Source organism: Myzus persicae, unplaced genomic scaffold, assembly GCF_001856785.1.
Source record: "Myzus persicae strain clone G006 unplaced genomic scaffold, MPER_G0061.0, whole genome shotgun sequence".
NCBI lineage: Eukaryota > Metazoa > Arthropoda > Insecta > Hemiptera > Aphididae > Myzus > Myzus persicae.
The window spans coordinates 1,002,788-1,074,876 of NW_019100802.1; the positions used below are offsets into that span (position 1 = coordinate 1,002,788).

The window sequence follows — 72,089 nt, forward strand, 5'->3', positions numbered from 1 at the left end:
TATTTTGTCTATACTATTTATTTTGCGGCCTTAAATTGTATTAAACTAACATAGATTCCAGCTTGCCCTGAATACGGCCCTAATACTATTCAAAAATTAGGTTACAATGAAAACTGCGATGGGTCAGTGTCTTGATATGTTAACCGCCAATAGCTTCAAGTCAAAAAAACTTGAAAAATATACCATGGAAAATTATACAGCTATTGTGAAATATAAGACTGCTTATTATTCTTTTTTTCTTCCAGTATGTCTTGCAATGCGCATGGTAAGCACAACGTATTTATGATTACATCCATTGGATTTAACTTAATAAAATAATATTGCAGACAAACATCAATGACCCAGAAATCTTTCGACAAGCAAAGACTATACTGCTTGAAATGGGACACTTCTTTCAAGTTCAAGTATAAATAGTTTATTTAAATCAGTTAAAATTATTTAAGTTAATAATATTTTTTTTAGGATGACTTTTTAGACTGTTATGGAGATCCAGACGTCATGGGAAAAATTGGCACAGACATAGAAGATGGTAAATGTTCATGGTTAGCTGTAGTGGCTTTGCAAAAAGTCAATTCTGAACAAAAGAAAATTATGGAGGTAACATAATATAATATTACTAAGTTATTGTATGCTTTGAATCAATATGCTGACTTATTGAGTTTTGTATTAGGACAACTATGGTATTGATGATCCAGCCAATGTTGCAATCATCAAAGATTTGTATGCACAGTTGAAATTAGCAGACACATTTCATCTCTACGAAGAAGAAAGTTATAAATTAATATGCACTCATATTCAACAGTTGTCACGAGGTTTGTCACAAGACATGTTTTTCAAATTTTTGGAAAAGATTTACAAGAGAACACTCTAATTTATAATTTTAAATCTTTACCAAAATGCATTAATGGGCATTTAGGTACATAAAATAATATAATTATTATTTTTTAGTTTTAACTAATTAGTAAACAAATTGTTATTAATATATTTTCATGTTAAACTTAAGGGTAATTTTGTAAAACTTATTATTTTTTTAAATTGATAATTTATTGTCCCAAAGATATTTTTATCATAATTATTTTAACTTTAAAAAATTTAAATAATATATTTTTGAAAAACCAATAATATACTGTTCAAGTCATAGTTATAAAAACATTGTTGTTATAAAAATGTATTCTCATATTTTAAAATATTATATGATGTTAAAGTTATTTTATACTTGAATGATCTATTATTGTACAGCTATTAAATATATTTTTTTTTATGCTAAGATAAATTTGTTCATAGTTTTAATACCATTTTTGGAACTAATAAATAAGAATAAATGTTGAACATATCAAACGTAGAATTTCATAAAATACCTTAAATATATCCCAAATATTATTTACAAGTTTATACAAAATTGTGATTGTAGCACTTACACTACACAATATATTTTTTTTGTATTATAATTGAAAATACAAATTTAAAAAACTTATCATGCAATGTTCTTTACATGTGTTGCTTCTCTTACACATTAGGAACATAACAATTCTAAATAAGTTTAGTTGATGAGCTGTCGAATAACCATATAGATAGAATATTAATAGGTTAAAGTAATTTTCACCCAGCTATTGCAAACTTGAATAAAATAATTTGAAACACTCATAAAATGAAATTTGTATGCTTTACAAATGTACTAGCACAATAATACTTAAATCACTATTGCTCATATATTATTCACTTATAATTAAACCACAGATTTAAGTGCAATTTAATTCATTTTAACTATTTGTTCAATAGAAAAAAATATAGCGATGAGTGTATCATTTTAATGTCTAGTCATATTTTATTATTACATTATTAACACACAATTGTAAACTACCTTCTATTTATAAATATTGTTAAAAGTTAAATCTACAGATAATAAATAATTTACAATATTTGACGTAACAGTATAAAATACCAAATGTATATTTAATTATTTTATATATATTTCATATTTACTTATAACCTATGACATTTTTTGACAATATGACGATGCGAAAACCCAATAATCTTACAATCTGTTAACAATGTGTAATAACTCAAATGTGATCGTGGAGGCAATAGAAAAAAAATGAAGAAAAAAAAATTAAAACCTCTTAAAAATAATAAAAATTGTAACATAAATAAATAACATTTTACAAACTCATTGTGTTGCGGTTGTTCATATAGAATTGATGTCCTGATACAACAAGTGTAAATATGTAGAGACATGCAGCAATCCAACAGTTATATGCGTTCTGGAAAAAAATTTAAAAGGTTATCAACTGCTTACATTGTAGTTGATCACAAAACAATTATAAAAACTTAGACAATTCAATGGTTTGTTAAAGTATGGTAACTAAGGTCATTATAAATTTAAATATATTATAACAATAATGTTATACTCTATTCAAGTTAAGTTTACCTACTCTCATGCATTGTAACTGAAGAATCCCAGAAAAAAAATATATTTAAATATTTAAATCTTTCTTTTAGATTAGATTTAGTATAGATAAGTATTTCATTATAATCAATAGAAATTTGCTACACGTGTAAGTTGTTACCGTCTTACATACGTACGATAGCAAATATTTGTTCACTGGTTTCAATAATGTGCAGTAAGTTTTGAAGATTTTTTTAATAATTCAATTTTTAAGCAATAAATAAATGGGGATGTGAAATATCACAAATTAAAAATGTTTATATGTAGCTTGAAAATTAAAATATCAAATAAAAATCAACGCACAGGTTATGTTCTCACCTAAAAGTTTGATAATAGTTCAATTCAATCTAATATCAAAACTAACAAAACACTATCGAAACTAGGGAACAAAAATTGGCTATGTCATACATGTCTAAGACAGAGACAGCAAATATATGGATAGAGTCTTCTTGAGAGTATATTCACATTCATTTTTTAAGACTATAAGGTCATAAACATCCTATCCCCGATGATATGACCAAACAATGATTAAATACCCTTGCAGAATCTAGGGGAAGGCAGGGGGAAATCGTCCTAGAAAAAATATTGAGAGGGCAAACTTATCATTGCCCCCCCCCCTTATATAAATATTATTTTTAATCAATTTTAAATTTTATAAGAAGTGTTTTTGGGATTTTATCAAATCGAGATGGAGGAAGATCACTAGTTTAATTAATTAGAGAAGTTTTTAAATTAAAAGGACTTAAAATCCAAGACATTAGAACATTAGGCAATGCTTCAACAGAGCTGTGTCTATGCGAGGTACTTATAAAGGTGTATAAGATAGGATAAGGTCAGAAAATAATTTAGCTATTTAATATCACATTTTAAATTTGTGTTTGATAGACTTAGCTAAACAGGTACCATGTGTTAAAAATAATTTTGGTACACTATACAATTTTATATAGAGACATGCAAGCAGGGTTTTTGATATACTCAAATATTCTGAACATTTTTTTAACTATATCAACCAAAACTGCATCCTGTGAATGCAGTTTCTCAGATTCATATTCATGTCCTTTGAAAACTTATTTAAGAGTAATGACGATCAAGAATGCTTAAGCAATTTAGCAATGCTGAACATATATAAGGAACATCCAATTGATTTTCAAAACATAATTGATAGATTTGATTCAGAAACAACAGTAAGGGGTCGAAGTTTATTAATTAAATAATTAACTGTTTTAAAAAATTGTATTATAAAAGATTATATACTTTTTATATACTTTTAGATTTAAATATAGGTGTCTATTTTTATAAATATTATATATTATATATTATTATAAAAGTATAGGATTATGAAATATTATATGTTCTTATTTAGAAGGCGAGTATAAGTAAAAAATTAAGTGGCATGTATTAGATAAGTTTGATGTGAGAAAATGTGTCAGTAAATTGTGATTAATTTTTGCCTCCCCCCTCCCCAACAACAATTAGAGCCAAGTGCTGCCTATAATTAAACAATGGTTTTTAACATACACATCTACCCTATAAATGATATTATTTTGTAAGAATCATTTCTGTACAAATATTCCAAAGTTCAATGTGTTTATTACTTTTTTTTCTAATTCAGAGTTAAAATGTATGAAAATGTATTATAATATATTTTAAAGAGGGTACCAAAAAACATAATAATGATTTAATAAAATACTTCAAATTAAAATTGTATAAATTTATTTTACCTGAGTAGTTTTATCAAAAAAAATATATTACTTTTAACTGGAGGTAGTTTGAGATTCTTATAACCTACATGAGGATGAGGAGCAATCCAAAACCCAACACCAAAAACTCTTCTTAAAGCATTTAAAAAATGTGCCTAAGACTTTTTAGGTAATTATATAACCATTATAATGTATGCCAATCAAAATATTTTTTTTAAATTTATGGTCGATAGTACAACTTATTGTAGGCATCACCAACTTTTAAGATCAGGTGTGGTCAGGCGTAGGAAATTATAAGAGTGACTGCCCTGGTAGTTCACAACGTGCAACATGCAAACTATAGAAATAATTTTAGCATAGTATCAAATCTTTTGGTGGCGGAGTTATTATATAAGTGACATTGTTACTCCTCACCAGAGAATACATTTTGTCAGCGGTGCTGTAGAAATCTTGTGAATCAGTGAACTTGTGTTCCTCAGAGATGTTCAAGTCTTCAATGAGCGCTACACTCCGGATGTAATAGAAGAATCCCATCAATACCTGGACAAAGACAATTGTTATAGAAAATCGTTATAGGAGTAACATAATGTAAATATCGGTTATAGCCGACCAACAAAAAACTATTTACTCACCAATTGGATTATCCCCCAAATGCTGATAATGATCCCGCACAAGGACAGTTTAGGTCCGCAGAATTTCATGATGTTTGATGTAGGATCGAGATTTTGTAGTTTTTAATTAAGTTAAAATCTGATGGTAGAAAATAAAATAATATCGAGAATTCGGGTGTCGGGCCTACCTTGAAACTGTTGAAAGTGGATAATTGTAATCTTGATTCTTGAGTCTATCCGCCCAATTTTTTCTAGCAAAATGTGTTAACTTTATGATAAGTACAGACGCAGTGCCACCAGCAATGGTACGCGTAAATACCATGTGTTTCGATATCGCATTATCGGGCGAATCATTTCCAAAGGTCGTTCTTCCCGAGTCCCGACTGATTATCTAAATAAGAATCCGCTGATAGCACAATGAAGTTCATATAATTTTCACTCTTTACACGATTTTCTCGTTTTCTTTCGGTTACCAAAATAATATTTGAACGACGACAACGACAATGTCTTCGGATTCAGACACAATGCCGGGGAAGATTTTTGGTTACGAAAAACAAGTACATACCGGTCGGAACTCGATCGAAGACTTTTTAGAGAACCTAAAAGGCGTATTCCTTGGACCCGCAATATGGGTTAGAGGTAACACAGTTATTGTTTACTTATTAGTTAACAGTTGTTGAGTATTGTTTTCGTTTATAGAAACCATTGTAAAGCCCAACCAGAAAGACTACAACTACTATCATGAACAGTTGCGAAGAGTGCCCACTGTTGATCAATGTTATGACGATGATAGGCTGTGCAAATGGGAGGCAAATCAACAGTTAATTCGGGATAAGTATGTGTAGCAAATCAAAAAATACCTAATCTACAACTCATAGATTATAACTATTAATTTATACTTATGGTTATTTATACACGGTTCAATTCATTGCTATAATAGACTTAACCACCCTATGCAATTTTTTCAATTTTTTTCCCAGGTTAAACTTATATTGACTTTTTAAGAACGATGGTGCAATCAGAATTTGTCGGTCGGACTTAGTTCCTAAGTTATGGCCTTAGAAATTTAGCAAATTTGCGTTTTTTACGTGTGAGCGCAATGCTACGTTTATCACTTCTTTCACAATTTTTTATTCTTTTCTTGAAACTTTGGTTACTGGAACTGGCAGGGGGAGGGAGTCACCATAGTAAATACTTATATTATTCATATTTAATAGTGAAATTTAAACGTATAACTTGGATAAGTAAAGTTTATTCTCCTGTATGCTGCAATATTTTTGGATATAAAATATTTGTCATTTGGATCATTTACAACTATAAGTTTAATTTAACTGCAACATTGATCAATATTCAAAAAATAATCATATTACCGGGAATTTGCACATCATTCGACTGTCTGGCTAACAAATTCTAATTTCACAACCGTTCTTTACTCATTGAAGTACATATGTATCCAACATGAATTTATTGTGATAAAAGTGTCATCCCTATATAAAAATCTTTACCCCCCTCCCCCCAAATTTCAAACACTAGCGACTATAGGTGTTGTGTATATTTCATCATTGTTATGAATATGTTAAATTTGATTTCAATGATAAATCATTGCATATGATAAAACAATTATTCTGATTGGGGACAGTTTATTAGCCTATATTTCTTAGAATATATTATTGTATATTTATTTAGGTACCTATTAATAATATGGTGGGTTGAACTAATTTTTGCCATAAACATTGCATATATTATTATCTGTTATCAACTTAAAGTTAATCAAAATATTTTTGTAATTTTAAAATAAAATTGTGTGTAGTAAAAAACCTCAAAGTATCAAATAAATACCATTTTCCTACCAGAAATCTTGCAAAGTTGAAAATCAAAACATTTTTACTACTTCCAAAGGTGATGTAAAAACAAACATACATCACAATACCAATACACTCATCTCTCTGTTTTGAATCAAATATAGGAACATATTAATAAGATACCGGGTTTCTGGTACAAAGATTATGATTGGAATTTGTCTTGCTTACTAAAAAAAAATATTACATTTCTTTATAGTATTAAAAAAAAATAAATTAAAATTTTTCAGGCTGGTAGATAGCAATATTCTATCTATTTTAAGACAGAGGTATGAAGATTGTCGGATTTATGAAGCACCAGATGGCATGAGGAAATGCAAACCATTGTCTGATATTTACCAGGAAGCTGAAGAAAATTACTCAATCAAATGTTAGTGTTAAACATAATTTTTAATACTCTAAAATAGGAGTTTTGAACTTGAAATTAATTGGTTTTGTAGATGGCGATTTGGGAGTTGCTGTCACTGCTGAAAGATGCTATGCAAAACAACTGAATCGCATGTTATGGGAGAGACGCCATGGACCCGTTGGAACCGGAATGAAGAAAGATAGCTTGTAATCAATGATTTTTAACACACAGTATATAATTATACAGAAGTGTATAAAATTAGAAAACAAACTCAGTCAGGAATTTAGAGAAGAAAATTATATTCTGAAATGTTCAATATGAAAATGTATGTTTTTTTTTTTAATACAGGTACTTTGTACAAATTGTTACAGTTAATTATTAAGCATGTGCAAATACAAATATTGAGCCTTAGTTTCTAATTGTGTGAGTTCATTGATGGTAGACAATAGTTGGTCGTAATGATTTTTATATGTGGGTCCTTTATTTATTTTTTTTTGGCCGTATGTAACTTTTCCATCAAATTCATTCATAGGAATATCCATTTTCGAATCAACCTGTGGTATAGTAATGTTCAAATGATCTTCAATTTCAGCTAAATATTGGGGTTCATTGTACCATATGCAACAGCCTTTGCTGGTAGTTAAATTAGTATTCGAACACCTCTGACCTCTGGATGGACACCATTCACCGTGATACCACACTTTTTCTGGGATAGTTGCCACAAATGAAACAGCCAGTCCCATACGTTCTGCTCTGCCCACACGACCAATTCTGTGTACATAATTAGTCTTATCATCAGGTAAAGTCATATTAATCATGAAAGGTAACCCATTAACATCAATTCCACGAGCAGCTACATCAGTACAAATTAAGAACTTGATTTCGCCATTTTTAAACTTTTCTAAATTCATTCTACGATCATTCACGTTACGCGACCCATGAAGAGTACAACAAGTATAAAAAGAACCAAGTTGTTTAAAGTATTTTTCTAAATTATCACAGTCAAGTTTAGTGCGGCAAAATATGAGAGCTTTGTCCATTTTGTGTTGGTTTATAGCTTTGATGCAGTATTCACCCTTTAAAAGCTTCACTCCGTGAGATAATGCTTCAGATGTATTTAGTGCTCTTACATTATCTCTATCATGTACACCATCAGTCGGTATATGATTTTTCAATGAAGTCCATGATGAATCCTTTTGAGAATCAACATTAACCACAACATGGTGTACAGTCTCAGGAACAGCGTCTTCACCTTTAAGATCTACCCAAGTTGGAAAGTGCATAAGACGTGATGCCAATTTTTTTACTTCAAAATCATGAAGTGTAGCTGAGCAAACAATCATTTGAAGTCTCTTGCCGTCATTTGAAACTTTAGGCATCTTCTCGTGAAGATTGTCTATGAGCTTTGTATAACGTTGTTTTAATAATCCATCGGCTTCGTCTAGTATATAAAATCTACACTGAGATAAAGACAAATGGCCACCAGATATAAGATCCTCCAGACGGCCAGGTGTAGCAACAATAATATCAACACCTGCCGATAAGGCAGCAATTTGATCTTTAATACTAAAACCACCAACTACTAGAAGATCTTTGACTTGTGGTTCTGCAAGGTATTTTTTAAACTTTTTAATTTGATTAAAAGTCTGTTCAGCCAATTCTCTAGAAGGTTCAATAATTATTGCATATGGAGCATTACTTGGCTTTTTTGTATTTGAATCTATTTTTGGAGCATTACACTGAGATAGTTCAATGCGATTGCTAGGTGCCTTACTAATAGCAGAAAAGTCTTTGGGAATATCATATTTCAATGATGATTCACCAAAGTTAAATGCTATTTCAGCATTTTTTAATACAACAGCTGGGTAAAATGCAGATGTTTTCAAATTTGCAGGTATTTTAAACGCATCGCCAAGATATGTACCATTTTTACTGAATCCAATAGTCCAATTGTCTAGATCTAACCAACAGCCGATTGTATCATGTAAACCAAAACTTTCTCCGTAAGAATCAAACTGTTTGTTATTTGACTTCTTGCCAGTTCCACCAAAACCAAAACCAAATTTATCTGTACCCAGATCTAACACGGCTCCCGGTGTAGACCAGCCGACTCGACACAGACCTTCATCGGTGACAGTTGTTTCAAAATAATATTTTCCCGAATTTTTAACGCCTTTAGTAGCCCTACAACCATGCCAATCTTTTTGCTCCCTTGATTGACATTTTTTACCATCTGGCGTCACGGCCACGGCAGACGAACGATCCCACATACTCATGGCCCACGGATCTGTGAAACCTGACACCTTGACCGGTAAACTATCCCGGTGTTTACCGGATTGTTTGAGAGTTTCCCACACTATTTGAATAACCGGTAAACAAAACGCTCCTGTTTTACCGCTACCAGTCTCCGCGGCCATTAACACATCACCACCGCCAAGTATTAGAGGTATCGCTTCCGCTTGGACATCCGTAGGCAACAGCCAGTCCATTTCTTCGATGGCTTTACCTATTTCGGGCAGAACGCCCATCTCTTCAAATGCCGCCATACCTAATAAGAAGTAAGAACTAGGTACCTAAACAAAAACCAGTTCCATTAGTGAAAAGTGAGCACAAACACAAGGCGACCGGTAATAAAACAAGACAATTACCAAATCTGATTATCTTCAACTACCCACTACACAGCAATTATTGTATATTATTACTGGGAAGCAATATTCTGTAATTCTGTGTACCGAAACCACAAAATAATTAAACAAATATAGATATTTAAACAAAAATAATCAGTATATAGCGATTACTGATTACTGATTAGTGATTAGTAGTACTATCAAAGATAGTGGTACTATCTTTATACCATGTGTATACCACGGTCTTTGATATTATCATAATTGTTCTGTGATATTACCTTAACGTAGATTAGTACTGCTTGGTACCACGATTTAAGATATAACTTAAATCGTTCTTGGTACCACAGAACAATAGTAAGTATTTTTTTATAGTAACCTAGTCACAGTAAAGTTGTTCATGCAAAAAGAAAACAGTAAGGTTAACCATGGCTTAAATCAACCTGTTTATTTTATCAATTCATATACTTGATTCAATTTTCAAAATATATTGACTCGTGTTGAACGTTGAACAGTTTACAGACATTTTAAATTTAAAATATTTTGGATTTTTTTTTCATTATATTCAATAAAATTGTATTTGTCGGGTCAAAAACCTTGAAAACGTAATACAAGGCTCCTGATATATATAGTTAGATACATTATGAGTTAAAAATTTAAAAAATACATAGGCACGATGTTTTGTAAGCATTTTAAGTTCAAATGTTGACAACATTTATCAAACTGAAAATGTACGAATTATTTTAAAGTTAAATATTTATTAAATAAATGTTCAACTTTCATAACTAAGGACCAAAAATGTAAGACAAAGAAGCCCAATAGTAGTTAATTCTGTAACTAAAAATATTTAAAAAATATATAAGCACATAGTTTTTTTTCATAGTTATTTTATGTTCAAATTTAGACAAAATTACATATTATATATTTATAACCAAGAATTATGATATAAGTTATTTTGTTGTAATTTAAAAATATTATTCGTGGATACTTGAAACTTTAAGAGAATATTATTATATTTTAATTATTTTATACACTCAATGACTTTTCAAATATAATTTTTTTAGCAAAAATGAATTTAACCAACTATATTACTGATACTCAACAGTAAAATAAATTACTTTAATCACAATAATATCGTCGAACATACTAAATTACTCAGTATTATTATAGGCTGACAAGACCAATATTAATAAAATAATATTGTTAAACATTATAATATTTTTAACAATGTGTAGTGTTTGTTTTTTAGTTCATAGAAGAATCAGGGGTTTGCTATAATAGCATTTTATTGCGACGGGAGTCGGTACTCGAGGAAGCCAATACATATATGTTATTTAAAATCCGACTACTACGAATTAACAACCGGGAAATCGAATGGAACAACAAAGACGACTCAGTAAAATTCCTGGGACTGCGCCTCGATGAAAAAATTAAGCCGGAAAATACACATAAACAAAAATTAAACCATTTAAACCAAGAGTACACCAGAGTACCAGACTACGAATACTGCACCCCTTATTAAGCCATAGCTCAACCATACAAATGAAATGCTCTCTACTCCTACACACAGCAATAATACGACCATTAGTAACCTACGCTTGCCCTATATGGGCAGCTGCCTCCAAAACAAAAATTACAAGATTATAAACCCTTCAAAATAAATTCTTAAGAATAGCCCAAGTAGCCCCGTGGTAGAAACAAACACTTACAGAATGACACGGGTCTACTACACATAATATCTACCTGGATAACACAATAATTAAAAAATGTCCACGATAAACTTCCCAAAGTTGCCGGAGCACTCCACTAAAAAATCGGCAGAATATCCTCCCAATCTAAGACTTAAATCTCGGCTACCACATGTGCAGAGTATCATACTAGAACCCAAAGATGACACTTCCTTCTCAGATTCTAACTTAGACTTAGAAGCTAGCCATAAATATTCATTGTAATTTTGTAAATTTTTGTACACGTAGTATTTTTTTTTATCATTAGCCTGGTACTATGTGGGGGGGAGGGTACACGGTTGGTTGGAACACGTTTGTATGTGTGGCAACGATGTATTGCTAAAAACCCGGATGATCACCCATCCGAGTGCTAGCAACGACGGTACGTACACCCAAAGCGTTGCCGCAGATTGAGCGTACTAGGTACCACGCCTCACCAAACCACACACATAGTTTTGTAATCATATTAATCTTAAATCGTATACTGTACCTAACATTTTAAAAATACCTTGTGTAAGGACACAATTAAATTAATAAATAAAAAAAATTTGTTATTTAAATGGTTAGGTCTGCTCGAAGTCCGAATGATGGGTCAGATTCACTTGTAGAGTTACCCATCTACTTGTAGGTTAGATAAGTTAAAAATGGTTTCAACTTTCAAGCTCTAAGGAAGAAAATTAGGGCTGATTAAAGAAGTAAAGACAGTTCTAAATAGTAGATTTATGATGTATTTCCAACTAAAGCTACTATATATTCAAAATATAAGATAACTCTATGATATTTCAAATCTTGATTTCACTATCATTCTTAAGATGGGCTAGTAAAATACGGATAAACAAAAAAATCAAAACTAGTTATAGGCATGGCCCTCAGCAGTAAAGTACAGTGTTATTTGGACGTCCCTCCTCCCCCGGGAAGTCAATACCTACCTGAATCAATATGTATATTTTTTACACATGAATTGGATAAATATAATATGTTGAAAAATATGTTCTTTGGTTTTACCCGAAATATACAATCATTATATCTATTGACTATTGACTATCAATTATCATCATTCTCGTCTTTATTGAAGCTCTACAGATGAGTAACTCAAGTGCCCCAATAAACATTCTAAATTATAGAGTAGGAGATTTTCCTAATAATTTAGATAAAGAAGACAGGTAAAAAAAATTTCGCAAAAGTTTTTCAAATGATGATATTTAAATTTTTTTTTATTTCCGTGAGCTATATTACCAGAGTAAAAAGTATAAGTTAGGTACGTTTTGTTTTACTCGTATTATTTAATTATGTCATAAGTATTTATCATTTGTACTTGTGTAGTGTTAATATTTTTAATATTTAAATTGGTGAATTTTGTATTGGCATTTGCAAATTGTTGTTGTTAGTCCGGGAGGATTTTGTCCTGTTTGGGGGGGGGGGGGGAGTCAAAGATTCAAGTACTGTGAATCGTGTATGCGTAAAAACGTAAATGTACGTTGTGTTTAAAAAAAAATCAAAACAATCGTGTGGTAGACATTTAGTAGACAGTATGATAATTTGAATTAAATTTATTTATCATGGTAGACTGTAGACAAACACAGTGGCGGCGAGAACTTTTTGAGTCTTTGAAGCAAATTGTACATTTTTAATATTTTTACCACCAACCATCCCCTGTATTACATCAAAATGATAATTTACTATTTTGAAGCTATGAAGCAATTGCTTCAATGAGCATTATATCCCGGCGCCACTGGACAGACAGACAGTCTCTAACATGTTTCATTTTCAGTTTTTCTATGCACTCTCAAAACAATCGAAAGCAAAAACTTTTCCGCCTTCAGAATCAGACCGCCAAAAATCAGTGGTACCAACGTCACGGGCAACGATATCGACGTTACACACCAAGAGGAACAAACCACGTTCGCCAAGGAATTGACTGTAGAGACGAAATACCAAGACGTTCCCCCGATCCATGGTAGGTACAGCAGCTGCTTTATATATAGGTATACTCACATTAGTCAATTAGTGCAATATGGCGCAATATAGAGGGAATGACACAAACGGTACTCCTATGGTTAAATAACAAAAATAATAAAATATATATACGTTATTTTATCATGGTATCTGTCTGTTATCATCCACCCTATTATCGGTTGTGTACAAAAACCACGGTTGCAGGTCGAACTGTGACGAAAAATAAGCTATTTAGTAAATTATATACCTATAGACCACAACTACTGACTACAGACTGGCTTCTCAGAGTACCGTACATTTGTGCTCCATAAAGTCTCTATTCGTGTTTTTGTTTTCGTTGGGTTAACAAATTTATTTTTAAAAAGAAAAATTCCGTTTCAATACTGTTTTTGATTTACTCGATATAATACATTTACGAATAATATTTTTTCTTCCGAAAAGGTAAAGTATAATAGTATTCTCTTGGACTTATTAACTAGTTATAATTTATTCTGTTCAGTGTTCTACTGCCAACTCTGCGTTTAAAATCGAAACCTTAGTCTGTTCAACTCATAATTAAATTAATATTTTATTTAATATCAATGATTACGCGAAGAGGATTGTTGAATAATAAGCTCCTCGAATTTTCGACTCTCGTGTAATCGCGATCAAATTTTGACTGTGTTAATGCACATTTATAAATTGTATTGGTCCAACAATTGTTTTCTTTATACCTATGTTGATAGTGTGTATAGAAATGTCTTGTTTGCTATACTTCGTTAATCGAGGTATATGTCTAGTTTACTGGACACCCTGAAAATTGGAATTTTTTTTAAATCTTGGCGCTGATTAAAAACAAATATTTATGAAATTTAAGCCATTTTAAGTTTGTCATTTTCACTATTTTACTATAAGCTATTTAAACTTACCATGGCACAATGGTTAAATGGCTTGCAGTTAACTTCAGGTTAACCTGTCCTTGTTTTTACTTGCACTTGTTACACAATAAATAATAATTGATCTCCCTTTTGGGGGCCTTTTTTTTTACTTACCCTTGTTTCACATCAAATTATTATGATATATTGCAATTAATTAAAATTAATTTAATTTTTAAATATTATTTACAAATTGCACTAAATGGTATTACAATAGAGAAAATGGCTATAATTTTCTAACTTATGATCAGCTCTAAATTTGAATTTGTATCATCATTTTTTGTGGGGAAAACTAACTAAATAAAAGGACAACATACCAAAAAAGTCCTGTTGATTGTAAATAATTATATAATGACAATTTAATTCAGTTGTAAAACTGGACAATTTGTAATGCTCAATATTTTTTTATAACTACTAAATTATCAATTGTACATGTATTTTCCATTATAAATTAGCAAACCAAAGGTAATTGTAAGTATAACTATTTTAAGTCAAAATAAAAACATTTTCTAATTGTGCAGTTGAAATTGGATAAATTGTATTTATTTGAAGTTATGTTAGGTATATATTTAATAGAACATTTATTGATAAGTTAAATTGTTAATAATCTATGATCATTATTATAAAAAATTAGGAATATATATCTAGTCCTTTAAAATAAAAAAAGTTTTTCGATGTTTAATGTGTTTTTAAATCTCATATTAAATATTCATAAAATCGGAGATCAATAATTTTATCTAATAAAATGTTCATTATTAAATATTTCTTTATACCTACTCATAATTTATTTTAGTTGTACATTAATAATTATTTAAGAATGAATATATTGTACAAGTATATCATCAAACAATTTTTACATTATTAAATAAGTGAAAAATTGTTTTTATTTTTCTATAAGCATTTGTAATTTATGTTGTGGTTAAACCAAGCAAATAATTCAAAGTTATTCACATTTTCAGTATTTTGAAAATTGCAATTCATTTAAATGCTACTGGCTGTACCTAATTGTCTTATTACAATTTATAATCAAATTTAAAAAATAGGTTTTAGATTTTTAATTCCTAAATATATTTAGAGTACCTATATTTGATAAATATAATACATTGTTTGTATTGACATTTAATATTTATAATTTAAGTATTTATTAATTATTAATAGTACCTATTTGTTCTTACAATAAACTTAAATCTTTGTTTAAATTGTATTTTAAAAGGTAAAATAGATAAGTTTTATGTCATAAAAATAACACTATTTATGGTTTGATTAGTGGTTAGTTCAATCTAAATTAATTATTAAAATTGATTTTTTTTTCAGGTCTATTCAGTTGGTACATTAATGATACCAAGATTTTTATTTAGACTTCAAGTATTTAAAAACATATTTTTTCATTAGTAAATGCAGCTTTATACCTCAAATTTTTCTCGAGGTATAATATTTAAACTATAAAAGTTGTCAGACCTATGATGGATCATCTTATTGTCTGTACAAGGAAATGTAAGTTTTAATATAGTTGTTTGACTAATGATATAATGTTAAATTAGTTCTTATTGACCTAGAAATTATCAAATGTTGAAATAATTATTTTTCCATGTTTTATTACCCTTGGTGTTTAAGATATCATCGTTTTGGTAATTAATAAATCATAAACAATTTTTGCTGTTAAAAAAATATGTTCTCATGATATGCATACAAGTCATTGAGTCTTCAACTATCTGATAAAAAATGAAAATTTAAACCTTTGGTTGTTGCTTATAATTAACTTGATAAATGTTTTAGTTAACAAATATTGAATAATAATTTAATTTTTAAGTGTCTTTCAACCGTCAAGAGAATATTGGCTGCTTTGGAAACATAGAACCATATCCATGTGACGGTCAAATTGAAACAAACTTTAAATTTCCATCACCACCACATCTTACAAATGGATATTATATTTCACCAAAGGAACCTTTACCTCAAAATAATACTACATCATCTTCATATTCGCACACCGATTCAGATTCTGCATCAGACTCTGATTCATTGTGTTCAAATTCTGATGTGTATGAACAAGAATGTCTTAGGTATGATAATCAGTTGTTACCTTACAAAAAGAACAAGAAGTCTGTAAATCGGCTTCGTTCTTCTTATACTTCACGTGGATATACAAATAATTCAATCCCTTATAGTCATAAGCATTCATTTGCTCACTATTTACCACCAATCGGTGTTTTTTGGGATATAGAGAACTGTCAGGTAAGTCATGACATCAATATATAAACATATATTTTCAAAATACATAATACAATGTATGAAATCATTTTAGGTTCCTAAAGGTAGATCAGCAGTAGCAGTAGCCCAAGCAATAAGAGACAGATTTTTTATTGGTTATAGAGAAGCAGAGTTTCTCGTCGTTTGCGATGTTAAAAAAGAAAATGCACAAGTTGTTCAAGAACTAAATGATGCTCAAGTGAGTTATAATTAAGTAATTAAAAAATGTTTGAAAGTGCTTGTAATTTGTTCATGAAATTTTTATTAGGTAAATTTAGTTCATGTTACATCTGTATGCAAAAATGCAGCCGACGAGAAACTTCGCCTTTCAATGAGAAGATTTGCTGATTTACATGGTTCCCCTGCAGCTGTAGTTTTAGTTTCTGGTGATGTGAATTTTGCATCTGATCTTTGTGATATTAGACATAGGTACATTTATTACTTTTGTTTGCTTTAAGATTTATAATTCATTCAAATATTAATTTTCCAGGAAAAAAATGCATGTAATATTATTGCATAATGAACTTTGTTCTGAAAGTCTTATTTTGTGTGCCAATGAACATTACAATTATACTCATTTAGTTGAAATGTTACCATTAAGAAATGCTCTTCGAGTAAGTACAATTTATTTTTTGTTTTAGCTTACTATAATACATATAAGAAATTAGACATAAACTATGATCAGTTTTATTGAAATAATTATGTTTGATGTCAGGTAAGTTACAATTAAAAAGCAAAATAATTGTGTCTAAAATATATCTGAATACTAGGTATTGGGTAAATTAACTTTCAAATGCCTTGGATAAACCTTCACAATAAAAGTTATTTTTATTTTGGTATAAATGTTTAAGTTAAACAATTAACAAGTAGTAGTAGTAATATGGTATTGAATATAAGAATATTTTGTTGGTATTTGATGGATAGCTCATTAGTTTTTCAAGGTTTAGAGAATTATTTAGATGTTGTGTAATTTATAATTAAAGTAAATATTTGCTTTAGATAAATAAGTTAAAATATGTATTTTATCATTTTTATTTTTTGCTACAACATTCCATAATCAGTTTTTAAAATAACTCCTCAAGCTTATCTTTTGTTTAAATTTATTTTAGAACTTCTTAGTATATCTTAAATAGCTGGAAAATTACAGTGCATACATGATAGTGTGCAGTAGGGATTATCTTAATTGACTGGATCTTCAGATGACTATCGATCACCATAATTTTATTAATTCAACATTGGATAGCCCATTTTTTTTTTTTTTATAATTGTTTTATTGAATAGTAATTCTATTGTATCATTAAATATAATAATATAAATTTAAGTTCATTTCTTGAAGATTTTAAATCATAATAATTTGTAAATCTTAAGAATCATCCTTTAGAAAGAGAAGTCTATAAGATTAAAATCTATTAAAGATGCACGCAGTTATACCCTAAAAATAACTAAGATATACTCTTCAAAAAATATGAAATGGAATATTTTTAATACTGTTTTCATAACCAATAACTCTTTATAATACATTGTTACATTTTTTGTTTTAAAACATTAGAACTTGTAAGCTTCTTATCCTTGTTTTTTTTTCAAATGGATATCATTCAGTATTTTGAAACCATTTAGTTAATTTTGAATATTTTCTTTCGCCCTGTTGTTTATAACTTATGACTTTATACAAGTAGTCAAGTCTTGCCATGTATTTGCTCGCTTATTCATATTTATATAATGGTATACAGTTATTAATATAAGTTTGGCTTTTGAAGCAAAAACTAGCTTAGCTATGACTAGTTTACAAATAAAAAAGGGCACTATAGTACTACATATTTAATTAAAATATATCTTAAGTAATTACAAAATTCTAAAATATGATCTAAAAAATATAAACACAAACCCCAAATATGCAAAATACAATTTTATATTTAAAATCATTAAGTTATGAATCTCATTTTGGTATAAACAATTTTTTAACCTATAAATAAAAATATGCAAATGCATATAAATATTTATCTTAAATTCATACTTTAAGTACAAAATAATATGCCCAGAATTTACTAGCTCTACTGTTAAATTAAAGTAGCAATAAAAATAGTATTTTTTAGTTTTTGATCCTAATTAAACCACTAATAGTTTTGAAGTAATGATGTAAGCATATATTCTTATAATATTCTAAATTGTATTTTATTACATTTTATTCATGTTGGTATATTGTCAGTTTGTTGATATATTGTATGTGTAATTTAAAGTACGTATATTAATCTCATTTATGTTATTAAATTATTTAAAAATATTGTTAATATTTATGTCTATTTCCTGCAGTCATTAGTAACAGCACTCAGTTGTTAAAACAAAAATAATGTATTTATAGCACCTAGTGCTTATGTTATTTTGTCCCCCACATAACTCTACAGGAATAATGATCCTGTCCTGTAAAATTAACCAAAATTGATAATTTTTGCTAACTTAAAGAGGATAATATTCTATAGGTTGCATTGCACTCTATTAATATATTAATTTCAAACTGAATAATGTTTTTGAAAAATAAAACAATATTAAGCATTTTTTTTTTACATTAGTTGAAATAACATATTAAACATTGAAGTTTGATGCAACCTGTAAGAAGTTCTCTTCTATCAGATAAAAAAAATAGTCATTGAAACTTAATCAAACAATTCCACAAGGCCTATGAAGTCATGTTTGTTGATAAATTAACCATATAACATATAACCACCACCTCCTCCCTACTAAAATTGTATATAATTGCAGAATATTTAAAAAAAACCTTAAGGGTGTATTGAAAATCGTCTTATTTTTTTACATGTAACTTAACTATGCTACCATTAATAATTGTAAACAATTTTTTATACTATTTACTATTATTCAACAGTTTTGCAATAATATATGAAAATTAATATCCTAGTTTAATGGACAGAAATATGGTGGTAGGGTGTTAAATTATATCATATGGCATTGTGAAGAAGCACTAACAAACATGTACATTTTTTTAAATAGGTATTTTATTAAGATAATTAATTATCATAAAAACTGCATTTTATTACTATTCAACATTTTATACTTTAAAATATGCACCTACTCCTTTCAAATTTTACTAATTTTAAAAAACTAATTTTCAAACTTAAATGTTTTCTATTAACATTTTAAAAAGTTCACAAACTCTGAGCCTCACTTAAAACCTAGACTTATAGATTAAAATAATCAGTTTCACATGTTATATAGTGTCAAATGTAAGTTTTGATATGCCTTCATTTGTTCAGGCAACTATACTTGGCTTATATATGCTAATATGGCTATACTTATTGTATTACACCAAAACTAGACTTTCTATATGTGAAGCGTATTATAATGATAATGTTAGTAGATAATATAATATTGTGTATAGTATACAAAAAATTAATTGAATTTATTCTTAAAAATCGAACAGATTTACAACTGTTAACAACTAGTGATTCTTGACTTTTTGTTATTGCTAATTAATTATAATTTATAAGTAATTACTATTCCATTCTTTTTTCACTGCTACGATGTATTGAATTATTTTTATTAAAATTGACTGTTCATAATTCTCCTCGAAAATAAAACATTTTTATTAGTTATAATATCATATTGTATGTAATTTAATTTATTAATTATTTTAAAATGATGTTTAACTTGAATTAAACATATTAGTGTAGTAATAACTACCTTTGTGGTTTCACTGAACTTAAAATATTTGAATTTTTTATATTATTAACTGGTATAATTTAAAACGCAGTCAATATAATATTCTAGTAACTACTTCCTCTTATTTTTAGATCATAGTCCTTGGAATTTAGATCTTTATAATAAATTATTTGAACATAAATAAATGTGTACTGGAAAAAAAACTTTTATTTGATATATATTTTATTAGCAATGTGGGAACACACCAGTTGAAGTTATTGTATCCAATCTGCCAGTTGGTATTGATCCAGCCAAAATCAGGAATCGTTTAAAGAGGTTATCTGAAAATTGTGGTGGACGTGTTGGTGTAATAAATAATTGTTCAACAACAATTAGATTTCCTACCAAAGAAATGGCTGCAAGGTAAATAATAATAATGATGATAAGCAATTTTGTATAGTTTTCATGTTTATCAGTTTTATCTCATAAAATATCTTTTTATTGCTTTTATAATCTTGTTTGATTATTTTTATACAATTTTTCCCTGTGGTATTCCCTGTACATATTTGGTTTCTGTTAGCATTGAACTTTCAATAGTATTTCTGGAGCAGTCTTTCAATGCAGTCATGCACTCAATTACTACATTGAGCTTTAATTATTTGTTCAATAATTTCATATTTTGTGTCTTAATTTAATTTTTGTAGTTTATTTAAATTTGTGATTTATATTTATCATTGTTTTAATGTTATCTAGTCCTTTTTTTTCATACAATTTTTTAAAAGCATGGTAATTTTTTTAAAAATTTTATTGTATTTATTGAACACATAATAATTGATTTAAATTTGTTTTAATGATTCTACTTTAACATAACTCCTCTTTAGAGCTCAAAAACGAATGAATAAGGAGCGCGTGTTTAATAGTCAAATTGTTGTTAGTTTACCATTTGCTGTAAAAGAAGAATCATCATCCACTAGTTTCATAAGTTTGTACAATAATTATATCTAATGTTTTTATTTTGTTCTAATGTTGAACACTTAATATTGTTTAGGTAGACCTGCTCCAGTGCAGACTAGAGAAGAAAACATACAACACATTGCCACTACCATTCAGTATTCTTCAACAAACAATATGCATTCTCGGTTCAATATAACCCCTGTTACTCCCCCTGCCACTTTTGAAAATCGAAAATTTGCGTAAGTTTTAAACAAAATCTATTTATAATCTATTTTTAATGTGTCACGGATTTAGTACTGTAGCTATATTTTATATTCTGTTTTGTCTAGTTTGTATGGTCAACAAATCAAAGGTGGTTTTGGAATGTCGCAAATGAATCCCAGTGTCGATAACTCAATGAGAAATCATAATCCTTGGTTGACATCAAATTCTGTTGGCATACAAACATGGTTAAATGGACCTCAAATATCTGTAGTAAGTATTATTTTATGAAATAAATGTCCAGAATTTTTATTATGAACAGTGTTACTTACCAGTGTTCCCACTTATTTAAAAAAAAAAATGCATTCAAATTTTTAAAAAAAATGGGTAAATAAGAGCCACCCTGAGAGCATAATAATATTATTTATTTAATAGTTTTTAGTTAATAATATTACTTATCTATAAACCAACTTTTGACTAGAGTGGGGCGAGAGGTCCAATTAATTACAAAGGAAAACAGATGACCAAGGATAATCAGGAACAATCTGATACCACTCATAGTCAACCATCAACTCCACAAATAACTTGTAATAAACTATTGAATTTTATTTCAATGTTAAAATTTGATTGATATTGAAATGTATTGTAAAATAAAATTTTCCAACAGTAAATCAAAATGAAAATTGGATGCGACACGGTTATCCATCAACAATGGGTCACGGTACACCAATAACGATTTTAAAAAGAGGACAGAGCAGTACATCACAAATAGATTCTCAAGTAAGAAATCAAGACAAACATTGTGTTATATTTTTTTTACTTACCTGAAGTGTTGTTTTGAATTTTTTACTCTAACTTGTTGTTGGAAATTTAGGTCGGTTCAACCTCCAGCATGATGAGTTCAAGTGGCCCACCACCATACATGATGTTTGGTGTCAACACTTCAGTTCCACCCCCACCAATAGTCAATGTTCCTAGGAGAATTAGTCCACCGACTCTAATGGAGAATACCAATCCAGATGTAAGAATTTTTTGTCTTTATATGATTAGACTTTGTCTAATAAAGTGTGAAATTATAAAGTGTGTATACATATTTTATTTTTAAAATTATTTCTTCAGCGATATTTTCACCCCATATCTCCGTCTTATAACAATTTGGCAACAAATCAGGCACCACCAGTTCTTGCAGCCCAACAGAGTAATCCAGTAGACTTGCATGTTACAAATTTAGATCAGAACATTGACTCTGTTGAGATGAAAAATATATTATTTAACACGTTTAGGGAGCATGTTATGGTATGTATATTAAACGTGTGTAAAATGATGTAATTTTGAAATGTGAATAAATGTCTATTATGTTGCTACATATTGGTAAAATACAGGTGTTACACGTGTCAGTGTTTTACCAGTCAGATGGTAACTTTGCAGCAGCCGTTCGGGTTTCTAGCCCCCAGGACGCTCAATATGCCATTTCTAAGCTCCACAGACGCAAAATCGGATTCAAAAGAATTATGATTGCTTATGCTCATTCTGGTTATCCTCAAAATCCCACGCTGCTGAGGTATATAATATATTCTATATATTTAATATTTATATATATAAATTACAGCATTTTTTTCATGGTTATGTTGTTTTAATTTCTTGGTTGTGTTGCGTGTGCTTTTTATTATAGGTCTCAGATTGCATATATACTAATGGAAGTTCCTGGGCAGCGTCTTCCTCTGTTCAAGTTTCGCGAAATGTTTGAAAACCGCTTCATGACTTCTGTGTCCGTATCAGATCTGTATAAAATGAAAGACGTGTGCTTAATCACCGAAGAACCAAATCATAGGATCATTAGCTTAAATCCAGAATACCGTAACACTCCATCTCCCCTTCACCATCAACCTTCTTCTTCATCTTCTATGCCCATGTCTAATTTAGTAAGTTGTATGACACCACATTTATTTGTCTGCTTTCAGAATGCTTTTTATTAAAACATAATATTTTTTTATTGTTATTTATTGTATTCCTTATTTTCTATTATTGATGTGAAATTATTTTTGTAGGACAAAAGCGATACCGTTTCATACTGTCCAACTCATGCAAAAATTACAAAACCCACCGATGATAAAGGTTGGGCTGAATTGGAGATGCCTGCTTTGCCAAATGTTAAAGTTTCACTAAATGAGTTCTCTAAACGTTTACATTCTCTGATATCGTCTCACAACAACTATCTAATTCTGGCCACGTAAATAATAAATAATTCATTTTTTACTACTCAGTAGACGATGCCGTTTTGTTATTACAAAACTGTAATTATGTAACAAATAATCTATGAAAAAAACTATTTTCAGTATTTGCGATTGCTATGAAGCTTTGTTCAATGAGCCGTTGCAAACGGATGAAGACGGTGTGCCTTTGGAACATGTTGTGACTGCTGTCAGTGGTGTTGAACTTTTGCAGAGCTGTAGTATTGGCATAAAATATCTAACATTGTCTTCAGCCTCAGACATTGGAAATATGTCTGTTAGATCTTCGACTCAAGAGTCTGACACTAAATCAGAAGGTAATATTTTAATGTTAGATCTATAATCAAATGATTTTGTGTAAAAGTCACACTAAAATTGTTTAATGTTAATTGACACTACCCAACATTGAATGTTTTGCAGCTAGTGTGAGTGGATTGAAAAGCATTAGTCCACCGCTGGCAAACAATTTGGCCTTACTGAGCCGTGAACTAGTTGATCTGTTAAAGACCTGTACTCATTGCACCATGTCATTCAACCGTTTCATACCAGCTTACCATCACCATTTCGGCCGCCAGTGTCGTGTTGCTGACTACGGTTTTACTAAACTCATCGATCTTTTAGAAGCGCTGCCCAACATCGTACAGGTAATTTACATACTATGCAGTTGTTGATATATTTCAGAGACAAAAATGTTGGTTTTAGGATGATTTTAGCTCCTCTTTCTCCCTTCTCTAAGATATTCTTATGGTATAAAAAATATATATTATTTCATGAAGCCTTTATTAATATTAGTATATTACTGTACCCATTAGACTTTATTATTATCATAATTTATTTATTTTCTAAAATTCTTGAATATAACTAAGTAGCTCAACTATAACAGAAAAATGAAGCCAATATCGAGGATCATAAAGGAAAAGGCCCAAATTACAATGTCACATACATTATAAAAATTATCTTATCTAGTATGTAATGTATGTAGCATTGTAATATAAATACAACTTAGTCGAATGTTAGTACTTGAAGTCATTTACTCTCAAATTAATATTTTTTTTTTAGTGATTATTATAGCATATTAGTTGTTTAGTGTATTAATTACCTAGATTAAAGTGGAAAAATTGTTAAAAAAATTACAGAATACTCTTACGGATGTCAGCACAATATTTGTTTTAATTTTTCTTAGATATCAGCAGTACCAACTGTGAGTTGTTATCCTTAGTATTAGGGTGATTTGATCTAACATATCATCAAGCATAAGTTTATAACTTGATTTGTATTCTTTGGTTGACCTTTTTACGTTAATTCAATTTTAAATTGCTCATATCATTCTTTAAAATTGAAATATTATAAAAAAAAAAAACCAACACAAGAACACATTTAATGCTCTTCTAAGGTCTATAATAGGTTAATTATTCTCTGTAACACTAAAACAAACAACAAATAGTGCCCTGACATTATCTGAAGTATAACACTGAGTATAAAGTTAGGCAAAATTATTTTTAATAACTAAAAAATATTTATAAAATAAGTGTAGATATTAACATCTTATATTATCAGTTCCTCTCTCATGTTTTTCCATGATACACTGCTGATGTTAGCGACACATTTTTTCAGGTATTTGGAGAGGGTAACAAACGTTTCATGACATTGTCACACAAAGCGCAGGTACGAAGATTTACTTCAGATTTGTTGCGTGTTCTTAAATCTGTGGCCAGCAAACAAGTGCCCATTGTTGACTTTGGTACTCTCTTCGAGAAGACCCTGGGCCGTGCTTTTGATCCAGTTGATTATGGGTTGTGTTCTCTCGAAGATCTATTGTCACAAGTATCAGAAAACACTGTCGTTATCGGTCATCTGGATGGTCAAAAATCGGTGGCAATTCCTAAACGAGAACAGACACCAGAAGAGATTGAACGCACCAAAGCCTTTGCAAAAGAAGTGAGTTTCAGTAACAATAATTTCTATCCATTAACAATTTGATTTGACAACAAATTTCTTGACTCAAGACTTGGCACAATCAAATTTTTAAACAATAATAATTATAATAATATCATTTATCTAGGTAATAGAGTTGTTAAGTCATGCCCCGCAGTGTTGTTTGTTATTTAATAAGTTCATACCTTCTTATCATCACCATTTTGGCCATCAGTGTAAAGTAGCTGATTTTGGATTTACAAAGTTGATTGAACTGTTCGAATCAATACCACACATTGTTAAGGTATTTTTAGATGGTTTTTTTGTGTGTGTTCCGGTGTTGGTTTGTGTAGTACCTGAAACATGCTCAAGTTACCACACAACAATTTACAGAAAATGTTTAATGTTACAAAAACTTAGAAACATTATATTTGGATTTCCAAACTGTTGAGTGTTAAATTTACTTTCATGTAATTGCTTTTGAAGGTAGATGGCAGTTATTTTTTGTGCTGTGTTATATATGTCTGTTTCATGGTCCTCAGACATACTGTGTATTACACAGGATCATCTTATATACTCATTTTTGTATTGTTTCCCTTATAATCGTTAGACTGAGTTTATCATTAAATTATTAAATGATATATAAGAACAATGATAAAAATGAAGTATTTTATGTATTTTGTTTATTTGTTTAACTTAAGAATAAAACGTTCAAGTTATAAAACTTAACTTGAGTTAATTTATTTATTAAAAAATTGTTTTATTAGCCTTTCTTGTTTAAGATGTATTAAAGTTCATTAGATAAGTATGATATTATCTATAATTTTAATATTGTATAGTATGTTATAGGTATGTTCTATAAATATAATTAATTAACAGTGCGTTATAGCTGGCTCAAACTTGAAAATAATGATAATTAAAATTTTTAATAGAATAAGAGTTTTGATTATTTAAGTATTGTGTTGAGAGGATAACTGAAACTGTTGAAATATTTATGTTTTATTAGAGTCAATAATCAATATAATTTTCATAGTTGCATAATATAGTGTGATACATTGTCTTGTGTTTTTATTTTGAAAATCTGACTGTCTATTTGTATACTAAATTTGTTAAAAATTTGTAGAACATGGTTATTATGAATTTTGCATTTGTTGACAATGACTTTTATAACAGATCGAAGATGATTTGGAAGGAGAGCGCCGCGTGTCGTTGACAACTGATGTGAAACAAAAAGTGCTTGGTGATCAGTTGGCCGCGTTGGCTGTCTATCCACTGCAAATCAGTCAACTACAAAATGCCTTCTTGTGGCAGTATGGCTATGGTCTCAAACCATCAGTATATGAATGCGAGACACTCATCGAACTGTTACAAAAGCTCGACGATGCCGTCAAGGTAAGATCAAATAATATAATATCTAAGTCCTTGTAGATGTGTGTAATATGCACTACATTTGACTATGAATAATTAAAAGAAAATTTTTAGAATGCTTCATAATTGACAAAATTCAATTATATTTGCACAATATGAAAATTGTTTACATTTTTTGATTGTACACAGCCTAAAAATGTATGTTTGTACATTTGTTAAGTATATATAGTACAATATAGTGGGTATTGGGTATTATACTATTTAATTATATTATGATTGCCATACGATTGCTTTTCAATATGTCCAGATCCATGTTGTGTAAAGAGAAAATAATTATTATCAACACTAAAATATTAATCTGAACTTCTATTGTTAAGTTGTACATGATATTTAAATAGCAATAAATTGTTTGGTATTGGACACTTTAGGATGATTCCTTTAGAGAATTAACCCACAATGAAATGTCATATTTTTCATGCTGAAGATTTGAACTTTTATGTTGATAAATGCTTACGTAATGTCCTAATGGGGTTATATTCAGAACACAGAGTATGTTCTTTCTTACAGCGGTTCTTTTTTTTATCAAATAATTAAAATAATTTTATTTTTATAAGAAAAATATTAAACTATTGATTAGAACAAAAGATAAAACATAGTAAGTAGTTTTTGTAGTTTACTCTGTCTTTCGGTTCAAAATACTGGTTCATGTCTTATAGATGGTATGAATTTTTTTTTATCAAGTTAAACATTTGTTGCTTTACTATAGGTGGTGGATAATCATGGTGAGCTGTTTTTGATAGCAGTGGACCGCAAAGAAGCCCAGAGGTTGTCTCTGAAAGTTCGCCGTGTACTGATGGAACACTCATCCAATGACAAGATGTCTGTTTTGCAATTTCAGTCTGTGTATCAAACAATGTTTGGTGAATCTATAAACATTGAAACTATGCAAGAGAAACTAAGTGAAACTATAAAGGTAACAACAGAGAGGATTCTAGTAATATTTTCAGACATATTTTACAATAGCAAAACTTGTGTTTAGATTGTCAAGACTAAATTCGGAGAAGAATATGTACAATTGACACCTTTGCAGTTGTTCGCCCAAGATATGTATCGTCTTTTAATGATCTCAGACGGTCGATTATTGTTGACGTCCCTTGAAGCTTCTTACTTGCGTCTGTTTGGCACTGCTATCCAGCCAGCTGTTTACGGATATCAGTCTGTAATAGCACTGATAACCAGTATTTCGCACACGGTCCTTATCGAAAATAAGCCGCCCAAACGATACATCATACTCAACAGAGAACTTGCCAGTAAGTTAATTTTATCATGAAGTACAATAAATACAACTATTTTATAATATTTTAGTATGATAACGTTTTAAAACCATTACTAATTTTACACTTGTCAAACAGGCGTAGGTATTCATTTGCCTAACAGTATAATTAAATCACCCATGCCAGATGAAATGGCAAAAATTCAGTGTATTAAGTCTGATATGAGTTTAATAAACCACAACGAGAATTTCAGAGAAAACAACGTTTTGCTACCGGATGAGAATAAGGTAATGATCATACTATATTTTTACTCTGACATACTTTATACATCCAAAATGATGGTATGTGTACTAATAAATTATTTGAATATGTCTGGTTGAAAAAATACCACCCATTAAAAATGTGTAAAGTTAGGTGTATTCAGGGAAAATAGATTAAAAATAACTGTGTTAATATTAAAAATAATTTAGATGGTAGTCTCATATGCTATGCAAAGTTACGTTTTGGTTTTGGTTTACTACTTCTATGTGTGGTCCCATAAGCCATATGACGCCGTAAGCCTAAAATGTGTTACACTTTTGTTGAATCCATCTAAATATAGTACATCATTTTTTTAAAGCTTAAAATAATATTAAAACTGTAGCTGAAAGCTAAAAACTCTTAAAACTTGACTGTCATAAGTTAAATAATGAAGTACTGTTTTGTAATAATAGTCATATCTTGGAAGTATAGCAAATATAATTTGATAGATACCAAAACAAAATAGATTTTTAAAGTTTTGTTTGAAATAAAATATTGTTTTTGTTTACATTGTAGTATTAAATATATTCATATGACTTATATTGTTGTATTGTTCTAAGATAATCTTAAAGAAATAATATTGGGTAAAAATGCCCTCCTCCTTGAACCTACAGTTGACAATTAAAATGAAACTTTAGCAGATGTTTATTACGTTGAACATCAATATCTCAAAATTATTTTCCTTTCCCCCTTGAATTTGATATAACAAATGCTTACTGTTCTATAAGTGTTAAGCCTAATGTAGTTATTCACCTACATTTTATTTTTAGTTATCATAATTAAAATATAAATTTATGTACATGTTGAAAATGATGATAACAGGCCGAGTCTGACTTGATGTATTAAACAAGGTTTTATGTTAATCTGTTGGTTGAGATCATTTTCCCAACATTGAGCGATATTTAATCTGTTAAAAACATAGTTAGCGTGATCATTCTCGGAAGCGATTTAGTAAACTGACCAACATTACAAAATAAGTTTTAAGTTTAAACAGTTAACCTTTTTGTTCTTTATTATTTTACATTTACTAAAATAATTTAAGTATGAGTACCTACATAGTCATTCTGTGTGTACTTATATTTTTAGATGTAACTCATGTACAAAATATGATGATCCTGGGGGCCATATGATAAAAATGGGTTGTGACATGGTAGATCTGTTGACTTGTTTTGTCCAGTTTTCCGTTGTCTAAACAAACTTGTTATTATATGCTTAATCCCAAATTCTGATTTTGACTTTATTTATCTACTATTTACACATAAAATGTTAGTGAGTAATTATTTAAATAAGATATTATACCAACTTAAAAAAAAAAAAATACCTATTACATTTTAATTAAATCTATACAGATTTGATTCCTTTGGTGAATTGTTAGAAAATATTTTTATATTATTTATCAAAATAAAGACATGATGATATTTCAATAGGCCGAGCTGATGATAGATATTTGTTTACTGTATATAGTATGCCGAGAATCTGTAGAGGTTTTTATTCAACATCCAGAGTTCACGTGCAGCTTGCTTGGTAGACAATAATCAATTCATGTGATCAACTCTCGGGAGCGATTTTATAATATCTGAACTTAAATTTATACTAACTATCTTTTGGTTGAGATTTTTTAGTTCGACAATATTAAATAATTTCTAATGTGTTGACAACATTTAAATATAGAAAACAAATAAAAATTTCAAAGGTTGTTATTTATATATAGCAGTCCATGGATAATAAATAATATTGGTGTATACGTACTTTATTTCTTGTGTAAATCTTCGATTTTAAAGAAATATAATATTACTTCATGATATATAAAAACTATAAAATCCTGAAAGCTCTTAATAATAATAGTAATAAAAAGTAGTGAAAATTAATTAGGTTTGATAAAAGGTATGTTAGACATTAAGTATTAATGAATCATTTACATAATATTCAGTTCTTAATATAGTATTGATTAATTCAGTTTTTCATTGTTCATAAAATTTGTTTTTATATGATTAATCTTAAGTTATGACTTTGAATGAGTTTACATACCTACTTTAATGTAATGATTTGTATAGAACATGATGATATTTCAATAGGCCGAGCTGATGTCTGATATTTCTCTCTGTGCATTTTATGCCGAGAGGTCGGTTGAGGTTTTTATTAAACTTCCAGACTTCTTGGTGCAGCTTGCTTGGTAGACAAAAATCAATTCATTTGATCAACTCTCGGGAGCGATTTAATTGTATCTGAACTTTTAGATCATTGTGTCATTGAAATAACAAATAAAAATGTCTTTATGTATATTTTGTGTAATTCTAACAATCAGGTTTTTCAGACACCTATGGTGGTCAAACTTCCTGATCTGAAGTTACATCCAAACATATTCAATATCAGCCCTATGTCACTAGTAAATTGTACCTCACCACAAGCTCCTCATCCATCCCAGGTGCCTATGCCTACTGAATTGTGTCCGCCGTTCGGCGACAAATACAAACCCATCACTACTATCAACAATAACAATCATTACAATGACAATCAGTTTTGCTGCCCAATGGTGGGCAACAATGATTTACCAAATACAAATGATCAAGGTAATTCCATGAGAAATATCTGATTGTATAGTAATCAATACAAAATATTAAATATTAGATTTTTTTTTGGTTTCAGGAGATCAAAATCAGCGTTTAGTTCATCAGTTGAATGATCGTTTTCTTTAGAAAATTTAAATCTTCCAGGACGGGTTTCAATAGTTTTTTAAAACGAAAGACGTCAATATACATATATGAAGAAAAAAAAATAGAATGAAATGTTTATAGGTTTATATTTTTTTTTTATATCAGGACTGACTCTCACTCCTAAATAACTAAAAAGTATTTTTATTCGTTTGATTTTTAAACAAAACATTTTTCCTGGAGAAAAAACTTCTTTATATTTACATTTACAAAGTCTATTAGATTAAGGGATAAAGTGATGTATTAATGGATCTCACTTTTGATTTTTTATGTGTTCACTAGATGTTTTAATTTATATTACATTTTTCGCATAGTTAATATGTAAAAATAATAAATATAAATTTATAAATTTATTTATATTTATATATAGTATATATGCATGTAACTGAACAAAAAAATAATTAATAGTAATAATAATGTGTGATATTAGTATATTACAATGTCGCAGAGTATTTAAATTTTTTTCAATATGTTAAGTCTTTTTTATTACTAATTTTGCTTAAGTTATTATTAGAATTAAGTAAATGTGCATAATTTATTTTGAGTACAGTTTTCAAATAATACATAATACATTTTGTTGAAATGTCTCATCAAAAGATTAATGTTAAATTTTGTTTGGCATTATGCTTAAACATATAATATATATATATTACGTAAAATATTTTATTTTTATGGATATTTATTTAAATATATCTTACTTTAACAGAATTATAAAATAAATACTTAAGCTACGTGTTTTGAGGGTATGCAATTTTTTTTATTACCAAACAAAAAAGACACAAATCGGAAAAAAGTATAATAAACTTTTACATTGTTAATTTTTTTTTTCTTTGATAGAAGAATTTTTATATCAATTATGTTAGTATATAAATAATTACTTGTACACCACTTTGTTATTTTATTTTTGTTACTCAATCAATTGAATAAGTAATTTTTTTCTATTTCATAGCTTTAAGTAGTATAGTGCACATCAATAGTACAATATAATATATAATAGTATATATATACATTCAGTCTAATGATCACCAAATATCCTAATCATTTAGACTTATTTTTTTTTATTTGTATTGATGTTTTTCTCATAACATTTAAAAGTATTTTTTTTATATACTTTTTATTTATATAATGTTTTCAAAATACGTGCCAAATATTGTTTTTTTTCTCTAAATTACCTATGTATTTACTGTTTTACTAAGTGAAAAAACACTTACCATGTGATAAACTTACATTGTGTAGTATTTACTTTTAATAACACGGTACCTAACCTAATTATTCTCTGTCTATTATATGGGTGCTCAAACATGAAAATAAATGCATGTACAATATGTTGATTTAATTAATGTTATGTTAACTATGTTATTTAATTTAAAAAAATATAAAACATAAATAATTCAGATTTGAATCCGCTCGTTATTTCTTTCTATACTCTTATATTATGTATACCACTAGCTAATAAATAATAACAATGTACCTGTGGAGTATGCCATGTAAAATATACAAACATGAAATAAGAAGAATAATTTTGTTTGAATATTAAATAATACATATGTACTGTTTGTATCTCTATTGGTTAACTTGTTTAGATTTAAAATGATAGAACATTTACATTTTCAGAAAAACTATCAATGATGAATCCAAGGTAAAATTTAATTGTTAAGCAAACTCAACAGCTTGATTATCAACACTAATGTTTCTATGTGTATGCAGTATATAGTATATACATAGTGGCGCCGATCACGTAATTTATCTATGACAGATGTTATAGTAGATCTTTTAGGTGGGGGTGTTCATCATTGTAAAATCTTAAATCAATACATTCATCAACCATTTAGAATCATAATTGTATTTAAATATTTGTTCAGTTAAAAATGATTTAACATTGCATTACGTGCAAAACGTTGTTTTGATTTGCATCTAATTGTTAAATTAAAAAAAATTCTTTGGAATATAGAGAAGTGCAGCCATTATTAATCTCTTTAATTAAAGTGATTCCTCGTATTATGCCCAACAACGAGACGGTGCAGCCGTGCAGGCGTTTGCTATTGTTGGTATCCAAAATTCTAGAGGAAACTTTTTTAAAACTTCCCATTGATGATTTTTTATCAATTTTTGTATATGCGATCATTAGATATCTATTGATTTTAATGTAATATCTAAAAACACAAATAATTTAATAAGGCGGAGCATTAATAAATACTCGGGAAGATTTTTCCGGGCTAATGGTGCTTGTTTTAGTGGCGGCTCGCAAGTAAATTCATCGGGGAGACTGAAAATTTAATAAAAAAAAAAAAAATGAATACAAATAATATAAAAAAAAACTTAATTTAATTACTACACGCTGCTATACAATGTCAAATAGCTAAATTTAATAGTCTAATACGGACGCACGACACGCTGCAGTTTTCGTGTTTACAGATAAATATACGTGACGACCGCAATGCGAACGGCAAAAACTCTGAATGAGTCTAGTCTCAATGACTCAATGTACTGAATAACATCTGTACAGTCTATCCCCGTCCTCCGACTAGTCATGCATATGAAATTTGTATACATAATTGAGTCTTTCGGACGGCAGACTCTGGAACAATAGCGACCGTCGTCGTTATCGATATATTTAGCCAGTATTGTTATCGTCGTTATCGATATATTTTATGTATTGCATTGTTATTGAATGACACTCATTATTAATGTAAAAATAGAATACAAAATATTATCAATATTAATATCGAAAATCATAATAATTATTTTCAGAATGGATATAACACAAAAATATTAAATTATAATACAATTTTTTTCAAACTTTTATATAGCGTTCCTACTTTTTATTTTTGCGGGGAGTCGCCGTCTCAAAGACTCCCCTAACGAGCCGCCACTGCGAGTTGTTTATGTATTGGCATTGCCTCATTCTAATGCGCTGTGAAAGAGTGTTTTCAACTGTCAATTTTGTGAAAACTAAATTTCGAAATAGTTCGACAACTGAATCTATTACTGAACTGATACTATTAGTGGAGTTTTCCATGCCGGACAGATAATAAAATCCGGTCCTGGTTATTTAAAAAAAAACTTGTGTTGGTTTTGAACTAACCATAGCTATGTTCACTAGAATGGCACATTCTACATTGTTTCCATCAAGTGCTGATACTTCGGATGATTCATCAAGTACAATATTTAATATTTTCACTAATAACATAGATGAGTGGACAGTAAAATTATTAAAATTGTTTTGGGTATTGTTTACAATACATAATCTATCTACCTACTAATAAACCATGATATACTTCGTGTAATAGTTGACTGTGGTTGTGTGATATGGAAATGACTTCCTTAATAACAACGAATTCTGAAAAGGAATTTACTGTGTTCTTGGCATTCTACAATGTTACGGTAGGTATGTTCTTTTGTAAAATATGAAACCAATTTAATTCAGCCAATAGTGTCGATTAGGCATGTCCCCCTTTTTATATATTTTATACACAGAACAAAAAATATTTGACTTCCTGTAAAGCAAAAATGAGTTGTTCTTCAATTTTCTGTACATAATTATTAAGCACTATGATTGTAATTTGTATGAATTTAATAAACAGCAGGGACTTGTCGTTTTAAAAAAAATCTATTAATATTTTAGGACTTGAGTCTTGTGAAAGAGAGTATGACTTTAAACCATTGCACATTAAACCAATTCAATCGATAGCAGACGATAAATGGTTATGAAAGTTATCTTATTTTAGCATACCAAAATATCGCTTTACTGAACATCTGCGAATTCACAAAACTCTTTTAATTTTTCCACTCGTTATAGCTTCAACGCCTACGGGTAAATCATCCTAGGCGCATTGAATAGCATTGTGTAATATATTATGAGCACAGCAGCCTAATCCGACTGTGTATATTTTTATTTAATTCGGTCTGCAGTTTTGAAAGTGTGGAATATTATTTTTTCCTTTCCTAGCTACACCGCCAAAATGTGTATTTGTACCTATTATCTGTTGACAAAGCTTCAACTTTTTCTTTTATTCCAAATTTCGTAAAAACTTCTATAATTCATTATTATTATTTATTAAATCGGACTTCTTCGGACTTCGGAATTTTAAAACTCGAGTATTTTATTTTTTATACCAACACCAGGCAAAAAATAACAGACAACAATTTGGTACTAATTTCATTGATTTATGATTTGAGCCATCGACTAAAATCGAGATAAATTTGGCAGAACTTGGTTCTTTAACGATATTATCAAATATCAATAATATACGAACTAATAAAGCTTACAATTGGTACTTATTTCTCTTGTTTTTGATTTTTCACACGTACTTTTTTTTGTCATTTAATAATTGACGAATCAAATCTGAAGTACATGTCATTGATCGAAAACTTTAATAAATTATGAAAACAAAATCATTTTTACCCGGGATTAATTTTTTTTTTCTTTATTTGGAATAAACAATCTGTATCTGTACCTGTGAGGCACAATGAGTACATGCGATGAGAGATACAACATATACAATTAACATTAGTACAAAAAACTAACCTAAACATATATTTACATAAATCACGGGTTGTGAGAAGCCATCCATTAATGACACTCACTGTGGGTATTTATTATTATTATTATTTTTTTTTTTTTATGCTATTATTTATTTTTTATTGTTTAAATTTGGATTGGGGGGAGGGAGGGATGAGAAAGTCACGACACCAATTGCGTTGACGCCTAGGAGGATCGCCAGGAATGGTCGGGACTGCGAGATCGCTGATTAGTCATTAGTGGATTACTGTTGGTAGACAGACGGTTATGAAAACGCTTATAATGTGCTTTGGCTTCTTCCTGGATAGTTTTCATTTTTAAGTCAGAGTGGATAGTTCTATTCGAGACGTAAGGTGGAGCATTGAGTAGTTTCATGAGGGCTAAGTTTTGGAGGGTTTGGATTTTGTTAAGGTTAGATTTTTTAGCATTACCCCATATAGCTGGATGCCATATGTCCATACAGGCTTAATTAGGGATTTATAGATAAGTAGTTTTGTATTAAGGTTTGTGTGTGTGTTATTATTGATGAATGTTTTGAGCAAACGAAAACGAGCATTAAGATTTAAGCGCTTAGATTTTATATGATGAGACCAAGTTAACCTACGATCTAGGATTAGACCGAGGTATTTAACCGTTTGAGAATTGGGAATTTGGGAGCCAAAGATGGAGACAGCAGGGCAAGGTAAGACTCTAAGAGTAAACGTAGTATGCACAGATTTTGTTTGATTTATTTTTAACCTCCATTTAGTGTACCAGTCTTCCATGAGAGATATAGATGATTTTGTAGGTAGCTAGAAGCTATGATGATGGGATTAATTTAGAAAAGAAAGTGGAAACTTCATCAGACTTTACCTGGACATGAGTTCTTAAACTGTTAACGTCCCGAAAAATCCGGGACGATGGGACATCCTGTATTATTGTATTATCGGCAAACTACTTTAGTTAGGAAAATTTGTTTATTTTTGTAAAATAAATTTCAAACCTGTCTAGTAATTGATATGACCTAGGCCTGGCCATGACATACGTGAGAACTGCAGGTTATTAGAAAAATAATTGGACATGAGTTCATTAAATAAAAGGACTATATCGACCGCATGATTAAAAAAACAAATAGGTAGGTATATAATTTTTAACAATCAGTTGCAGGCTTGCTTCTGCATAAAACTCGATTGTCATAACATCAAACTTATCATTAAATTAATAATGGCGGAAAAAAAATATAATTCTTGGAAGGTTTATATTAATACTTACCTATAAATTATAATTAAAAATGCGTCTGTGCATCACTCATAAATAATTACACATAACCTATTTCCACACATTTCTTGAAAAGGCAACCGTTTATAAATATATTACGTGTTTGAGTGTTTCACTAAGCCACCTCAGTCCTCACCGGAGTCATACACATACAGTTGAATACATATAAGACGGCAGTACCGCCTGCTGTGAGATGTGTTCAGTTGGTGTACGATTTTAAAATACAATTTTCTTTTTGTAGAACATTCTCTTAACAATGAATACAAAAAAAAACTATATTAACTTAAAAAAAAAGTATTGGGTATATAAGTATAACTTTTTAATTTGATTAAATTTTACAATCTAGGTGTGGATTCGACCGCTGTAATTTAAAATACAAGAACTATTCAGTGGTTAAAAATTAAAGTAAATTCGTACGCAACGCTACATAATCTTCATAGATTAACACATCATAAATATCACGAGAACTCAATTTTCGTAAAATGTTTGTATCAACATTCGCCAGTGGTCGGGAGTAGCAAGTTAATTGTAGAGACGTAGCGAAAACTATTCTCATTTTTTAACTATTTCAACCGATTTGGTGGTAGTTAAAAGTATAGTATATTTATTTATTTATATAATATAATAATGATAAGTGTATCATCAGTGAAATTTTCGGTTTTAATCCACGATTATTCGTGTAGATATAAATCACTTCCGGGGACAAAATGTCAAATCACTTCAAACTACAAACTACTAATTTTCAATGAGATCATTTTAAAAACATTTAGAAAAATTAGAGAGCTATATTTAAAGAAAAGAAGCGATAGCCCTCTACTTTTGGGGGAGTATTATAACAACTGTATAGCGTTATAGTGAGCTACAAAAAACTCGTAACGTCCCGACCACCGAGTCATTGCGTATGTATTTGTATTATAATAATAATATATGCGGTCTAGCAGTTATAGAAAGCATTCCGATCATTTTATGCGATTTAGGTATACTTTTTGACTGGTGCCGAATAGATATTATAATATCACACAAACGTTCTATGAGTATTCTTCAAATCAATAACAACAGAATTTTCAACCTGCAGGTCATGGCAACATTGTTCGGATTCCGTCAGATTTTGGACACCGAAACGGTAACATTGCCGGGCCGCCACAACGTATACCACGGAACGTTATTGGTATTTCTCATTGTTTACGAATGCATCATTTCGGCGATGATGTGCTTGAACGGCCTGTACTATTGCATATACAACATGGCCGAGTCCATACTCTATTTCTGCTACGCGGTGAACATACTGTACGCGAGCTACAAGATGTACATCGTCATCAAACACTCGAAACTCCTGCGGGATTGCTTGTCGACCACCCAGTTCGACTTCACGTCGTACGGTCTCCGAGGCAGACGCACACTGGACGTGGCGCGAAATCGTTCCATTAAATCCACGTACATATTCGTGATGATTAGTTTCTTGGTGTTTATCTGTTACGCGGCGTGTCCGCTGGTATTTAGAGACACGTTGATAGTGATGAGAAATCACGACGGCTCCACCAGCTCCTATCGCCTGAACGTTCTAAATTTATACTTGTTCGTCTCGGAACAAGCTTACGACGCTTATTTTAATGTATTTTACATCATCGAAACGTTTGGCAGTAGCATTCTTTTTTTTTTCGTCATCAATTATTATACGGCTGTGAAGACGTTGGGATTCACATTATCCAGTCAGTTGCGAATGATTTCCACTGCGTTAAAGTCGGTCGGACATAAATCCTTTCACTCCCCGAATAGTAAGTACCTACAGCATTGACAATTATTATTAGTTTTTTTTTAAATTAATGTAGATAGAACAATTTTTATTTGGTCAAAAAACTTCAAAATGTAATACAAGGTTCCCCGTAAATTGTTAGTGAAAATTTAAAAAAAAAGTAGAGCATAAACACACAATAATTTTTATAAGAGTCTGAATTTCGAATTTTCACAAAATAATTAAAATAAGTCACGAAAATTAAAAAAATATTTTGAGTTAAAAATTCATAGCAAATTTTCTTTTTACATTTTAGATATAAAAATTGAATATGAGATTTCAAAAGGGCTATCTATATTTTTTCAAAAAAAAAAATATATACTGAAAAGTCAAACTCGTGATTTCTCATGGAACGTTTTTTTTTTTTATTTTTTTTTTTTGTAATTTAAAAACGAATAACTGTAGATGATATTTGTAATTTACACTAAATGTTTATTTTATTATTTTCTGTACTTGATGACATTTTCAAAATATTTTGGTTTGTTTTGAGCTGTTAACTGATATTTTCAGTTTTAAATTTATTTAGCTTTTTTTTTTCCATAAATGACAATAACATTTTGTTCGTTGGGTCAAAAAGCTTAAAATTAAATTATAGCTTCTATTATACTGCCACAATAACGTGTTGTAAGATATTAAAAATATATTGGCTCAATTTTATTTTATAAACATTTAAAGTCAAAATGTTGACAACATTTATTAAATTGAAAACTTACAAATTATTTTGTAGTTACAAATTTATTAAATGTTCAACTTTTTATAGCTTAGGATTGAAAATGTATTACAAGATGGCACGTAAATTTAAATGCCAAAAATTTGGCAGTCCACACAAATACTGCTTATTGAAAAGATATATTAAGTATAATGTTTAACTATAATTTTAATATGTTGTTTTTAGTAGATAATATTAATAACAAGATTGAGTTACATAATAAAAATAATATGGATGTGTACAATGAGTTAAAAAAAATTATTATTGACCACCAAAACATTCTGAAGTAAGTACATATTAATTTGGTTTTCTAAATATAAAACGTTATATAAATTTTGATCTTTCATTCTGCATTCTTATCATTTAATGAATGTTTTTGAAAATGTGATGATACATAATTTATAAACATTTCATGGGTACCTACATTAAAAAATAATATTTTCAGCAAAAAAAATGAATTAGTTATTTCAAAGTTCTTTAAAATGTGTGTAGGAAAAACGATTTTCTAGTCATATTTATTTTTCCTAGTGATTATATGGATAAGTTTTTCATACTAAAATAAGTTTCGAAACTGTCTATTTTTCACGCTATATAATGTTGTCTTGTTGCAAAACATGAGTTTTTTTGTATTAATATTTGTCTTTATTTATATAGGAAATATAATGAATTTTTATCAATATTCCGACCATCAATGTTACAGGAAGTATTTGTTTTGTCGTATTCGATCATTGTACTTTGGTTCATTTTTCTAAAGGTAGATACAAACACAATGGAACACTAGCATTTAATTATTTAGATAAATACAATTTTTTTTTCATAAATTTTGCTTGTTTATGGTATATGTTACGTTAGGTAGTTTTCTTATGATATTTATATTTTTTTATACTTACGGCAAGTGATCTCATATTTTTGATGTACTTAATGATTTCAGAGTTTTATTGAAAGAGATTTTACGGAATCATTAGGCACTATGGCAGTGACATCGATGAAAGCTAGTTTTTCAATTCCGTATTGTATTTATCAAATGTATATGTACTGTTATATATTTGATACCTTACACAATGAAGTAATTTTGAATTTATATACTTAATTAAAATATTGTTTGTATAGGTACATAAATTACAGAGAAATTATAATAAAAAAAACCATTTTTATTTTAAATGTCACATATAGATATTATTGAGTTTCCACTAACAATAAAACACAATTTAAAAATAGTATAGAAGTATTTATAATAGGTATTTGTATTTTTGTGTTTCATCACCTTTCGAAGCAGTAAAAATGCTTCGATCATTAACTCTAGTATATTTTGTGGTAACCAAGTGTATCCATTTGCTACTTTATGTAAAATATTCTCATTAAATTAGCTTGATTTTCAAAATATTTCAACTCTTTTTGAGTTATTTCTAGACATTTGAAATTTTTAATTTTTTAATTTTTAAATAACGATAAAAATTGTATCAAAATTGATATATAGTAGTTAGTAGAAATGTAGTATAATGTATAATTAAAAATAATATATAACCGTGCATGAACATAATAATAATAATTTATGTTATTTTGAAGTTAAAAATACATAAAATGTTCAATTTGTACAGCTAAGGATTGAACTTTTAAAACAAGGAATCACACTAATTGTTCATATACTGTAACCAACAAATCTTTAATATAAAAATATAATTATTTACATATGATAATTTATTATTTACATAATATATTTATGTATAAATCTATAATCACATTTTTTTTTATAGACATTTTAAATTCAAATTTGGAAATATTTAAACAAATAATGGCGATTTTATTTATTTTATTGTAATTTAAAAGTATTATTCTTGGTTACTTTCACATTTATGCATATTATCATATTTTCGGGTAAATTTTTTCGGCATAAGCTAATGTTACCTATTGAAGTACTAATGCTGACTAATATTTAATGGTAAAATAAATTTCTTTAATCACAATAATAATATTAAAGGATGGCTGACCGTCTTCACTCAGAATCATTTTTCGTATGCGCAATGATTTTATATCATTTATTCAAATTTAACACATCCATTATAGTGACTTCTCTGTACACCAAATGTACAGCAGAGCATAATTGATTTTTTTTACAAATTTAGGTTGCATTAAATAGTTTTAAAATTAATTTATACCTGTATTAATTTCTTTTTATGTTTTTCTTCTTTTTTTTTAGAAAGATTCTATAATATTTGGGTTGTATAGTTGCAATTGGACAGAAATGGACATGAAATGTAAAAAATTGATTTTGTTAACAATGAGAATGAATAATGCACACCAACCAAAATTACAATATACAAGGACGAGAATTATTAACATGGAAATATTTTATCAAGTATGTTCCATAATAGTAAAACTGTAATGGTTATAAGTTATAATATATATATTAAGCATTTAAGTTGGCAGTGGAAGTTGTACTTTCCTTAATATTCTTTTAATAAAATGATAATTCTGTCCTGCTCCAAAGAAGTGCACTACATTGCTGTGATTTCGAAATTTTGAAAAGTAAGAATTTTTGATACTTCTAACAGTTCTAACTATTTGGTACATTTTCTTACAATATTGTTAATTGAACAATTCTGAATCTTTTTTTTACTTTGGTCATATAGGTATAATATATATTTCATATTCCTTTTAGCCGCTGTAATTATTTAACTAATCGCCCTATAGTTCGTATGATGGAACTGGCCAATGAGGACCCACAATTCTTTAACATTTAGTCTTCATATTGTCTTTCTTTCTTAAATATGTGTAATTTTTTCTTGTGAATTATTGTCAACAAAATCAATGTAATTGGGCTCATCCCGTATTCAATATAAATAAATATGGTAAAATCTAAAATCTAATACCACTATAAATAAAGTCAAATTTATTTTTTATTTAGAAGTCTCAAAGTTATTGTAGATTTCATATTAATTAATAAACAATTATACAGTAAGTACATTTGTTAAGAAGAAAATCAGTAAGTCTCTGATGTTAAGTTATTGAATTTTTTTTTAGGAATCGAATTCCATTTACATTTTTTTTTTTTTATAAATATGTTTAAAAGGACGCCATATCTGTATTTTCTCTTCCCTTATCAACGCATCTTTTAGCAGCAAATGAGAATTAAACCTTTAGAATAATCCATTTTAAACTTTTATTTTAGATTTTAAGCGAATCATTAAATTCATTTATTTTGCACTGATATTGTGTGATTTCACAATTTATTTGGTGTGTCACCACCTTTTTGAGCAATACAAATGCTCAAATCTCCTACTTCGATATATATTTTTTTTTATCGAAAAGTGAATTCAGCTGTTCTTTTATGGAGTAAAAAGTGAAAAATTTCCAGGTTCTATCTTAATAATTTGGAAAAAAGAAAAATAGGTGGGCAAGTTGGTAACCACTCGGATTTACAGCAGATGTCGATTGTAGGCATCTCTGACCTCGTCAGTGAAGTTCAATTTGAATTCAATGATCTTCTTCTTTTCATATCAGTCTTCATCAGCTTTATAATGCCTTCCTTCGCCAATAATCAGTGGTTTCTATCACTTTGTCTGTGATATCAGCTGTCGTTATGAGACCTTTTCTACACTTGTCCAGTAAAGATGGGCATGCAAACAAATGCTCTGCATTTCGCTCCTCAGTCTTCATCATATTAGCATTTCCATCGGCTTTTATTCCTCATTTGTTCATATTACCCGATGTCCTTCATGTTTTGGTTCCTATCTTATTAAGTGTCTTCGGTGTTGACCATTGTGGGTGGCTGCCAGGTGGTAATTTTTTTTCGGTCCCTCGCATATTAATGAGCCTGAACTTTGAAGGGAGAAAATGAAAGGGCTCAATCATTAGCCATAAATGATTCTATTTCTCATAGGTCTATTGTTGTCGGTCTGAATATTTTTGATAAGCTATAATAATTGTTTTCATTAAGATTTTTCTTGACTAAATTCCATAGTAATATTGGTGAAATGTAAAAACAATACTTAGATAAAGTACAAAAAAGAAAACAACAACCGACAATTTGGATGTCTTGAGAATATTATATAAATAAAAATTATTAGAAAATTAAAAAACCTCATAAATCGCTCTCTTAATAATTTGATTTGTCCCTACCTCAAAGGAGAGCAGAGCATTATATGTTTATGTGACATTTTTCTACACAATAAATAGTACCAGAATATTATTTGATATGTAGGTTTAATAAATATTATATATTTTATTTTATTACAGACTATGCGTGTTTGTTACACAATTGTAAACGTGTTGATAAATTGGAAAAAAGAATAACTGGTACAACAATTACTTAATGTACGGTATTTTACCTTACCAACTAATATCGTTTTTTGCCTATAACTCTGTCCGCCGAGAGACCAGGATTGCGCGGTGGACGAAAACTCGTCGATCTGCATCACTTTTACTCGTAACGGAGACCGCCAGCAGCTCGAAATTCGATCCATACGTCACACAGTGTCATGTTTTTTTGTAGTGATTTAAATTCTTATGTTCGAGCGCGTTTCGTGTTATTTTTTGAACAATTAATTTAATAAATGTGTTGTATGTACTTTGCAATAGAATATTGTTAAATTATTATCATTGATAGAATACGTAGCATATTGTTATCACAGCTGACATGAACGTTTATTCGAACTCACTACGTATTCAAAATAGTTTAGTCGTAAATAAGGGATATTTGACGGAGAGCCCGTATTTCCGTCAGTCGTCTGCGCGGAACGGTCTTGGTCTCTCAGCGAATAGAATGTAGTTAATGGTTATAATTGTTCATTAAATATAGGTTAAGTAAAAGTATTATTTAGAGTAGGTACATGTTTATGTATTTTTTTTTTTTGTATACGTTTATGAAATATTTCACCATTTAACTATAATATTTACATTTTTTTTGTTTAATGTAGCTTACATTCTTCATTAAGTCTTATAGTTCATACTAATGTAGTTATGTTTATGTCAAATAAATTAAATTTGATAAATGTACTTATTGACTATTGGTTTTACGTTGTTGTTTGTTTTTATATTTTATTTTTATGTCTGAAAATCTAAACACTTTTTTCATCAGTAAAAATGATAAAACCATCAACTCCGAGGGAAGTTTCTGGTGGACAATCATGAGATTGTTGGTCTATTTTGAGCTCTGAAAATTTATTAGGAAAAAAAATTTGAAGATTAGTTAAAATTTGAATATTATTATTGAAATAACTATGTTGAGCTATCAAAAAGTTAGACCTCCCCTATACGGTTTTTACCCTGGCGCGGATCCAGAATAGATCAAATAATATCAATAGATTATCAGGGTTTATTATGTTTAATTTTTTTGATACCATCATAATTATAGTTGAAACTAAGTTACCTTTTAGTAGACCAAAAAATAAACATACAAAAAAAAATTTTTTTAAATATTTTTTAAGTTACTCAAGATTTTATCTTATTGCTTATCAAATGTTTAATTACATTACTTTTTCTAAATTTACTGTATAAAATAATGGTTTCTAAATTGCAAATGGAATTTTTCTTTCGGTTTTGGAGAAACTTTGTATTAATTTTTCAACATCAATGGCCATATCCCTACGAATGTTCAGTATTGCAAGTCCAATCAAACGTGTTTCACACATTGTTGATCTTAACCAAGTCTTAAGACGCCGCAATGAAGAGAATATCCTTTCAGAGCTATAATTACTATTGGGCAAAGTAATTAATAATTTTAATATTTTATTTATTAAAGGAACGTCTTCATCACAATTATGTAATACACATCAATTGCATGGTTAGAAACAACTGAATTCTTTTGATATACCAGATTTTATACATATTAATTAAATGTAAATAAATAATAAAAATAATGTATGATTTTAGGATTTTGGGAAATGCCTGTTTTGCCTTTACTATACGTCGGGTAACACCTTAGGTTTTACACTAAGTATTTATAACAATACTATTATTAATCTTTATATTTTATCTACATTATGCACCTTAAATGTATTACTAGATAAAGATATTAAATATTTCACAATTATATAATTTCCTATATTATTAGTATGTATACTAATTTATATTACTATATTACTATATATTTAGTTATTATTTTTGACTATAAATTATAATATAATAAAGTAACACACTTTAATATAAATTGGTTGTTATCAAGACTCAAAAAACATACTCGGGCACCCGTAAGTCGTCATAACCCCTCCCCCTTACCTATCTCATTTTTTGTACTCGATTTGCACCCATTTGTCCCCTCCTTAAGAAAATTTGTACCACTCTCATATTTATTCAAAATCGAATCTCCTGTCCGGGTGTTGTAAAAGCGTCGTCCTGGCACTCTGGACCACCAAAAGTCAACCGATCGATTTCGGAACTATCTCATTTTCTTGTACAAGATTTGTACCAATTTGAATCCTATTTGCCTCGAAGACGCACCTATTTTTTCTGGACGTTTTCAAAAGAGGATTATGATTAAAAAAAAAAATGAGCAGTTTTCGTATTAGTTGCTGGTTGAACCCGTGTGACACAAAATAAGAAGTGCTCATGTTTTTTCGAAAATAAATCGTTATAAATTGTATGAACCTCATTAAATTAAGTATTCATACGCCATACATTTTCAGATGTATATATTTCATGAATCTTTTATGATTAAGATAGCGTAAATAATTCAATTAAACAATCAGCTAGCAGGTATCACCGGTATCAATTTTATTGTCTATGAATAGGGTCACCTATGGAAGGTGGTAGAAAATATTATTTGATAAGAAAAATTGGTCATTTAATCCGAAGTCAGCATAAAAACCAAGTCAGTCATGTAATTGTATTATATAATTATTTATTATACCTGTGGATTTATCAAATTTACTTAAACATATTATAATATCTCTCATCTATGGCAATTGGCAATCGTTGCGAAAAACGTAGACGATGTTAACGATTCTAAAAATGTCTTTAAGCAAACAGTTCACCAACTAAAAAATTTTGTGTCCGTTCGGTTTTATTGTTTTTAAATCATAATATTATCAGTTTAGAGCTGTGGAGTTTCCACATCGGTCGCGGTGGTGGTGCAATGACGTAGTGTTTAGTAAGTTTATTTCCGTTTATCTTTTGAAGGTTTAAATGTACTTTTAGACTTAAAATAAATATTTTTTGCCATGGACAATGAACTGCTCTGGTGATGTAGACGCATATTTTATTTCCGAACGTGGAATGCATGAAATACGTGAGACTGAACAAAAAAAATGTGATCGTCTCGTCACGCTTTGTTCTTTGAATAAAAATACATACATAATAAATAATAATAAATACCTGAATGATATTAAAAAAAAAATAAATAAAAAATTATAAAAATTACCAATGGCTTTTTGTATGTTATATTTATTATTATTTTTCATTCGATAAACACTGAACATTCATATTTAAATTTAATTTTAAATTCAATATTATTAAAATTATTCATAAACCATAATATAAGCTTTTGAAATGAAAGTTTGTAATGGTGTAAAATATGTACACCATAGACGGATTCGTGGCAATGAAAGTATACAAGGGTAGAATACGATTGCGTACGCTGCTTATCGGCGGTACCTTTTTGAACCTTTTTCATAACACGATTGAGTACGTTATTTTTGTTCACCGTTGTCAAGCTACTTAAGTTAAGCTAGCCGTAAGTCATATATAAACGAAACTGGAAATATCAAATGATTATCGTGAAATAAGAGTTCACATTACTTATGACTCAATTTCAATTAGACCATCAAAAATTATCAGATCTGAGCTGATGGAAACAGATTTTGAAGTGCCACATTCAGATATAAAATCGATAAGAAAAGACATGTCCGATAAAGACTCAAAAATTATCCTCCTTTCCCAGATTCGTTGTCCAGTGCTATACTTCAGTTGAGAAAAATGGAAGAAAATGGTGGTATTAAATTCAAACAAGAAAAATGTGTTCACGCGCCAGACGATTTGCAATTTATTTGTATTACAGCGAAGACAAATATTAATGTACTGTTAGTGTGAAGATGTATTTGTAGATGGTACTTTTGAATACTTTTTATTTTTTTTTAATTGATAAATGCAAAGAAACTTATATTCAAATGTGGACATATTTAATTGAATTAAGCTCAAAATATTCATCTGAATTGTTAAATATAAAACAATTGCATGTCGATTTTAAACTTTTTGTGTATTATTTAGAAATTTGGGAACGTTGCATACGCAATCGTGTCATTTTAAGGGTTTACATTGTTATACAGCAAACATACGCAATCGTGTTCACAAAAAGGTAAATCGTACGCAATCGGGTTCTACCCTCATACAATTAGTTTAAGTATTTCAATGGTTGCATTGCGTGTAGTAACTTATATTTAAAATACAGATATTATACTTTATGAGGAAGCTTGTATATGTAGGTATGTAATTATTATTTATAGGTACATAAAATAATTATGACCTATTGATTGATTTGTTAGTCAGTAGTATTCGTACAAATGTTTGAGTTGGAATCTTATGTATTAATTATGTACCTGCACATATATTAGGTTTACGTTATAATTATTTTAAGTCTAAAATAGTAATTTTAATAGTATATAGTAATAGTAATATGTAACTAATTGTATTAATTATTAAAATAAATAACATTGTAAAACGCACATAAATCAACATATTATAAACAATCAAATACAAATTATTACAAAAATAAAATAGCAAGTTTTAAAAATTCATCTGATATTTATCAAAAACTTAAAATCACATTTTTGTATTAAATCCCGGTAGTCGCGTTCACTACTATACATATAACTGAGGAACTGACTCGTGAAGAAATGTTATCAACATTTTTAAATATAAAGCTAATGAATCGATGGATAAAACATTTAAAAAAATTAACACTCATAATAACTAAGTATAGGTATAGAAAAATTATTTTCAGGTATGACACCTGTAATGCCTTCGTGCATAGATAACCCTATAGCTATATTGTTGAACATAATATAACTGAATGTGTATTATTTCAGAGATGGTTTTCGACAGTGAAAATGTACCCGAATCGGAATGAAGTCTTATACTAAGCAGTGTGAATGATGTTAACGTTAAAAGAATTTGAAGACCAATCTGAACAGCTGATGATTAGACATTGTGGATTATTCAATTAGTAGGTATGTAAACAGAATGCATTTTGATTTATGCGTCATAATAGTAGCACTTATGTTACTATGTTAGGCAGGTCTATGTATTTATTTATGTTTTCACTTATTTTTAATGGATATTTTAATAGCTTTTTTTTCTTTATTTTAAAACAAACAATCTGTAATACATAATTTTCAATAACAATATGTGTGGATACGTATATATATATATATACACATAGATATACTAGCTTATCCCGTGCACTTTGTTGCCCGTTAAAAATGCCAACTCTATATGAGACTCTATAATGCGAGCAGTATATTATGCCTGTATTGATACCTGTTATGGATTGCGGACCCCGCTTGATGAGTACTTTATATAAATAATATGTTTTATTTTTATTTTGATTGCGGACATGCCGATGAGCAGGGTATCCAGGGATTGTGATGTACAAGACCCACAAAATTGTACGCTGTGGTGGAACGGACCAGCGTGGTTGATGGACGAGCAGACGAGTTGGGAAACACTTCATCTAATGCACGAAGACGAGGATACAATATGCGAAGTGCGTAAGCAGTCAAACTCAGTGGGAATGGTTGCCGAAGTAACAAAAAATAATTATTTTGTTCAACTGTCTGAAAAATGTTCAAAATTAAGTCGTTTTCAGCGTGTGTTTACATACATATTAAGGTTTGTGCATAATATTTCAAGTAAATTAAGAGCAAAAGAAAGATACTCGGGTCCACTCAGCAATGACGAGATCCAAAAATCGGTAAAAATATTTATTAGGCTCTTACAAAATCAATTTTTTGGGGAAGCGCTTCAAAATAAAAAATTGCAGTCATTAAGCCCATTCTTGGATAAAGAAAATATATTTGCGTGTTTGCGGTCGCCTTGGTAACGCGACGGACCTAGTTCATGATCAGCGGTATCCTATTCTGATTCCAAACGCGTGCCATTTTGATACCCTAATTTTTAGAAACGAACATGAAATGTCCTTACATGTCGGGCCCCAAGCGATGTTAGCAAACGTGCGATTAAAATATAGGCCGATAAATGGGCGCCGAACCTCTCGGAAAGTCGCCCATAAATGTGTAATTTGTTTTAAAAATAAACCTAATTTCGTATAGCCAATCATGGGTATTTTACCCACACCAAGAGTAAACCGGCCACTACGATGTTTTGAAAATACGGGGGTTGGTTATGCTGGGCCAATACTGATGAAGTCACATGCTCGTAGAAACGCACCGTCGCAGAAAGCATTTATATGCATTTTTATATGTATCGCAAGTAAAGCTGTGCACATAGAACTAGTATGTGATCTCACCACTGATGGCTTTTGTAGCCGCCTTGCACCGGTTTATCTCAAGACGAGGAAAGTGCGGTACCATTTTTTCGGAGAATGGTACAAATTTTGTAGGTGCTAATAAGAAATTAAGTGATTTGTCTGCACTCCTTCTCTCAGAACAACACAAAAACCGCGTCCAAGACACATTGGCTTTACAAGAAATTAATTGGAAGTTTATACCACCATACGTTCCCCTCATTTTGGTGGCTTATGGGAGGCCGCCGTCGAGGCCGTAAAAAACACTTAAATCGTACCTACCATTGCAAATTCACGATTAACGTACGATGAACTATGTACAGTATTAACCCAAGTAGAATGTTGCTTAAACTCGCGTCCTTTAATTCCTTTATCCGAGGACCCTATATGGATTTGGACGTCCTTACTCCTGCCCATTTTCTAATAGGCGTAGCTCACTGCGGGCACTGCCTGAACGGGATGTAGGAGGTATGCCAATAAATAGATTATCTCGGTGGCAAAGAGTGCAGCAGCTTGTGCAACACGTTTGGACTCGATGGAGCAAGGAGTATTCGGGGCAGCTACAAGGCCGAAACAAATGGTCAAAATCTAGAGGGCCGTCCATTCAACCGGGCACGCTGGTATTAATAAAGGAAAATAATTTGCCCCCGCTAAAGTGGTTATTGGGCAGAGTCACAGAAGTTCATCCAGGACCTGACGGTGTCGTGAGAGTAGCCACGGTGTTCACAAATTCGGGTTTCAAAAGGCGTGCTGTTCGATTGCTATGTCCGTTACCCAGAGAAAATGATAGCGCACATGCCCCGTGCGAATGAGGTATTTGTATATAATTTGGTTTGTCATACATATCATTTAACGTAGGCAAATGTAATTCGCTATTTTTAAACATTATATAGGTCAGCCAGAATCAAATATAATATATCAATTTGCATTTATACATAATATATACCTATTTGTTCATTTAATGACCAACCATTGTTATCTTCATAATATTGTGTATTATTTGTCGTTGCTAATGACCTGTTTGGCAGCTATGATTTATTTTGAAGCCAAATTAATGGCATTATGATCATTTAAATAACTTTTTAATATTGTATAATTTTTTTTTTATATATATTTTTTGTTATACTTTGAAACTGTGTTTCAAGGTGGGTCTATGTTACGGCGGAAACGCCATATACCTAATATTGTTATCGATTAACGATAAACCAGTATCTATATTTTATGTCATTAGAAATTATGTTATGATTATACTATGTGTGTGATTCAGTCGGTGTTGTCGATGAGTTGTCGGCGACGCGCCGACGCACTCGCAAAAATAATATTAAATATACAGTCCATTAATATAATAAAATTTGTTGTTAAATTCATTTACCAGACAACGATTACAGTTCAACAATTAATTAATAATATAGGATGCAAGGTTGCAATTTAAGATAAGATACAATTAATAGTCTAACCGATGGACTGCACAATACATGATAGCATGATACATGATACATGATAACAAAAGGCAATTAAATTATAAAATATTAGATAGTGAATTAAATATGAAATGGCGAGACATTTATATAAGAATATTATTACAAAACGAAAATAGATCGATAATAACTGTTTAGTAGTTACCTACGTTAAGAGGACGTGATACCCGGCATGTGTTGTCTCCGTCTTACAAGTGAGTAACATAGCAAATTTTACGCTCAGCAGAACACGTGTAGCTCCGTTAGTTTAAAAATTAGTGCGAATTGACCTCTAATAAAATCTAAAGGTAAGATTATTATCTAGGCAACCTCATAGGCTTTTTATTATATTTATATTTTAACGCGAGTTATAAGTATTTTAAGATGTATGAAAAATTTACAATTTTAAAATACTCATAACTCGCATAACTTAGATTTTATAAGAGGTCAATTCGCACTAATTTTTAAACTAACGGAGCTACACGTGTTCTGCTGAGCGTAAAATTTTCTATGTTACGCACTTGTAAGACGGAGACAACACATGCAGGTATCACGTCCTCTTAAATCAAATATATATACCATAAATACGGAGTTATGTTGATTTAGCAAGGAAAGAATTAAGAGTAGTTGTGAGAAGAGAGATAAGAGGGCTGATAATGGAATTAAGATTGGAAATGAAATTATATAGGACATTGGCAATATTGGTGAATGGAAGTTTTTCTTCGTTTTTCGTTGATTCAGCAAATGATTTGTTTTTGGGCGGAGGTTGAGTGATCGGGACCTCGACTGTCGGGGCACCCGGAAATACTTTTATTTTCGAATCGTCGTTGTTGATTGTTTTGGAAATGAGTTTTCTGGCGACAGGGCAGCCCTTATAGTTTGCCGTATGGTTTCAGGAGCGTAAGGCATATTTCGCGGGCAGTTCACTGGACTTTGCGCAATCCACAGTGAGATGAGTCTCACTACATTTGACACAGCGAGGGAAGTGTCTGCAGTACGATTTGGTGTGACCGTACATTTTTCAGACTTATATTGAAAAAGTTACATGCAAGACATCGAAGCTTCTCGGATTTGTTAAAAGAATGTCGGCGGAATTAAAATTGTCCTGTTCTCATAAGACTTTCTCTTTTATTTGGTCTGTGTAGGAGTATGGTGTAATTATTTGGGAACCATGCACACTTGATAGTAGTTGACGAATTGAAAGAGTGCAGAATACATTTTTGAAATTTGCGGCTTTCGCATTAGGCATTGAGTGCGCACTTCATGTGTATGAAGTATGAACCAGTGTTGCAACGTCTCCGTTTGTCTGCCCTGTTGGCTATGTGATAGGAGAAAACAGGCCAATCTAAAGGCTTTCTTTCTAAAATTATTAATGATAAAGTTGACGTCTCTGTCCTACTATCTAGTGTTAATTCCAGAGTTCCAACTTATTGTTCCGGATACTCTTACTCTTTCCGCATTCCTTTTAGCCGCTGTAATTACTTAACTAACCGTTTAAAGTACAAATTTTCACAACATTTGATATTCATTCAATTTCTTATTACGAAACATTTTTTCTAATTATTGTGATTATAAAATGAATAACCGTAGATACTTGAAATGTACCCAAAATATTTTTTTTATTTTCCTTACTATTGATTGAATATTCAAAATATTTTTACTTATTTTGAGCTGTTTACTGATTTTTCAGTTATACATTTTTTTATTTTTTATTTTTGTATAAATGTCAATAAAACTTATTTGTTGGGTAAAAAGCACCTTTAGTTCGAATGTTAGCATAATTTATTAAATCGAAAATTTATAAAATGTAAAATTTTTATAGCTAAGGATTGAAAATTTAAAACAACGTTTAAAAAAAATATTTAGAAATGTGTGCCCAAGTTTTTAGATCTCAATTGTGTTAATAAATATGACTTCAGCTCATGTGAATTTAGATTTGCATATAATGCCATGTAATGCCACATAATCCATGCCTTAAATTTTTTACAGAGAAAACAAAATATTTAATATTAATTCTATAATTATACAATAATTATTTTTAAATTATTATTATGATTGATATATTTAATAAAAATAAAAATAAATTAACTTTCTTTTTATGCATACTTAAATCTACAATATTAAAGGAAGCTAAAAACTAACAGCTCGGACGTTTGGTTTTTGTAGTTTGTCATTAAATTACCGATTAAGGTGTATAAAAAAATATAAAATTACATAAAACGATAGTTACAAAAAAAATATATATAGCTCTGGTAAATTCAATTTATACTGTTCATTAAACTTTTAATATTTAATAAATTAACTGCCGACTACTCTTAAACTAGTGAACCAAAATTGATAATTTTAGTATCTATCAAATTTTTCACAAACAAAGCTCTACTAGTACCCACTGAAAATGTTGTGACCATTAAAAAAAAAGTTAATTTTTCTGATGGTACAACTGCGTGATTTAAAACTTTTAAATTATAATAAGCAATTTCCAGTTGAAAATAAAAAAAACTTATTTTTTAGTTTTCTTGAGAATCCATAATCATTAAAAAAAAAACATTCTCACCTAAGACACCCTGTATACTAGCGTATAGATATGCTGTGAATTCCCGAAATCACTGAGTATGAAGAATAAAATGTCTAACAAAATGGTATCTATTTTGATTACAGTTTAACAATTTCTATTACTAAACAAAATTTAGCAACATAAAGATAATAAGTCAGTTCGTGTGTTCAGCTTATCCGTGTCAGTCGTTCTAATAAGAGTTAGACACTTTCTCGATAACATTGGTATTTGGTACATACAACAAAAATCATATTACGTTATGTTCAAACATGTATGACTAACTATATAAAATTTAAAGTCAATATTCTATTGCATTTTTGATTGTTCACTGAACGTACAACGTAAATTGTTATTAACTTACGACACCAATTATATGCTCTGCACTGTCTATTTCTGCGTCGTAGATATCACAGGTATTTGGTATATAGACTTTAAATTATTTTAAAACATTTTCTGTATCATTATTTTCGTATTATAATATAATGGTTAGAATATATAATAAGAATAAAACTAAAAAAATATTAAAAGGCAGCTACAGTAAAAGCTGGATGGTTTTATTAAACAACGATCAAATCTTAATCTAGAAATTGGTAGTCAATTTTTTTACAGCTGAAATAATATGATTTTTAAAATATAAAAATAATCGTTCAATGTGAATATGTATGAGAGTTACATTTTATACTTAAAGTTATTAAATCATTTCGTCAGGATGAGCTCATCAGCATATTTCCAAGTCGATGAAGACACGAAGTTCGGACAATCACAAGCACTGCCCCAGGTACCTTAAAATTAAAACTAATTTCATTATATTTGTGATTTGCTGGCACTCGCTATATATTTCTAAGAGTTCTGAATAAATTTAAAGCAACAATTCAATAAATAGAGAAGACTATACTTTTATTTAATTCAAATTTTTATTTAGAAACTATCTTTTGTTGACCTGTGCAACAGCCAGTTACATATTTTTATCATTATATTAGGAGATACAGTTGTGCAACTATTTTTTAGTCTACAATAGCTTACAGGCCATCCGTTAAAACAAAATATTTGTCTATGGTTTTGGTACCGTAGGTTTAAGGGTAACCTTGAGGGGCGGTGAGGAGTTCCAGAGGGGGTTCTTTAAGTAAGTTTTATTACCGAAAACATCAGGTACGTCATACTAGCCCATCACATTTCTAAATGAAACAGTACCACAGTACGTTTACGTAATATTAGCTTGATTAGAGGATATACGTTTTCACGAATTTACCCTTATTAACTTCACAGTGCAATGATAATGATAATTTTTAAAACGGGCTAACAAATTTGTTAGAGATTGTTGGACAACTTTCAAAGTTTGATAGACTTTATTTTCGAAGTTAGAAATTTTTAACTACATCTCTCAATATTATTATTTTAATTATTAAAGAATGTTAGAAAAGGATGATATGAAGTTGTATTGGTTGGAAATCTATAAAATAGTTCAATAATTTCAATATGTTTGAACCACGTCAATACGTTACACACTTAGTTCACTGTTTCAATGACATTATATAACACAGAATTAAGTTTAGTACCTTTGATAAAAAGCATTCTTATTAAGATTACTTAGATTAAACAGTTAGAGCAATGATATTTTTTTAGACACTATCCAGATAACAATGTCAAGTCTTTTTAAAATAAGTGTCCTTATGTAGGTAGTAGGTACTAAATATAGGGATTAGTAGCCGCCAATCTCGGTGACGATGCCCGAAGGGTGAGGATTTACGAGATAAAGATTTTTTTATAAAAAATCACCAATATTTGAAACCAAAATAGATCCAAAAATTAAACACAAAATACATGGTTATAGTTGGAAATAGAAGGTTGTTACATTTTATGCACACGGTATGCGGTGTGTACACTCGGTATACGAAGTACGGTAATATAATATAATAATTAGAGATAGCGGAGAAAAAGTTAAAAATTTCAAACTTCGAAAATAAAGTCTAACTAACTTTGAAAGTTGTCCAACAATCTCAAACAACTCACCAACAAATTTGTAGGACTGTTTTAAAAGTTGTTTGTTATCATTGCACTGCTAAGTTCAGAAGGGTCACAAATTTTACATTTTTAGTTTTTGTGAATCACTTTAATCTTAGATTTTTAAATCGTAAATATAAGAAAATGAAATAATAATGTTAATAGTCTATCGAGACAATTAAATGTATTATGTATGTTATTTATTGGATATTAGGTAGCGTATGGAGAATAAAAATGTATCATTACCAATACTTTATCGTTACTAAATATAATTTTTTTTTACCAATATTTCTATTTATATTGAGTATTATGTTCGCTCATATGACCTATGACATCAGTTTTACAAGACAACACTTGCCAACAACTGTCGAAGATTTATATTTGAAAATATCAAATACCATCTGATTGGCCAGAGCTATAATGAAACACAAAATACAACGAATATACCTACCTGTCTAAATTGTATTTTACTTTCATTTAAATTGGCTTTTAATTTATCTGGACATTTTATAAAGCTCTATAATATGCAATATAGCATTGAATCAAATTTTTTAAGGCATTTTTCTTGTTTTTTTTTTTGCAATTATAAATAAATGCCCCATCTAAAACTGAATCGAACGTTTATTTTTCCAATTGATAACCGTATCCAAGTCTAGTCCGCAAGTATTTAATCAATACCTAATTAATATTACCTAATATGTTATACATAATAATAAAATATAATATACTATTTATGGGTTAAGGTGGTGGACAGTTTTTAAGGAGTTGGAAATAAGTAATTTTCAAATTGCTTATAATATGCGGGTCTTGTAAATGTGTGCGTAGTAAGTGTTGATTAGTGTGTGTGACTGTGTGTAAAAGACTTAAGAATTAAGAAATAGCTGGCTATATATTTCCGCACACGCATGTACACGTCATCTACTCGGGTCGCTGTAAATTGCGTCCCATTTTTATTTTTTTTATGTAAATTGCGGACCGGGTATATTTTATATATACGTAAATTGCGGCCTGGGTATAATTCGGAACTTATAACCGGGAGCCGGAAGTTATTCAAAATATTTTTTATTCATATAGGTAGGTAAATTACGTCCTATATTAGTACGTGATTTATAAATTAAAATTAATTTTAAATTTAATCCCGCGTCTAAGTTTTTTTTTGCAAAGTCAATATTTTCCTTCTTATTTTTCAGACTTAGGACTGGCAATATAATTGTATAAATATTGGTATGATTAAAAATATTGGTTTTGCTGTTTTTTTTTTGTTTACAATTAAAAAATGTATTATTAGCAATTAGTAATAATGTGTCGGTAAAAACGTGTATGATTCAAATATGTATTATTAAAAATGTGTAATTAAGAAACTGGTAAAAATTTAAAGACAATAATTCACGCACATATTCTAACCTAGACATTATTTTTGCACATTTTGTCATGTATAAATATTTCTTTTTCAGACATTTTTTTGTTTTTTGTTCCTTGACTTCTCAATGTAATGTACGTATCACATTGCATGTTTGTTAAAACGTCAATGAAATTGAACATGTTTGGGTGTGATGAACTGAATGAACTGTTTAATTTTTTGTGAAATGATTCACAATTATTTGTTGTGCGCATCGTTGAGGAAATCTGTGGTAGAAACTCTGCGTCGTTGGTTAAATATGTTTCTAATATGTAGTCAATAAATTGTACAATCCTATTATCTCGTGGTTGCAATGTCATTACATCATACGCAAAACAATCTTCAACCATATCATATCTTAAAAAAGGAAGCCCAAAAAATAATTTTAGAAAAATACTTTTTTTTTTTTTTTTTTATTAAAAGAATAATTACAATCTATACATAATTTTGTACATTAAATAATTTTGTTGAGAGAAATATCGGTGAATATAACGGAGTGGGAAGGTACTCAGTAGTACCACCCGACAGATCAAGCAAGGATATCTCTAGGCCAAGATCGTTTCAATCTTCTTCTAGGATTATCGGGAATTGTACAAGAAGACAGACGTTTGATTAATGGATTAGTATGGTGATTTAGCTTTGAATGGAATGAGAGGAAGTGGGATTTGGTTAGCTGAGAAAGTGTGGGAACGTTTAAGTCTTTGTGAAGGTTGGCGTTTTTTATATACCAAGGGGCAGAGACGATTTGACGGAGACATATTGATTGGAAGGCTTGTATAGTTCGCAGGTTTGAGGGTTTCGCGGAGCCCCATATCTGGATGCCGTATGCCCATACAGGTCTTAAAATAGCTTTGTAGATTAACAATTTATTGCTGATGTTTAGTTTGGAGCGGAGAAGTGGACGGAGCAAGTGAAGTCTAGAGTTTACAGATTTCCTTTTGTTTTTGAGGTGTTGAGCCCAGGTGAGTCGCTTATCAAACGTTAGGCCCAGGTATTTGACTACAGGGGTTGTTGGAATTAAGTTATTATTAGAAAAATACTTATATCAGTATTATTGTCTTTGTAATCATTACTTAACCCCAGCTGCTGTATTTTCCTGCACCAACTTTGACCAAGGTGAAATCTACACCCTTTTACTCCAACAGAAGGCCAAATATGTCTTGCAGCATTGTGAATAGCGTTTTCAAAATCGGCATACAATCGAATAGGACTGCATTTTAGGTTGTTTTTTTTTGCACTCTATAACTAAATGTTGAAATGCCTGTAAATAGCATTGTGTTGTCTTCGAAGGTAGTAAAATATAAACGAGTGGGACATAACACTGATTTATTGTACAATGAACGGTAAATAGTTGATGGCATAATTTCGGACAGCTTTTGAATGTACCATTTACAAATGTAGTATCCGAATCGCATTGCACTTTTAAATTGCTTAATGTAGAGAAGCCTATTTGTTTCTTTACTATTAAGTAACAAAAAATTTTAATTTTGATTTGTTTTGAATTCCTTGTTGTAAACAATTTTGTGTAATTCCATAAAAGTGGTTGGTAATTTTGGTAGGACAGAAGCTCGAGCATTGTGTACATTTCGTTTGATCAACATTACATCTTGATTAGTTAAAGATTCGACGTCAGCATTTCTTAATTCAGAATGAATAATTTTAGATGGCCTGGTAAACATATCGTCGACGGCTTTTATTTTTAAATTGTTACTAAGTTTCTGTCGATTTATGATTTGTTCCGAAATTTTAAAATGACTGTGATCTTTATAACTATCTATGCACACACTATTATGATTAAATTTCAAAAAACACTTTTAACTGAGCAACACTACCAACGTTGAATATCATTTTTCAGCATTTTTTTAAATCAAAATTTGAAACCATCAACTACTTTTAAAGTTTTATTCCTTTCGCTTTTCATAAAGTCCATTTTTAATAAATCGAAAAAAAAATGTTAAATTTAGATCAAAGAGTAAAACCTCGTGCGTAAGATCGTCGGTCAAATGCACACTGGCTGCTAGTAATATTATATTAGTGAACATATTATTATCTACATCGATTAAAGATTATCAATACTTATGTTTAAATTGTGCAGCCGACCGGAAATCGGAATATCCCAGGCCGCAATTCACGTAGGTATATATCAAATATACCCAGGCCGCAATTTACGTTTATATAAAATATACACGGACCGCAATTTACATAGTATATGACTATGACCTTTTTTGGGGGACGCAATTAACCGACTCCGATGTACTCGACGTTGCAATTGTGAACGGTAAACAATTTATGATCATTTGTATGCACTTTTTGTCCATCCTACCGATCGACCTAATAATGCTATAATATTTTAGTAAGCTCATTCGAACTCGTCATAATGTCTACTTGAGATCGGTCAGTCCACATATTAAGATTTCTGAATTAAATTCTGAATAATCAACTTTTGAAAATTCCAAAAATTTCAAAATATTCAAACTAATTTCACTGTTATCGGGGGGTGACATTGGGAAAAGTGAACTGACCGATCTCAAGTAGACAAATTCAAATCAGTTAGGTTAGGTATTAACGTATTATTAGGTCGATAAGTATGATGGACAAAAGATTGTGTTTTGGCTAAAGTAACTGTCCATCCAATTAAGAAATATAAAACTGTCTATTTAAAAATGTAAACGTTCACTAGGATTATTACTATAGGTATAATTTTGTGCGGTCAATGTTAAGTTCTTAATTCATAAAGTAAATTTTTTTACTTTAGGTAAACTACTTTAGGTACTTTAGATACCTACCTACCAATATTTAAGTTTTTAAATGTTGTGATAACAAAATGGCCAAGGGCTGATCAAATTATAGATTTATTTTTTTTTGTTTTTAAATAGTTTTGTAAATACTACAAAGTACAAATATGTCGTAATAATATATTGTAATTTATAATAATATGAAGGTGGCTTGGCGTGGCGCGTTGGCTGTTATCAGTCACGGAATGCCAGTAAGTACCGGCCACATCTACTATAGCTCCCGGATGGGTGACCACCCGGGTTCGTAGTAGTTAAAACCTTGCCACACATACACGGGTTTGCTACCTATAGGTTATACCGTAACAACCGTAACAATCGTAAAAACAAACCTACTGTACCAACCTTACCCCTACCACAGTTCATAACCCCTACAACAGCTTATGGTCTTAGTCGCTGTGCTTAAGTTCAATAAAAAAAAAATAATAGTATGAAGGAATATCAGTTGATTTTCCGATTACCATCTGTCCAACACAAATACTATAATAATATTTAAGTAATTAACGATGTACATGTTATATAATATTATAAAAGTATGTCAGTATGACAGTATAGTATACAAATCGGTAAAATACGATTGAGAACGTTATTTTTGGTAACACGATTGAGAACGCTCGATATGTCTTTTTTTTTTTCCAACGTTGCCAAATGTTATCGAAAGATAATTTGAGCACGATAATTGGCTATCGAACGATAAAGAACGTTATACCTTTTGGGCTGAACGATTGATGCGGTTGATATTTAATATTTATCGGACATTTATCGGATCTTATTTATAACTTAGATACCAGATATACGAGAGAATGACTTCGTCGCACTAGTCCTCGCATAAACGTAAGGTTAGGTTATGCTGGATTACGCTATCCCGCTATAACTAATACATAGGCACCTAACTCATTTTTCATTACATTTTTTATACATAGGTATAATATTTTTACTTTTTTTTTTTACATATTTATTACATATTTTTATAATACTACATTTTTTAAAAAATTTTAAATATATTTATATTACATAAGACTTTTTTCTAGAATATTTGTTAAATAATAAATAATAAATGATATGGCAACGTTGCACGTAAATTCGTTCTCAATCGTATTCTTTTATGGGTTTTTTTAGGGTCAGTGGTAAGTTCTTTGTTATTTTTAAGTGTTCTCAATCGTTCGGCCAAAAAGGTATAACGTTCTCAATCGTTCGATAGCCATACAAATGTGCCTATACATTCCTATAATCATTGAATTATTTTTAATAATACCGTTATGATAACTGATGAGAAACTGTTGTGCACTGACGACTGTAATTTCTATATATATAAATAATGCTAACATTTTGTGTTGACTCGTCTCACCTAGACATCGACTAAGTGATAATATTCCAAAATTGCTTCACCCAAATCATATAGTCAGTATTGACAGTATTTACTATTTAATTAATATTGTTATTGAATATTTGTTTATTTGGTAATTTGTATCATTATTCATTCCAATCATTCCATTATAGTATAATCAGTATGCAACGGTGTTCTAAATTTTGTTATTGAAAATATTTTATTCTAATATACTACTAAACTAGTCAAGATGTAATGAAAAAAATATAAATAAAAGATAATAAAATAGAGAATATAATAAAATATTTAATATTTTGTAATATGGTATGAAATATGCCTACTGATTACTATGTGTGTAGGTAGGAGATAGTTGTCGAGTGATGCGAGAACATTTTTTTGAGTTGGAACATTATAGCATCTCACCCCCCTTTATTATTTCGTTCGGAACGGCCCTGGTTTGATAGTTCCTATATTCTACTATTTCTGTGGCGTTCGGACGTTCTTGAGTCATTATTGCTACATATAGCGTACCTATACTGACTTCAAAAAAAAAAAAAATCATAATTATTTCCTTCGCATATTCTATAAAAAATAATAATAACATATGAATGATTATGATTGCTTGGCTTGGTTATTAAAGTTCTCAAAAGTACAGTTATTGTCCGAAAAATGTTAAGCTTAAATTTAATACTGCATAATATAAACTACATATGATACCTATGATAATTTGTAGGCATATATTTTTTGTAGAATTAATAAATGTGTAATGTTGTTCACTGTTTGATAACAATTAATAATTTATTTTATTTTAGATCCAATAATAAAAATTCTGTCTTAAACTCAATTCAAATGGATAACGGTAGACATTTAATTAGCATCAACAGTGACTATCAAAGTTGTGTAACGCCATTTGATATTGTTTTAAATGATTTGGAGTATGAAAATATGTATGATCCGTTGCGTGAACAATCTCATCAGCCATACAATGCTACACATACGACTAGAATTAATATTTCCACTCGAGCCACAATTGTACCGTTTAGTTCTGGTTTGAGTGACGAGGAGCTTAATACGTAATATAGTGTAACCTCATCTTCAAGACCTCTTATGGATGACCCACTGCCTCCGCATGACGAGTACATGGCAAGACCACGTCCAAACACCTCATATCATTAATTTATCAGTAACTTAGGAAGACATTAAATTTATATTCATTTACACCGATGATATAATAAGAACTGAACAAGATTTGTAAATTATACAACATTATCTGAATCCTAAGTTGTATGCACTGAGATTTTGAAATTGTTTGTTTGGAAAAGAACACATATTACACAATAATACTAAATAATACTTTTTTTTTTTTTTTGGTTTGCATAAAAATCTATAAACGCCTATTAGACTCATCAATAGCAGTAGTGATATTGCTGTCAATTATTGTTTTTATGCGCAGTGTTTCACAGAGAAGCATATTGTGTATTACTGACATTTATTTATAATTACAAACAACTTTAAAATTAATTATTGTGAACCATCTAAGTATTAGATTTGTAAATGAAAGAAAAGCTTACAAGAGTTAAAATAGGTATTCAAACCCATAATTTATGTTTTGTTTTTCAATTAGGTAGGTAACCAGAAGACAATTACCAAAGTCGATGGGTAGAAAAATATACAAGTGAACTGATTGAAATGGATAGTACACTAATCCAAGCATGTATATTTTTTATGTTTATGTATTATATCCTAATATTAATTGTATATTGGTGCTGCAGTCAAATATTCTGTAGAAGAGGTATGAAAATATTTTTATTTTATAGTTACTATTATACCTATACTTATTATGTTAATATCCAGATACATATTCGGAATTATTCCCTAACCTGAGAGTACCCATGTGGAAAGTTTCAAATTCAATCTCAAATACGTGTAAATATTGCTGTATCTATTACATGTCTGAGAATATACAAAATATTTGGGAAGTACAACGGGTAGAGCTATAGCTTCAAATGGAAGTTTTTATTCGAATCTCGAATGGGGTGTATACATTTAGGAAGTACTCAAAATGAAACTCTGATTTTCACTCAATTCATATTAATCCCAAACAAGTACAATTGAGAATAATGTACCTATTTCCTGCATTTTAATATTTTTTTGTGGCATTCTAAAATGATTTTGCTGCTTATAGTCTATACTCCATATAGTACCTACAGAAAACAAAACAACTTATGATAATATATTTTTTTAAATTATATATAATTAAAACATAAGATTGACATATTATGTAGTTAATAAAGTGTTAAAAATATGTAGTTATTGTCCGAAATTGTTATTGTTTAAACATTTTATCAAAAAAACTGCAGGATAGCAATGTTATAATTCGAGTCTATAATACATTATATTATGTGCCAATAGCAATAATGTAATTAATTATTTTTCTATGTTTATTAATAACTGATAACTAATTTTGTTATAGAACCTGTGATATCGGATGCGATTCAATTGGATAACGTTAGACATTTAACTAGAATCAACAGCGACCTACAACGTTGTTTAGTTCCAATAAATGTTTTAAATAGTATGGGGTATGAAAATATTACGAATAATCCGTTGCTTGAGCAAACGTATCAACAATCTAATGCCGCACACAATTTTAGAACAAACATTCCAACTGCACGATCCACGATTGTGCCATTGAGTTCTGAATTAAATTATTTGGAGCTCGATGCATCTGATGTAACCTCACCTTCAAGACCTCTCATGGATGACCCACCGCCTTCATACGACGAATGCACGAAGAATTCGTCCACATATTATTAATTTACCAGCAAATTAAGAAGACATTAATTTGTATCCACCTATTATACCGATGATATAATAAGAAATAAACAACATTATTAAAACCTGATATTTTACGTTTTGAAGTTTTGTTATTTATTTTTTGGACAATGATACATTTTTGGTACCTTTTGGCCTATTACACAAACACTAAATGATTATACTGAATCGCACTAACCATTTGTTGTACAATTTTTTACCTGTTAAAATGTTGAAACAAAAAGTAAATGTTAAAGACGAAAACTTTGTTTAAAATTGAAATCATAAATAATTTGATCGACAGGCATATTTATAAACAATTTACGTACATGTACGTAGTGCGTTGGGTACTATAAAACAGTTATGCAAATACGTCTGGATATTGAGCCTTTAAAACTCAGATTAAAATTATTAATAAATTAAGCTACTTTTTCACTGTTATTTTTTAAACGACAACTAAATTTCACATTCTCTATAGCAGCATATTTTGTAGAAAATGTTAGTGTGATTGTTGTAGGTAGGTACCAAGTTTAGTATTATAACTATGGAACTAGGGTGTATATGAATTATGCAATAATAAATATTAAAATATGAAAAAAAAAAATTTTTAATTCTACCAATTTTTTAATATTTTGTACCTGTTTAAAACGTAATTTACCATCAGTTTTGAAAATTTTGTTAGACAACTCTTCAACTTTGGCACTTCTTTGAATTTATTTATATATTTATATACATGTTATACTAAATGTCAATTTATATAATCAATTTTTATTAAAATTTGCAAAAGTAAAATTGTTCTATTCAATTCGGCGTGAGTTAAATCGTGTCCATAACTGACAACTAGTGTATTTAGGATAATGGAAAAACATGCTAGTACATGGTAGTTGTAACTTAGTATTATCCAAAGTATTCAAAGTCTCCATTTGCCAAATGGAGTACTCTATGCTAACATCGGTTTCAATTAAAATGTTGACTATACACATTGTCTTAAGTTTGAATGCCTCTAACTAATTAATTAATTATGTGATCTAAATTCAATTTGTATACATATAAATAATATCAGAATTAACAATGAAACGACAAATTCATGAAACAAATCAGTTGCATCCGCCATCTAGGAATTTCAACTAAGTACTAACAATAGTAATCTGAATGTTTAAAATAGTCAATAGCCACATGTCTATACTATGCATTTCTAAAATCATAACGAGCATAAAAAAATAAAATGTCTAATAAAGTTCTTAAGAAATATTTAAGAATTTTTGAATTGATTGTAATGCATTATTCGTAAAAATATAGATTAGAGACGATAAAAAGGTTATAATTTACAAAATTAGGGGCCTGGTGTGACGTAGTGGTTGGCCTCAATCACTAACGTGAGATGATTATTTGCAGAGATGTGTAGCATCAAACTTCAAAACTGTCTCAAGTAACGTTGTCCTTGCACTTTATATACTAAGTGGCAGCAGACACTTAGGTCCATAGCTGCATCCTTAAAGTATTATACCAATTTCGTAAGATGAAAACAGGGTGATGTCAATAGTCATATTACACATCAAAGTTCATAAATTTAAATATCTATTCATTTCTTGATATAGTATTGAAATTGTTTTCTTAACTGCCATGTTATGCGATAAATATCACATTTTGGGGAACAATGGCTTACAATTTTAAAACTTACAGAATATTTCTATCTTAAAAGCAACTAGGTATTGTATATCTACATAAAACGAATAAAACCTAAGTTTCGATATTTTGAACTAGTTTAATTTCACAAAAGTCAGTGAATCAATTTATTCTTTTCAAATATTGTATGATTTGTTTTAAATAAATAAATCAATCAATAATATCTGGTTCATGATTTGGATAATAATTTGTCTTTTTTGAAAACAAGTGTTCTTCGCCATTAGTGTATAGTTTTGCATTTCAACTCCAGGAAATTTTGCCCGTTAGAGGATGATACTGTCTAGATTTTAAAAAAGTAACATTCTTCAATTTTCCCCATACATTATCGAAATTTGAAACATTTTTAAAATTACAAACAATACGACAACGCATTGCCTTAGGCTAAACGATGTAACGTTGACTGGCTGTAATTTGGACAAGCGTTCGTCTTATAATCGAATACAGACCAACATATTAGGACGGTAATTTTATCTTCAATATTATTACGATAGCAACTCGGACGATACTGAAAAACGAACACAAAATCGTATGTCCAGCACAATTAAAAAACATACACAAGTGACAAGTCTACAAATCTGATTGCTTCGAGTTCAAATATCAAGCTTTGAATGTACACGATAGATCCCTATGGAAATCCGCTAAAGATTTAATGATAATAAAAAAAAGTCATATCCCGTTAAAAAATATACTTTTAGTATGTTCATTGCACACAACCCAAACTAACCCAATAACGACGAAAAATTAAAAGTCGAGCACTTGCCCAAAGTCTACTAATATTATTGAAAAAAATATATTACATTTGGGTACAAATGAATGTACCTATGTATCTGGAATCCCCAACGTGCAGTTTTATCATCCCTTTTTTTTCATTGTTGGTAAATAGAGCGTAGTGCAATCCTCTGTATATTGAGTCACTCAAAAATAATAGTTTTCGCTGATGATATAAAACTATACACGAACAATGAACGTACAATCTAGTTTATTAATCGTGTAGGATTGCAGGCAGATCTAGATCTGTTGGTTGATCGGGGAGAAGGTCTAAGCCTTCAACTTAATACATCAAAGTCCCAGGTAATGACTTTCACTTTAAAAGTTACACTAAATTCATATCACAGTTGTCCAATTTTCTGGGGAATTAGTTCGTGGTCTTGGTTTCTGCCTATCCCGTACAGTCCCCGATTGCACATTCCGAAAATATATTGGTATTTAAATCATACATCTGTTAGATTTCTACAGAGGTAATCACACGTGATCTTAAGTTGTCAACTCCTTTTAAGTTATTATACTCCCTTTTAGTGATGCTCATTCTTAAGTATGGGTCATTTTTTTATGGAAATATTGAATTCTTGCAATCGTAAGATGATTGAGCTGGTAGAATGAAAATGTTGAGCACTAATTGCAATGGATTACGTTCATGACATATCGTTTTCGAGCACTATTATGTTGTATAATGTATTTTTTTCATTCAGTTGGTTATTAATTTATTATGTTATTGAGCAACTGTGTATAATTCAACGGTATTTCTTAGTCAACTGCCAAAGGTAAAAGTCAGTCACACACTCATACCTACTCAACAAAAACACATTATTAATAATAATAATTACCAGTTTTTTTATCAATATAAAATAATTTACACCTCGATTTATAAGAATCAATTTTAATGTTATAGACGCTCGGTTATATTTATTTATAGCACATAGGTATTTAAAAAAAATTACGTAACTACACAACATTTATAATAGTAAAAAAGTGTGAAATGGTTATTTAATAATAATGTACCTACATTATAATATTATAGTTTAGAGTGTAATAATTTCAAACAAAGGGTAAAAGGTATAATGTAAAATATGTGAATTAATCCATTCAAGGAAATGTGATATTTAAGAATTTGCTTGAAATCAATAAGAAAAAAATCAATAAACGACAAACGGAGATAAAAAACACGGGTATTTATGTGAAGCAACTTAATGGCTTTGTGATATTTATGATACAGATGACAAACGTAAGTAACATGCCTTAATATATTATAAAATATTATTTAAAGTATTCTCAATCAATACTGCAGACCAGGGCTGCAACTCACGAAGTCTTTGGACTTCGATCAAATTTTAAAAAAAACAGCAGTAGTGTTTGTGTAATACAATTGCTTTATTTTATTGAATAAAGATTAATTACATTTTACATAAAAAAAAATCCCTTTACTCAAACGCCAATATCGTTACAGTGTTCATATTATGGAAAACGACTGATATCATTATTTATTCATATTTAAGTACAAGTATTACGGACAACCGATCGCGTCACAACGACAACGTCACGACTATACTTATATATATTACAATATAATATACTTGATTTACGCGAAATGAAAATACAAAATAATAATAATAAATTAGTCAAACGTTTATAATAATTATAATATTAATCGAAAATACAATTAATAATTATAATATAATATAATAATTATAATTATAATTCAGTTACAAATAATATTATTTTATGTTACAGTCGCTACAGTGTACGACTTAAAAAATGCAGTATAGGTACCTTATTACATACAGAAAAAAACTTAGGTTTAGACATTAAAATATATCTATTCATAAATATATGATATTTATTCATAAATGCTATCTGCACCCACAAATATATTACTTAATGTATATTTGCAATTATGTTGTAGTCACAGATTGTATTATAATAGCTCTCGGCTAAAAGTTACATTATGGAGGTTTAATGTGGTATAGGTACATCGATTAAATATAGTATATTTAATTTTGACATATTATATCATATTTAATCAATGTGCTGTAAACGTGATTGGTGTTCGTCCGTACGGTTGGTACATCCGTACGTCGTTATTGTAACGAGGTATATAAATATATGTAACAAAACAAAAAAATTAAAATAATGGGACTAGACAAATCATAAAAAATTGAGATAAAATTATCACCATCGATAAATAATATATATACATATATTTGTATATATATTGTGGGAGTAGAAAGAGTGAATAATAATAATAATCATAAAACAGATATCAGAGATGACCAAGATATAGTTTTACTCGAGAGCACATATAAAATATTGTAATGTTTACCCGGTTTAATAACTATAATATAATATATAATATTAACTACACACGCGTAATATATTATACATAGGTATTATAAATATACTAAGAAATAATTTTCTTATTCATTTCCAATAAATATTTACAATAATATTATATAATATCGGATCTGATATTTTTTCAATCGTAAACTTACGTCTAAGAAAAAAAATGATCACTGAATTAGATTGTCATCGAATTATTGTTTAACATCTTATATATACCTAGAATGTATTTCAAATTACGGCAGAAACGATTATGCGTCGATCCGCGTTGTGGAAGACATATAATATAATTTTATACAAATAAAATCGGGGAAAGAAACTTTTTCGTCTCGACAAAAATATTATAATTAGATTTTAAAACTTTTGTACTCTGTATATAATGTTAAAATTAAACTGGTAACATGCGGCGTATAAAAAAAAAAACAATAGATAACTACAATAATGGTAATTAAAAAAATAACATTTGGAAAACTACACCCTTCTGATATACTTATATAGTACGACGAGGTTGATTGAAAAACGGAGTGATTAAAAACCTGCAGAATAAAATATTTTGACTTGATAGTATTACCGAGTGTTTAAAATTGAAATTTTAAGTATATATATTATAATAATATACATACAAACATGTTTTACAATAATTTTTATACTTAAATAACATAAATTCAAAATGAGAGCAACCGTTCGCCGCACCAAAGTAGCACTGCAGGTCTGTATAGAAAAAAACGAAATAAACTATAAAAACGAATCGAAACAATCGAACGAAACGTCGACCTCGCTCGATAGAGAAGCCTATGCTGATGATAAATAAGCGTTTATAAGATGTACATTAATTGCAAATACTCGTTCTATAAACAATATCAAATAAAAATAGTAATAATATATATCATTCAAAATATACATAAAAATAATAATTTAAAAAAAAAGAAAAACATTTTTATTTTCTTTAATATATTATATATAGTTAAGGTAAATTATAATTGTTAGGAATGTTGTTGATTTTGATGAGAGGACATGATATAGTGGGCCGGATGAGAGCGAAAACATCGTATAGTAGACAATACTATCCTCTCAAACGATTTATTACCAAACCGTCATCACCGTAATTGACGGCGATACTGAAATAACAAATATGTATAGTTATGTACAAAAACAGAAATAAAAAAAACAATTCGGAAGGAGCGACGTCAAAGTCCGGTGTCGATGGGAATCACGTCGGCGGCGGCCCGTTTATGTACCGGAGACCAAGCGCGAACGACCACTTGTAGTTGTTCTGCAGGTCACAGCACTGCGGTTCCAGCCAGTCAACCGACCACAGGATCATGACAATCAAGTAGAACGTGCCGGCGATCCAGCTCATGCGCCTGAAACGCGCGTTGTTGTTGCGTGGCGTTTCCGCGATAGTTTCCTCCGCCGCTACGTCCGCGTCGACACTGCAATAAGGACAAAACACAAGAGTACATTAGTGACGTCGGAAAATCCGTATGGTGGCGTGTACTGTATAATATACAGCGGCCGAGTGACACGTATAGAATTGTTTTAGAGCTGCAGTGGCTCCGAGAACTCACAAAAAAACCACCAAGCCAACTACCATTATGGGTAGATGTCGACTCGATGAAGGTTTAGGTCTTTTATTTCTGGAGATTTCACATAGTGAACTTTCGGTATTTTCTACGGCACGTTAGTTACAGTGTGGCTTGCTTAGGACCGGATCCAGTCGGGTGTCTAGCTTTGGAAGCGTTGGGTACACAATATATACAAATTGCAGCATACAGTATATTTACTGTAAAATCGAACTCACTTTTTAGCAAGTCTACATGTTCAGGGTATTAGTGGTAAGCTATAAGTACATATCATTTTATAAACTGTTTAAGTGATTGTTATAAAAACAACTGAACTTTAAAAAACTGTTTATCATATTATATGTTATTATATCATACAAACAACTTCATAATATTTAGGGTTTAAGGGATCGTTTTAGCTACCAATTAATCATATTAATTTTGCTAATAATTTTCCCTAGATCAGAATGACGTAGATAGTCAATAGCAGTAATGTGTAATTTTTTCGTACCCAGGCCAGCTTCAATAACCCACATTATATTTTTAATTATAGATAATTCTCTGTAAATTACTTTTGTTTATCATAAGATATTAATATTGTTAATTTATATTACTTTTTTTATATTATTTCAAAAGCCGCCTGAGGCTTATTTTAATAAATAAATATAAATACATATACACATAACATGTGTTACTAACATCTAAATGAATTATTGATACATTAAAATAGGTGGTCTAAAAGTATTGATTTAGGAAATATGCAAATAATAATATACTCGTAATTAACGCTACTGTTATTTTACGGATAAATGTTACTGAATGACGTAATATATTATTATCTCGTTCGCAGATTATACACGGCACTATTTCGCTTAAGTTATAAAATTATAATTATTATGATAATAATGAATTCTAAAGGGCATACGATTTATGATTTGTTTTTATGGTTTTAAAACGTGTAGTTTCATATAATGAGAAAACTGTATAGTAAATCTAATCGTCATACATATTATACATTATAGGTACATATACATACAATAGACATTCTAAAAATACTTATAGTTGTATGATATACGTTGAATTCGCCTACTGCAAAACAGCGCCTAATTGATAATTTTCTGCTCGTTTCATCGTTGTATACTAAAATGCGGCGACAGCGGCAATATTTAAATAATAATATTTAAAAAATTAAAATGGTTATTTAACCGGACTAAATTAACCCGAGTAAGTAAATAATTAGTAAGAAATATGATATTATGAAAAAGCAGCAAACCCACACAACGTCGGCTTCCGTTCGGGAAAATATTATTTAGGAATAATAAAAACAAACGCCATTTCCGAAGCTCGGCACACAGGTACAAGTACCTATATACGTACGTCGTTCGTTGTGTTATTAAAACACTCAAAACTGTACTTGTTGTATAATACTATAGCTTTCTAACTCGGCGAATTTCGCTAGAGCAAGTTTATAAATTCAGGGCTTCAAATTTGATGCATTCGCGTTTTTTCTATGACTACTTTTAAGATGAAATTAAGTTGGACAAAATTTTTTTTACATTACTATATTAGTGACATAACATACAAGTATATGTAATATTACAAATACT

At 29.6% G+C, this 72,089-nt stretch overlaps 8 protein-coding genes across 23 annotated transcripts in view; 5 read left to right on the top strand and 3 right to left on the bottom strand.

The window, feature by feature from the left end:
* Window positions 1-921, top strand: part of LOC111043063 (farnesyl pyrophosphate synthase) — a 3,422-nt gene extending 2,501 nt beyond the window's left edge. Inside the window, exons 5-8 of the mRNA XM_022327847.1 lie at window positions 101-265; window positions 327-404; window positions 463-597; window positions 671-921. Of these exons, the coding sequence (XP_022183539.1) occupies window positions 101-265; window positions 327-404; window positions 463-597; window positions 671-871 (579 nt within the window). The 3' untranslated portion in view covers window positions 872-921. The remainder of the gene's footprint in view (window positions 1-100; window positions 266-326; window positions 405-462; window positions 598-670) is intronic.
* Window positions 922-1,926: 1,005 nt separating this feature from the next.
* On the bottom strand, window positions 1,927-5,010 carry LOC111043066 (ribonuclease kappa-B-like). The gene is made up of 3 exons (XM_022327850.1): window positions 4,779-5,010; window positions 4,561-4,686; window positions 1,927-2,261 (listed from the first exon to the last, which is right to left on the bottom strand). Exons 1-3 carry the CDS (start codon window positions 4,845-4,847, stop codon window positions 2,160-2,162), a joined length of 297 nt encoding a protein of 98 aa, XP_022183542.1. The 5' UTR covers window positions 4,848-5,010; the 3' UTR covers window positions 1,927-2,159.
* A 114-nt stretch (window positions 5,011-5,124) lies between these two features.
* On the top strand, window positions 5,125-7,377 carry LOC111043065 (NADH dehydrogenase [ubiquinone] 1 beta subcomplex subunit 10). Its single transcript, XM_022327849.1, has 4 exons — window positions 5,125-5,396; window positions 5,457-5,592; window positions 6,847-6,986; window positions 7,057-7,377. Exons 1-4 carry the CDS (start codon window positions 5,261-5,263, stop codon window positions 7,173-7,175), a joined length of 531 nt encoding a protein of 176 aa, XP_022183541.1. The 5' UTR covers window positions 5,125-5,260; the 3' UTR covers window positions 7,176-7,377.
* Window positions 7,296-9,769, bottom strand: LOC111043064 (ATP-dependent RNA helicase Ddx1). The gene is made up of 2 exons (XM_022327848.1): window positions 9,614-9,769; window positions 7,296-9,538 (listed from the first exon to the last, which is right to left on the bottom strand). The coding sequence occupies exon 2, from the start codon at window positions 9,509-9,511 to the stop codon at window positions 7,337-7,339; it is 2,175 nt and encodes a 724-aa protein (XP_022183540.1). The 5' UTR covers window positions 9,512-9,538; window positions 9,614-9,769; the 3' UTR covers window positions 7,296-7,336.
* A 3,601-nt stretch (window positions 9,770-13,370) lies between these two features.
* LOC111043096 (meiosis regulator and mRNA stability factor 1) lies at window positions 13,371-31,119 on the top strand. 4 transcript variants are annotated; one of them, XM_022327914.1, is made up of 27 exons: window positions 13,371-13,713; window positions 15,501-15,680; window positions 15,997-16,421; window positions 16,492-16,635; window positions 16,705-16,865; window positions 16,927-17,050; window positions 20,338-20,510; window positions 20,969-21,069; window positions 21,136-21,280; window positions 21,371-21,515; window positions 21,724-21,829; window positions 21,910-22,022; window positions 22,117-22,263; window positions 22,362-22,538; window positions 22,625-22,803; window positions 22,915-23,164; window positions 23,291-23,472; window positions 23,579-23,790; window positions 23,894-24,117; window positions 25,088-25,411; window positions 25,536-25,691; window positions 26,561-26,779; window positions 27,522-27,728; window positions 27,795-28,065; window positions 28,168-28,316; window positions 30,635-30,899; window positions 30,976-31,119. In XM_022327914.1, exons 2-27 carry the CDS (start codon window positions 15,647-15,649, stop codon window positions 31,023-31,025), a joined length of 4,683 nt encoding a protein of 1,560 aa, XP_022183606.1. In that variant the 5' UTR covers window positions 13,371-13,713; window positions 15,501-15,646; the 3' UTR covers window positions 31,026-31,119. The 4 variants fall into 4 exon arrangements, with proteins under 4 accessions (XP_022183606.1, XP_022183608.1, XP_022183607.1 ...); XM_022327915.1 differs by having other exon boundaries at window positions 13,374-13,713; window positions 30,644-30,899; XM_022327916.1 differs by lacking the exon at window positions 25,536-25,691 and having other exon boundaries at window positions 13,372-13,713.
* A 6,978-nt stretch (window positions 31,120-38,097) lies between these two features.
* LOC111043137 lies at window positions 38,098-44,268 on the top strand. Of its 3 annotated transcripts, none has more exons than XM_022327991.1 (5): window positions 38,195-38,594; window positions 39,975-40,074; window positions 40,252-40,386; window positions 41,518-41,676; window positions 43,557-43,652. In XM_022327991.1, the coding sequence occupies exons 2-5, from the start codon at window positions 40,012-40,014 to the stop codon at window positions 43,611-43,613; spliced, it is 414 nt and encodes a 137-aa protein (XP_022183683.1). In that variant the 5' UTR covers window positions 38,195-38,594; window positions 39,975-40,011; the 3' UTR covers window positions 43,614-43,652. The 3 variants fall into 3 exon arrangements, with proteins under 3 accessions (XP_022183682.1, XP_022183683.1, XP_022183684.1); XM_022327992.1 differs by lacking the exon at window positions 38,195-38,594 and adding an exon at window positions 39,576-39,606 and having other exon boundaries at window positions 43,557-44,268; XM_022327990.1 differs by lacking the exons at window positions 39,975-40,074; window positions 40,252-40,386; window positions 43,557-43,652 and having other exon boundaries at window positions 38,098-38,594; window positions 41,518-41,601.
* Window positions 44,269-53,948: 9,680 nt separating this feature from the next.
* LOC111043154 lies at window positions 53,949-64,227 on the top strand. Of its 9 annotated transcripts, none has more exons than XM_022328023.1 (4): window positions 53,949-54,200; window positions 54,496-54,565; window positions 62,119-63,098; window positions 63,780-64,227. In XM_022328023.1, the coding sequence occupies exons 3-4, from the start codon at window positions 62,996-62,998 to the stop codon at window positions 64,121-64,123; spliced, it is 447 nt and encodes a 148-aa protein (XP_022183715.1). In that variant the 5' UTR covers window positions 53,949-54,200; window positions 54,496-54,565; window positions 62,119-62,995; the 3' UTR covers window positions 64,124-64,227. The 9 variants fall into 9 exon arrangements, with proteins under 9 accessions (XP_022183715.1, XP_022183719.1, XP_022183721.1 ...); XM_022328027.1 differs by having other exon boundaries at window positions 62,931-63,098; XM_022328029.1 differs by lacking the exon at window positions 54,496-54,565 and having other exon boundaries at window positions 62,119-62,201; window positions 62,931-63,098.
* A 3,706-nt stretch (window positions 64,228-67,933) lies between these two features.
* LOC111043081 overlaps window positions 67,934-72,089 on the bottom strand; it is a 154,539-nt gene continuing 150,383 nt past the window's right edge. Inside the window, exon 22 of one of the 3 annotated variants that reach the window (XM_022327890.1) lies at window positions 67,934-70,353. In XM_022327890.1, the coding sequence (XP_022183582.1) occupies window positions 70,131-70,353 (223 nt within the window). In that variant the 3' untranslated portion in view covers window positions 67,934-70,130. The remainder of the gene's footprint in view (window positions 70,354-72,089) is intronic. The other 2 variants (XM_022327889.1, XR_002605531.1) reach the window with 2 other exon arrangements.

Excerpts from the sequence above, each read along its gene's own strand:
- LOC111043066 (XM_022327850.1), bottom strand. The coding sequence starts at position 4,847 with ATGAAATTCTGCGGACCTAAACTGTCCTTGTGCGGGATCATTATCAGC. Across the intron at positions 4,687-4,778 it reads TTTGGGGGATAATCCAATTG|GTATTGATGGGATTCTTCTA; the intron begins GTGAGTAAATAG and ends GTCTTTGTCCAG. Across the intron at positions 2,262-4,560 it reads CTGACAAAATGTATTCTCTG|AACGCATATAACTGTTGGAT; the intron begins GTGAGGAGTAAC and ends ATTTTTTTCCAG.
- LOC111043065 (XM_022327849.1), top strand. The coding sequence starts at position 5,261 with ATGTCTTCGGATTCAGACACAATGCCGGGGAAGATTTTTGGTTACGAA. Across the intron at positions 5,593-6,846 it reads CAACAGTTAATTCGGGATAA|GCTGGTAGATAGCAATATTC; the intron begins GTATGTGTAGCA and ends AAAATTTTTCAG. Across the intron at positions 6,987-7,056 it reads AGAAAATTACTCAATCAAAT|ATGGCGATTTGGGAGTTGCT; the intron begins GTTAGTGTTAAA and ends TTGGTTTTGTAG.
- LOC111043064 (XM_022327848.1), bottom strand. The coding sequence starts at position 9,511 with ATGGCGGCATTTGAAGAGATGGGCGTTCTGCCCGAAATAGGTAAAGCC.
- LOC111043096 (XM_022327914.1), top strand. The coding sequence starts at position 15,647 with ATGATGGATCATCTTATTGTCTGTACAAGGAAAT. Across the intron at positions 16,866-16,926 it reads CTTTGTGATATTAGACATAG|GAAAAAAATGCATGTAATAT; the intron begins GTACATTTATTA and ends TTAATTTTCCAG. Across the intron at positions 28,317-30,634 it reads TGCTACCGGATGAGAATAAG|GTTTTTCAGACACCTATGGT; the intron begins GTAATGATCATA and ends TCTAACAATCAG.
- LOC111043137 (XM_022327990.1), top strand. The coding sequence starts at position 38,123 with ATGTACATCGTCATCAAACACTCGAAACTCCTGCGGGATTGCTTGTCG. Across the intron at positions 38,595-41,517 it reads ATCCTTTCACTCCCCGAATA|AAAGATTCTATAATATTTGG; the intron begins GTAAGTACCTAC and ends CTTTTTTTTTAG.
- LOC111043154 (XM_022328023.1), top strand. The coding sequence starts at position 62,996 with ATGGATAGTACACTAATCCAAGCATGTATATTTTTTATGTTTATGTAT. Across the intron at positions 63,099-63,779 it reads TCAAATATTCTGTAGAAGAG|AACCTGTGATATCGGATGCG; the intron begins GTATGAAAATAT and ends ATTTTGTTATAG.